Genomic DNA, 68,643 nt, shown 5'->3' with positions numbered 1-68,643 from the left:
ATCTTTGGCCCCAACTGGCTGTGGGGAGTGAGGAGGCGGGGGGCGGGGGGAGCGCATGGCAGCCTGCGTGCGGGGCTATATTCAGATCAGTTACACCGCGCAGCAAGCACTGATCATTCCCAGAACTCCGGGATTTGAATATGCATGAGAAGCTGCCCAGAAAAGACTAAAATGCACACATACATATATAGCGTCCCAGGGCCAGGCCGCTCTGGGGGAAGCATGGCCAAGGCAGCTTTCCGCTCGGTGAGAGGGGTGGGACGAGGGCAGGGCCTGTGCTGGGGGAACTGAGGAAGCCTCATTCACAATCAGGTGCGAATCCAGGGCCCACGGGAGCTGTCCACACCCCCTCTCATCCTCACGCAAGCCTGCGAGGTCAGAGGACGGGCGGACGGATGGACGGATGGACGGACAGAGGCTGTGGGAGCCAAGATCGCACCGCTGGGCTGGGCTGGGCTGGGTGCGCGGTGGTCTCTCCGGCCCAAGGCCCTGCCTCCTCCGTGCAGACACGTCTCAGACACTGAGCGTCCCCGCTGCCGTCCTCTGAGCTCGGGGTCCTTCGAAACAAGGCTGCCGTCTGCTTCCGGAACTGCCGCACAAGGGAACCGAGTTGGACGGACCGCCAGCTGGTACCGAACAGGAGCAATCAGGAAAGAAAGGTTTCCTGGAGATTTAGTCAGGATTCCAAAAAAATAAAATAAAAAGGGAGGCGATTTGATGAATAAAATGAGCAGAGCTGAGCCCCACAGCAATACCACAGGCACAAAGCCAAGGAAGCCTTCGGGAAGTGGGCAGCGAGGCGGGGGAAGACAGCAGTGACCGCTGATGCCGAGAGCATTGCCCCTCGGTTCCCAGGAAGAGTCCTTGGGGGGGACACACAGAAGCCACGCAGGAAACTCCATCATAGGGTTCGTGTCTCTGAGCGAAAGCACGGCCCCAGTCTCCAAATTCCAGTCACTGCCAAGTGTTGAGTGGGCAACGCGTAAAAAGCGGCACGCTTCCTGGGCGACGTTTCGTGTCTGAAAGAACCTCAGAATTCCCAAGGTCCAGAGAAATCCTCGCCGCCTCCGGAGTGGAAAGCCCACTGACCCACAAAAAACCCACGGGAGACTGACTTCGGCCGGAGTCGCATGGAGAGCGGGGCCCGGCCTGGTGCCGGGGCAAAGGGGAGACGCGGTCAGACGGCACACGTCGCGGGCCGGGAGTCCTCCGTGGATCTGTCCTGGGAGAGAGCCAAGGCCAGCTCCCCGCCGAGCAAGAGCGGACGCCAGGACAGAGGCTGCCGGAAGCCAAGGAACAAAAACACTGCACCCCAAACCCCCGGGGTGCGACGTGAACAAAACCCCGGAGGACCGCTGTGCCGAGGCCTCCCAGCGAAGGCTGCAAGCCCGCCAGGCGGTGAGGAGGCTCCGAAAGGGGTGCCTCCGAGAGGAAGGGCCCGCGTCCTGGTGGAGACATGGAGCGTCCTCCTGGGGGCGGGAAGCGTCTCCACACGGGCGTTTAAAGCGGTCCCGGTGCCCCCTCCCCTGTGGCATCGGGCCCCTCGCCCTCCCTCCATCTGCGGAGAACGGTTACAGGATCCTGATATTTAAAACGCTGGTTCTGGGTTTGAACTTGTTTAGACTCCGCCTCACCGTCAAAGCACAGGAACAGCTATCTATCGTCACAGAACAGGGTACCTGTGGCAGAGCTTGGCAATGCAGAGGCTCGAGGCACGGGGGCTAGCAGGGGGGGGGGGGAGGGGAGCGCCTCACCCCCCTTTGTCTGTCCTGGGAGGTCAGGAGCCGAGGACCAGACCGCCGTGTCTGTGCGGGAAGCGGGAAGGGGGTCGCAGAAGAAGGGAACGCGTTGTCGGCGTCCGGCAGGGCGGGTCGGCTGGGGAGTGGCGTTGATGCAGGTGAGCTAACAGGTCTCCCTTCCTAGCGAGGGGCGTCCTTTCACTCAGCGTGTGCTTACGACGTACACGCTGGGCGCTGGGCATGTGCTGTGATCCGGGAGTTCGAGGGTAAGCAGAAACCCAGGCAGGCCTTGTCCGCAAAGAGTCTAGCGGGTGAGAGAGAAGGGATGTATAGAAATAAAAATCCTATGAATACGGTAAACTTGCAGACGCGATGAGGGTAAGAAGAGAGGCACGCGGGGCAGTAAGCAGCATCCGACCCAGACAGGGCGACCCGGGAAGGCGCGGGGGCCTGGCCGAAGGACATACAAGCGCTCAGTAAGCAGGGAGGGAGGACACGTCCATCAGAGGGGGCAGCAGCAGTACCACAATCTGTGGGGGGGGGTGAGGGGGGGGGAAAGGGGGGCAAGAGGTGGAGAGGAACCAAGACCCTAAGAACAGCAGGAGGAGGGGGCAGCGGAGGGAGGCTCACAGGCCTGCCGGGACGCGTTCCCAGGGGCTGGGAAGGGCCGGGTCTGAACGTATTGGGGTCGTCACCATGTCCTCTGCCAAGGCTGGGGAGAAGATGGAGGTTTCCCCGCTCCTACCGGCTGACCCCTCCCTCTCCAGCCACAGGCCGCACCAGGGCTCTGGGACGCAAGGGGCTCACCGGCCGCCGAAGCAGCCGGCCACGCGGAGAGGGCAATAAAGGCGCAGACCCGGCAGCCCGGCCCGGCTGGCTGGCTGGAGACCCTAGGCCAGAGCCACGGCATGACGGAGCCGAGCCTCCCGCCTCCTGCCTCTGCCGGCAATGTTGGAAGCCCAAGGCATCCCTGTAGCCATGTCTTGGCCTCCACGAGTGGAGAAAAGCATGGGGGGGGGCTGAAACCCCCTTTCAAATCTGCTGCCACGTGGAGTCCCGTGGGAGGTGCACGGAGCTGTCCCCACAGGCGGAAAGGGGGAGGCCTCTGGGTGCACCGGCCCTCGTCACCCAGGGAGGTGTCAGGGGGCTGGGGAGGCACTGAATTACCCTCCTGCGGGGGTGGGGGTGGGGAGGGGAGGCCCGAGCCAGGCTGGCTGAGCAGGACCAGCAGCCCCTTCGAGCCAGGGCTGGGGGAGGCAGGGCCTCTGCCTGGAAACCAGTCCCGTGCCCGCTGTCAGTGCCCGCCTCCCCCAGGAGCGGGACCCTGTAAAGCGGGGATGTCACCCGCCACCATCGCCCGGGCAGGCGCTAGGTCTGCCTGCCGCTCCCGTGTCCTCAGGAGTGTGTGTGGAGCAGCTCCAGGTCCCAGTTTCCCCATGTTCTGGGGTGTCATCTCCTTGCTGGAGGTGGCACCTCCAGACCCAGCTGGCGGGGTTCGGGCTCCAGACACCTCCTAAGCGGCCCGGCTGCACCCTGACTCCACGCGGCCTGAGCGTCTGGTCCGAAGAACGCACTTCTCTCCCCTTCCTTTCCTTAAAGACCCGGACCCGAGCGACCCACATGCACGAAGGACACGCAGCAAACCTCTCACGCTCTCGGCTCGGCTCCTTCCAGTGGAGGAAACGGGCTCCAGGGTGCTGTGTGGCTGGAAAGACACCTCCCGACCCCCCACCTCCCGACCCCCCACCTCCCGACCCCCCACCTCCCGACCCCCAGGCGAACAGCAGGGAAGGCGCCTCCCAGCCTCTCTGCCCCTGCCCCCAGCCTCTTCCCCTCCCCTCCCGGCTCAGAGCCCGCAGGCCGCACCTGCTCCGGCTTCCCTAAGGCTCTGGGGCAGGGGGACAAAGAGAGGCAACGCACCCACTCAGCAGGCCCCACTGAGCCCACAAAACAGGCCCCTCTTCCCGGACCCTCCCCTCCCCCACTCCTTCCTCTGCCTTCCAGGGCCCCCTGACCCAGCATCTCCCTGGAGAAACGTGTGTGTGTGTGTGTGTGTGGGAGGGGGGGGGGTGCACAACATTGGCTCAGGGACTTGCACCCCACAAGGGCAGCCCTGACTCTCCCAAGGCCCCCCTCCTAGGCCCCCTCCAGCATGACACCCTCCCCCACTCTGGAGTCCCCAACACAACAAGCCCTACAGCCTAGGCTTTAAACCCTGGGAGGGCAGACCTGGGTGGGAACCCAGGAATCCTCCCTCTTCACGCATATGGGAAAGCCAGGGCCCAGAGGGGGACCACCTCTCCCCCCCACTTAGCCCCCCGCAGGCTCCTCCCTCTGCACCAGCTGCCCCGCAGGGGAAGGAAGCACAGAGCTCTGGGGTTCCTGGAGGTGGGAGCCTAGGAAGGGGCCTATTGGGGCCAACTCTGGGCCAAGGAGTCAGCCTTTGACCAAGGACAGTGTGGCAATGCCCTGCCCCCACTCCCCCTCTGCATGCCCCGCCCAGACCTGAGGAGGCCCAGACCTGAGTGTGCAGCCCAGACCTGAGCAGGCCCAGACCTGAGTGTGCAGCCCAGACCTGAGCAGGCCCAGACCTGAGTGTGCAGCCCAGACCTGAGTGTGCAGCCCAGACCTGAGGAGGCCCAGACCTGAGTGTGCAGCCCAGAGCCACAGCAATGGCCGCCACTCCCCAAGCGGTTCCTCTGTGCCAGGCACCGTGCTGGCGCCCTGAGTCTCTGAGGGTGTTTCTAATATTCCCATTTTATAAGCTCAGAATGAAGGTCAGAGAGTTGAATCCACAGGCCTCAGACCACACGGCTAAGGAGTGGTGGGAGAGGGGAGAGGAGAGAAAAGTGTTTGAGCTAGAAGGATCTCAGACATCTCTTCCTGGTTTCGGACCCAGGTCTGTCTGTCTCTGTTCCCTGGGGCTCCCCACCCAGGCTGGCATGGGCCACCTCAGGCTAGTCCACCTGCTCCCTCGGAGGTGCTGGTGCGAGGAGGGAGGAGCTGCAGGGCAGACGTGGCCATCCCAGGGGAGCCCAGCGCCTGTCCTGGTCTGTAGGACCTTCTCCCCTCACGCGCCTAAACCGGTGCCTCGCCCTCAGGTCACCTGGTGTCGAAGAGAGTGCATGACCCGGCCGGTGTGGCTCAGTGGTTGAGCATCGACCTATGAACCAAGAGGTCACCGGTTTGATTCGGGCTCGATCCCCAGTAGGGGGCATACAGGAAGCAGCATCGGGGACCACCCTCCCACCCCCCGGACACTCTCACATCAATGTTTTTAGCCGTCTCCCTTCCTCCCGCTCTAAAATCAATAAAAAACACCTATTTTAAAAAAGAGAGAGACCATGGTTGGGCTTTGGGATCGTCAGATCTGGGATTGGATCCCTCCTTGGTGTGACCTGAGGCCTCAGTTTCTTTACCTGTAAAATGGGGATAGCTATCCAGCAGGGTTGCCAGGAGGAATGGGAGGCAGCTGTGAAAAGGGCCTCGCGCAGGTGATAAATCCGTGGTAACCGCGCTGCCGGGTGTGCCCAGCTCGGTGGCCCTCGCCCTCCTGGGCAGGCCTGGGAGCAGGCTTCTCCTCAGAAGGAATCAGGAGCCGCGGGCACAGAGCCTCCCGGAACGTGGCAAGGCTCCTTGGCGCCGAGCCCTGCATGCGAGCCCTTCTGCAATGAGCTCCCCACTAAAAATACCGCCCCCCCCCCCGGCCGGCACACCTAACGCCGGGCCCGGCACCGGGCATGCCCGAGCCACCCACATCCCGGGGTCGGGCAGGGGTGAGGATCCCCAGCCTGAAAGAGAACCTGCCACACGGCGTGTGCACAGAGCGGGGCTTTATTGAAAGAGATACAGACCGGGAGGAGGGTCCCTGCCGCCCTCCGTCACCCCTCCTGCCTTGGCTCCTGGCCACCCCTCCCCCGCCGCCGGCTCCCGGACCGCCAGCAACACAAAGGGTCTCTCCCAGCCCCATGGCAGGCGCCCAGAGGGCCTTCAGGGCTCTGCTCAGGAGGGGGGGGGGGGCAAGGACAGTCACAGCATCCGTCCACCTGCGCCCGGACGGCCCACCTCACTTGCAGCTCTGGAGCCGGGTCCTGTGGTGCTTCTCCTGGGTCAGGAGGGGGATGACCGTGTCGCTGTGGGAGACCCTCAGCCGGCTGCCCCAGGCCCCCTCCTTGCCGACGGCGGCGGCGGCAGGCTCGGGTGGGAGGATGTCCAGGTCGCCGCGGGAGCCCACGGCCTTGCCCTCGCCCCCGCCAGCTGCGGCGCCGCCCGAGTTGAGCTCCATGAGCTCCAGCTCGTGCTTGGCGGCCGTCTCCAGGACGCGCTGCTTGTTGTAGTAGCGGACGAAGTTGTTGATGATGGGGTGGATGGGGAGGGCGATGGCGATGACCCCGCACAGGAAGCTGATGGCCGCGTTCAGCTTGCCCAGCGTGGTCTTGGGGTAGATGTCGCCGTAGCCCACGGTCGTCATGGTGATGATGGCCCACCAGAAGGACTGCGGGATGCTCTTGAACAGCGTCTCGGGGTGGCTCTGCTCCATGGTGTAGCCGAGGGCGGAGAAGACGAAGATGCCCACGGCCAGGTACATGAGCAGCAGCCCCAGCTCCTTGAAGCTGCGCTTGAGCGCGTAGGTGAGCGTCTGCAGGCCGGTGGAGTGGCGCGCCAGCTTGAAGATGCGGGCCACGCGCATGATGCGCAGCGCCTGCACCGCCTGCTGCACCTTGGTCAGCTCCATCATGCGCGCGCCCAGGTGCGTGAGCGTCAGGCTCACGTAGAAGGGCAGGATGGCCAGCACGTCCACGATGTTCATGAAGGACAGGACGAAGTGCAGCTTGTTGGGCGAGGCGAAGAGGCGCAGCAGGTACTCCAGCGTGAACCAGCCGATGCACGCCGTCTCCACGCTCTCCAGCGTCGGGTGCTCCACGCGGCTGCCCTCGGCGTCCAGCACCTGCAGCTCGGGGATGGTGCCCATGCACATGACCACGGACGACAGCAGGATGAGCAGGAAGGACAGCACGGCCACGGCGCGCGCCGGGCGCGAGGACTCGGGCTTCTCCAGGAACTTCCAGACGCGCTGCTGGCAGCGGCGCCAGCGGCCCGCGGCCGCGTCCAGGCCCAGGTCGTCCAGGATGAGCTGCACGCGGCGCGCGATCTCCTCCAGCTCCTCGCGCTTCTCGCGCAGGTGGCTGCGGCAGCACTGGTCCAGGAACTTGAGGTCCACCTTCCAGAAGTCCATCTCGCCCTTGAAGCAGATGGGGCAGATGCCCTTCTTCATGTGCACCTCCCCGAAGTAGTACACCTCGACGACGCACTTGAAGGCGTCCGGGTCGCGGTCGAAGTAGAACTCGCGCTTCCCGGGGTCGTAGTCGTCGCACAGCGAGAAGATGCTGTCGTAGCCGCCGGCCAGGCAGGTCAGCAGCTCGGCCAGCCGGGTCTCGGGGTACCGGCACAGCAGGTCCCCGTACAGCACCTGCCGGACGCCCCCCACGTTGACCACGATCTCCACATCCTCGCCAGCCCGGGAGCCCTGGCTGTCCGGCTCCGGGAGGCTGCGCTCCCCGGCTCCGTCCATTCTCCCGGCTCCGCGCCCCGTCGCCGCCGCCCGGGAGTCCGCCGGTCCCACCGGTGCGCGGCTCTCGGCTCTCGGCTCTCGGGGAAGCCCGGCCGGCGCCCGCCTGCTCGGAAGGGCGGTCACAGCGGGGAGCCGCCGGCGGGGACGCGCCGCGGAGGAGGAGGAGGCTGGCACCCGGCGGGGCTCGGGGCGGGCATCCGGGCGCCGGGGCGCGTGGGCGGGGGGCTCTCGCGGCCTCGGGCCCCGCCGCGGGCACTCACCTCGGCTCTCCGAGCGGCGCGGTCCGCCCCTGGGGCTCGGCTTCCTGCAGAAGTGGGGTGCCCTGGGTGGCGGCGGGCAGGGTCCCCTTCCCCGGGGCGCGCAGACAGCGCCTAGCGGGTCCCGGAGCCACGCGGGCCCCGGCGTGCGTCCCCCGCGCCGGCCGTGTCCCTGCGCTCCGGGCCGCGCAGTCCGCCGAGGTGCCGGGAGAGCGAACTTGGGCTGGCTCTGCCCGAGCCGTTCCGAGCACAATAGGAATTCCGGCCTGACGTCAAGAGCCTTTCAAACCGTACCCTCTTCTGGTGAAATCCGGCAAGGCACGCGCGGCAGCCGCTTAACCCGTGCGCGGACGGCACAGCTGCGCCCCCCCCCCCGCCCCTCCCGCGCCAGGCCCGCCCCCTCCCGGCGCAGCGGGGCGCCGAGGGCCGGCCGCCAGGAAGTTTCCCTGCGGGAAGATGATGGTGAAAGACCGCGGGTGCCTGTTGCTCTGCAGGAAAAACCTGCCCAAGAAAGCCCTGAGGGGGGCGCTCCTGCGCCCGGTCCCGCCGGGCCTGCCTGGGCAGCACTTGCCACACTCACCCGCACCCTGCACAGGGAGGACACGCGGTCCGGGCCCCGTGGGAGAGCTGGCACTTGCCCCAGGCCGCAGGGACGCGGAGCAGAGCCCAGACCCTCTTCTTTTTCTTTTCTTTTTTAAAAATATATTTTATTGATTTTTTACAGAGAGGACGGGAGAGGGATAGAGAGCTAGAAACATCAATGATGAGAGAGAAACATCGATCAGCTGCCTCCTCCACACCCCCTACTGGGGATGTGCCTGCAACCAATGTACATGCCCTTGACCAGAATCGAACCCGGGACCTTTCAGTCCACAGGCCGACGCTCTATCCACTGAGCCAAACCGGTCAGGGCATAAGAGCCCAGACCCTCTTCACCCAGAGTTTCCCACTGCCCTCGCTGGGCCCAGGCTGGTGAGCGGGCGGAGGGCCCGCCTCAAGGCCTGGCTGCCCTCCGCCTCCCGTTTCTCTGCAGCCCAACACCACCACCAGCAGCAGCTTCCAGATCCCCCAGTTTGCAGGCTCCCGCCTCCCAGTTCCCACTCTGACCCACACACCTGCGCTCTCCTGGCCCTGTGGCCGCAGCTGTCTGTCGGCGCTCACATGCGGAGCCATTGCCCCTGCTGCCATCACCGACGCTGCAGGTTATCCAGCGTCGCCTGTGGCCTGGGCGCGTGGTAACGGAAGATTCTAGAGGACGATGGGCAGCCGGGCACAGGTGGGTTTCGGGGCAGGGAGACTGCGCTGTAGGGTACAGTGATGGCGGGTACTCTGCAATTGTCCAAACCCACAGACTGTCCAGCACGGAACCGTCATGGAAACTATGGCCTGCGAGGCTCACCCATGGTAACAAGTGTCTCATCCTGGTGGGGGCTGTCCATGGGGGGGGGGGCGGGGGACTCGGGGGGCAGGGGTATGTGGGAGCTCTCTACTTTCTGTTCAGTTTTACTGTGAAACTAAAGCTATTCTGGAAAATGAAGTCTATTAAAATATATTCTGTAGGCTGGGGTGTTTTGTGTGTGTGTGTGTGTGTGTGTGTGTGTGTTTAACTTAAGTTTCTATTTATTAATGGATCATGAAATCCACTTCCCGGCTCACTGACAATACTTTTTTTTAAAGTTTTTTTAAAAAAAAAAAAAAAAAAATATATATATATATATATATATATATATATATATTATTGATTTTTTACAGAGAGGAAGGGAAAGAGAGTTAGAAACATCGATGAGAGAGAAACATCGATCAGCTGCCTCTTGCACACCCCCTACTGGGGATGTGCCCGCAACCAAGGTACATGCCCTCGACTGGAATCGAACCTGGGACCCTTCAGTCCGCAGGCCGACACTCTATCCACTGAGCCAAACCAGTTAGGGCAGGCAATACTTTTCTTTAATGAGATATTATAATATTAGAATACGTCAGGCTAAGTTAGTATTGTTCAGTGAAACTTCGTTTTACAAATTGTATTTCCTTTTTATATAAAATAAACCTGTAACCTGTTGCTACAGAGTAAGGAATTGAGATTCAGAAAGGTTGAGCAGCAATATCATTTATTATAAGTTTTATAACTTGCTATTATAAATGCATCATGAGCCAAGCGCTTTCCGAATGCTTTGCACGTTCATTTAGTCCCCACAGCATCTCTCTGAGGAAACAAGATGGCAGGTAACCTGCCAAGGTCACTCAGCCAGCAAGTGGCAAAGCCATTCGGCGCCCAGCGGCCTGTGGTCACGGCCCAACGCTTCGCCTCCAGGCCCTGGTCACACAGCTGGTCGTGGTGCAGCTGGGACTTGAGCCGAGGCCCACCTGGCTCCAAGGCCAAGTCTCCTCTCCAATCTAGTGCAGCCGGTCCCCTCCCCACACACCCTGCTCATCCTCCAGCCCCTGCTCATTTACTCCGTCTCCGTGTCCTCAGTGGATCCCTAGTACCGACAGAGGCCAGTTCCAACTGTGTCTTAATCTAGGCCCGTGGTCGGCAAACTCATTAGTCAGCAGAGCCAAATATCAACATCACAACGATTGAAATTTCTTTGGAGAGCCAAATTTTTTAAACTTAAACTTCTTCTAACGCCACTTCTTCAAAATCGACTCGCCCAGGCCGTGGTATTTTGTGGAAGAGCCCCACTCAAGGGGCCAAAGAGCCGCATGTGGCTCGTGAGCCGCAGTTTGCCGACCACGGATCTAGGCTAAATGGGCTTAGAAACACCCATTGATTCCAGCATTTCTTCAAGTATGCATGGGGCTCCAATGGCAAGCGCACACACACTCACACACTCACACCCTCACACTCACACCCAGGTTTGGTAGTGGGTTCATGCTCCAGTAGAGAATGCGTTTTTTATAACTGATTGTTACAGCTTGCAGTGATCAGTGTAGCAGAGAGGTCTGTGTAGGAAGCGGTGTTCCCGAGTTTCCCTACAGGGGGCGCTGAGGGGTGGCCCACAGGCTTGGAAACCTGAGACGAGACAGGAAGAGCGAGAGGCTGCATTTTGCCCCGAAATGGTGTTTGCTTTTGGGGGTGATGGCGACTCCTCAGCAGGTGGAGCTCCCCAGCCACTCCACGGGACAGTCACTGGGCCCACGGTGCGGCGGGAGCCAGGAGTTCCAGGTACCTCGCCGGCTCAGCAACCCTAGAGACACTGGCCTCTGGGAGAGCACACGCTGAAGCCCAGCCTGCAGGTCTGGAGCCCTCACCTGGCGTGCCCCCTCACCTGGTGTGCCCACCTCACCTGGCGTGCCTGCCTCACCTGGTGTGCCCGCCTCACCTGGGAGAGGGCAGCCCATGCAGAGGAAGGCACGTGGTTTGGAGGCAGCTGGTTGGCCCTGAAACTCAGCGGGGAAGCTGGAAACAGACCTCAGGGAGCCCAGTCGATCCGGGGCCCTCAGGTCATTGCTCAATAGTTGATTGGTTGTGCAATGGGTTTATTGAGTATTGCCAGCATTTCTTACTGAGATAACATAGAGCAGGCGTCCTCAAACTATGGCCCACGGGCCAGATGTGGGTGTTTTTGCCGTTTTGTTTTTTTACTTCAAAATAAGATATGTGCAGTGTGCACAGGAATTTGTTCATAGTTTTTTTAAAACTATAGTCCGGCCCTTCAACGGTCTGAGGGACAGTGAACTGGCCCCCTGTTTAAAAAGTTTGAGGACCCCTGGCATAGAGTATAATAGGAAATATCAGAGTACATCACACATGGTGAAAATAAGTATGGCATAGATTATATAATAGAAAACATCAGAGTATAACCGGACAACCAATGGGTCCCTGTCACTACTTGAGCGAATTAAGCAGAGACAGGGTTGAATCATATGAGCATTTATTCTAATACTAGTGGCCCAGTGCACAAATTTGTGCACATTGAAAGGAAATTAATTAGAAGAAATATTTTAATATCACTATTCTCCCTTTCTCTATAATGGAAGTGTCAACCAAGTTCATGATGGACAATGCCAGATGGAAACACACAAGTGCGATTGGTGCCAGTGAGAGCTTTATATGTATAATGCATGCGCGAGTCAACTTAGCCTTTTATGGATATAGAATAAACTTGCTTAATTAGACCTGCTTTCTGATGTAGCTAAACTTTTTCCAGCCCAGTGAAGCACCCCAACTTCTCTTTCAAGTAATTGTCAGCAACACAGCAGTAAATGTCAACACGAAGCAGATTATTATTGTAGATCAGGCAGGGAGAACAAAGGGTGAAATATTTAACTGCAGCAGTGTTTGACTATATTCTGTGCAGTGAGAAAACCTGAAGTCATTTTCAAGGTCCACTATTTCTTACTTCTTTTCCGTCGGGTCAAGTTTCTAAGCTTTCTAAATCTCCGTTTCCCGGCTAATGAAAAGAAAATAGGATCCCACCGAGTCTGCTATCTACCTACTCCAGGACTTCTGTGAGGACCAAATGAGATGAGGCACGGGAAAATGCTTCACAGACATTTGGTTAAAGTGTAAAATGTTTCCACCTGGCTATAAAACAAGTCGTGTTCCTGGGCTGAAGAAACGCCAAGGAGGCTAGTCGCTAGGGAGAGGAAGCCAGGCGTTGCTATGTGATGTCATTACCCAGACGGACACTTAGCATATTAGCCTTTTATATATATAGATTATGTATATAGATTGCCAGCAGTATGGGAGAGCAGCAGGCCATCCACAAAAATCTGCTCTCCACCCCACCATAAGCCAGCTGCTTATATCGGGTAGAAGGACAAAAGATTACATGGGGAAGTAGCCAAAGGGTATGCCAAATGGGCAGTTAACAGGTAAGCAGAGGGCTGGGGTCTTCCAAGCGCTAGTGATAGGCAAGGGCTGTGGATCTTTAAGGGGCTGGCGATTCTGGTTTCTGCAACAAGTTGTTCATCTTTCCCTGATAATAGGCAGCCCCCTGGTGGGGAGGATGGGCTGCATTTCCAGGTGAGCTCCCAGGTCCTGGGTATGTAACTGCCAGCCGGGTTAGAATGCGCCTTCTTTAATCAGAGCGAAACAATCGCGGTTCACAGAGCATGATTCATATTTCTTACAATTCCAGCTGGTTCCCCACCATCCTGCTTCTGCCCTTATCCAGAGTCCATCGCACCTGGTAAAGTATGGCTTAAATCTGGCCACCGTAGCCAGAGCTCACTCCAGCGCCAGAACATCCATTCGGCAAATCTCAGACCCTGTCACCGGAGGACGCTGGTCCCGAGCTGCAGGGAGAGAGGAGGGGCAGCGGATGCAAAACACAGCGGAGGAAAGGCCCAGACAGCCCGCCCAGAGCAGGCGCACGCCCACAACAGGTGTGGGAGAGAGACGGCTGTAAGTCCCAGGTCCGGGGTGGGGGCGGGGGAGAGGCTCGAAGCTGGAGGGCTGGTCACAGAAGAGGGCGGGAGGAGACTCCTGAGGATGCCCAGACCCGCCGGAAGCCGGGCAGCAGAGGAGGGAGGACGCAAGGTAGGCACCCAAGTCCCGCTCCGCTCCATGGGGTGCAGCCCCAGCATTGCAGGGGAGGGGGTGAGAGGTTGACACTCACTCCCCGCTCAAACCTGCACACCCCATGTCCCACCCCCCAGACCCGAAACCATCGCGGGCCTCAGAGCCTTGGCTACTGACATGTCCGAGCCAGAGTGCCCCCACTTCCTGTCCCCCAAGCCTCACTCGTCCCGCCCCCCCCCCCCCCCGGGGCCTCTGCTCACCTGGCCAGGTGGCACCTGCACGTTGGGTATTTGGATTCCTTCTCACCTGCTGTTCTCCCTGGGCCTGGCTCCTCCTCTGCTATGGACTCAATTGTTCCTCCCCCGCCCCCCCCCCTCACCCCCTCGCATTCCTATGTGGCAGCCTTCACCCCTCAGTGTGACTGTATTTCAAGATGGGGCCTTTGAGGAGATAATTAAGGTTTAATGAAGTGAGGGCCGGATCTAATTAGTGTCCTTATAGGTAGGAGGAGACACCTGAGGTCTCTCTCCCTCTCCACACACCATCACAGGGGAAAGGCATGGGAGGGTGCAGCAGGAAGGCAGCCATCTGCAAGCCAGGAAGAGAGCCCTCCCCGGAAACCCTAGCAGCCCCTCGACCTTCGGCTCCCAGATGCCAGAAGTGTTTTGTTACAGCAGCCGGGGCAGACTCTGGCATCCTCCTTCCTCCCTCACACCTGCCACGTCCTCCCTCGACCTCCCCCTCCTCTAAGCTCTGGACACAGGCACTTTGTCATCTGACCCCTGGACCCTGAGGGTTTGGTGAAGGCTTAGACTGGGATGTCACAGGTTAAAATATACATATATTGAAGGTCACTGATGCATAGAAACTTGAGCCAGGAGCCTATATCCATTGAGAGTTTCCTGAAGGATGAAACCAGGGAAAAGGTCTGGGCTTTTTTTTTTTTTTTTGCTAAAAATGGACCGTTTCTGGCGGTGGCATATTCCGTCCTGTAGGTGACTTCTATTAGAATTGTACCTTTCATGATATCCTGGGGGAGGAGGGAACGCAGGAAACAGCAGCAATTTTGACGCGTGTGGGCTTGTCATTTCAATCGGAAGGGGAAACGCAGTCAATGTGGGCATTCTGGGAGCGATGGTTGGAGCTGTACTGTTCTTTATTGAATATGTATTTTTTTTGATTTGTTGAACAATAACATTTTGGGCTACAGAATGCTTAATTTTTATGGCACTAATTAAAACAGTACATGAGTATCTAAGTGATTTGTCTAGACGGCGGATGCTGCGAGCTATAATCTATTCCTTTTTTTTATGGAATAATCAGTTCTGTTCAGTTAAATTTCCTTTGTGTGTTGCTGAGTTTAATAATACCTTTCACCAAGATCCTCTACTCCCTCAGACAGGTACATTTCATTATTTGCTGTGCGCATCTCAGCGCAGGGAGCTGCCCCTGAGACCCTGGAGAACTGCTTGCCCTGAAGACAGCCCACCTACTCCTGTCTGAGTCCACTGGGAGTCAAGGGCAGGAGGCCAGCTGGGTGGGAGGGGGTGTGGGTGGAGAAGCGTGGGGGCAGATAGAGAGGAGAATGATGGAAAACTGAATCATCAGGAAACCTCAGGGGTTTTTTTTGCCCCAGGTCCTGAGCTTCTTTTTCTTTTCTATGCCTCAGTGTTTTCATCTGCAAAATGGAACTAGTACAAGATCTTATAAGAAACCACTGAAATAATGGGGGTGTGAACAGGCTTTATGAACTATAAGATGCTGAACACGGGAAGGCGATGGGAGGAAGAAGGAAGGGAGGGAGGCGGGCAGGGAAGAGGAGGGCAGGCAGGAGGAGGAAAGATGGAGAGGACGTTGACTTCCTGGGAGCCAGTCCCACTGTGGGCGGATCCCCATGCGTGCACACCCCCGCCTCCCTCCCTGGGCCTGTTCAGCTGTGACTCATCCCGCTCTGGTGGTGGGTGGGAGGACTGGGAACATGACAGAGCCGCCTCACGTCCCAGATGTGTAGAAAGATGTGGGAGCCATTGGGCCAGGGCAGCTGCCGCGAGGGTGGGGGGCAGGAGCCCCTCGGGGCTGAAATCAAGTTCCTTTGAGTTTTTCCGGGAAAGAAAAACAGCTGGAAAGGGGCCCACCATTGGGAGTGGAGCGTCCGGAGGAGGGGGTGGGATGCTGTGTGCTTCGGCGTGTGCGCTGAAAGCATCCTGGGAGTGTGAAAGGAGAAGAAACTCTGAAAAGCAAGCCCTGCAGCATTTCCTTTTCTTTAGCTGCACAGGGAACATATCGTCATTGCAAAATTTTGAAAAATGTGTGAGCCCCATATTTGCACCCCTCAACTGACTCTCCGCCCAGGGCCCATGTTGGGTTCTCGGTGACTGTGTGGGGGGTTATCACCGTGCAGCAGCTTAAAGCCACAGCATTTGTTATCTCCCAGGTTCCACACGTCAGCTGTCTGGCCAAGGCTTAGCGGGTCCTCTGCCCAAGGTCTCACAGGCTTCATTCAAAACGTGGCTGGGACTGGGCGCTCATCTGAAGCTAAGACCCTCTGACCTGCTCACGTGGCAGAATTCATTTCTTTGCAACTAGAGAACCCATGCATGCTTACCCTCCTTTGTGGCCAGGAGCACAACCTCTCTGATCCCAGTGAAGGCCTACATCCTCAGGCTTATCCGATCAGGCCAGGCCCACGCAGAAGAATCTCCCTTTGATGAACTCAAACATACACCATTACATTACTTTTACACGAGCCCCTCCGCCCCCCACATGAAATACTGAGGTATAAATCTGACAAAATTTCCACGAGATCTATATGAGGAAAACTACAAATTCTGGTGAAAGAAATCAAAGAAGAACTAAACTGAAGAGGTATTCCATGTTCATGGATAGGAAGACTTGTTCAGGCCTGTGGACTGAAAGGTCCCGGGTTCGATTCCGGTCAGGGGCATGTACCTTGGTTGCAGGCACATCCCCAGTAGGGGGTGTGCAGGAGGCAGCTGATCGATGATTCTCTCTCATCGATGTTTCTAACTATCCCTCTCCCTTCCTCTCTGTAAAAAATCAATAAAATATATTAAAAAAAAAAAAAAGGCTAATGAGGCAGGTGAACGGGGCTTTTTTGGCTCCTTATGCCAACTAGCCCCTTAGCTTCTCTTTCACAGAAACGTGTGTCAGAGTACTCATTCATCCGTCGCTCAGGGTCTGCCGGTCAGCCCCGGCACGTGAGGTGTGTCACTTCTGAACAGAAGATTTAAGAGCCTGTGTGTGGTCGGGCGGGGGGTCCCTTCCCCTCTGCCCCGAGAACAGCAACATTCCTGGTGGCAGCAGCTCCACCACGTGCGTCCCAGAGTGAGGCTGATGGGGAGCAGAGCTGTAGGCAGCCTGTAACAGACAGGCAGCATGGGAGAAACAACCCTTTCTTGTTGCAAGACAGAGAGATGAGGGCTGCTTGTTACTGCAGCATAACCTGGCCCATCCTGACTTGATAGACTCCAAGATCCATGCTGCTGCTTCCTATGTGTTAAGCTTGGGTGAGCATTTACATTTCTACGAACCTCTTCTTATGTATCAGAGAGGCATGATAACACCCGCTCTGCAGGGTGGTTCCTCCCTTCACTCACTACATACACTGAGTGGCCGTGGGGGTCAGCACTGGGCCAGCCACGGCAGTACAGTGGGAGCAGCAACGACACAGAGCCCCACATCTCAGACAAGTCAGACAAAAGGAAATGGGCAAATAAACAGTTATAAACTGTGGTGATTACCAGGGTGGGCGGGTAATGCCGGGGTCGTTCTCAGCATCTGGAGGGGTTCAGGAATCTGGAGAAGGGGCTGTGAGTAAATTGATGAAGAGACTAGACCTGAAATATAAATTTGGAAGGCATTTTGTGGGGGAGCCAGGGAAGGCTTAGCTTTAGTAGCTAAGTTCTCTGGATCTCCGGGCCCAAGGCTTTTTAGTCCCACATTTTGCCCTATAGCAAAGCAGATCTACATATCAAAGGTAAGGTTTGGTATTATCAGGTTGGGGGAACTGCCTACAGCTGTTCAGCAGCAGGCAATAACATGCAGATCTTCGGCCCTGCTGAAGCCCCAAAGGTTCATCAACCTTTTGATGAACTTTCTGCATTTATGACCTGCTGGCATTAGCCCCCGGCAGGCGGGATAATGGGCCCCTCTCTCCCGAGATGTCCATGTCCCATATGCTCCGTTATAAGGCAGAAGGGAATTGCAGGTCGGATGCAGGTCAGCTGACCTTAACGTGGCGGGGAGCATGCTGGGTTATTCGCCTCGGCCCTGGAATCACAAGGTCCTTGACGTGGCAGAGGGAGGCAGGAGGGAGAACAGAGGCGGGGCACGAGAAGGAAGGACTCAGCGGGGTGTTGTTGGCTTTGAAGATGGAGGGAGGGGCTGCGAGGCAAGGGATGCAGGCGTCTCTAGAAGCAGAAAAAGCCCAGGAAACAGTCCCTCCCCCCCCCCCACACACACACACACTCCCCCGAGCCTCCAGGGAGGAGCGCAGTCCTGGGAGACCTCGAGTGTCGCCCTAGTCCTAACCTACAGAATTGTCAGGTAATACGTGTGCATGGCTGAAGCCATGAAGTTTGTGGCAATGTGTCACAGCAGCCACAAGGAGCTGATACAGCTGCTAAGAAGGAAAAAAGCAAGGGCTTCCCCAGAAAAGCTCGGGGCCAAGGGCAGGGTGCCAACTTGAGAGCGTGTGGTCAAGGAAGGCCGCTGAAGACTCGACATCTAAGCAGGGCCCTAAGGGCGGAGGCGCAGGAGGCGTCTGGGGGCCGATCTCCTAAGTTAATGCAGGGGATGAGTTTGGCATCGTGCTGAACACATAGGAAGCAGCAGCATGTAGTAGCCGTGATAATAAAATACATGTACAGTTTTAAGAAAAAATGCTGGCCTGGCTGGCGCGGCTCAGTGGTTGAGTGTCGGCCTATGAACCAGGAGGTCACGGTTCGATTCCCGGTCAGGGCACATTCCCAGGTTGCGGGCTCCATCCCCAGTGTGGGGCGTGCAGGAGGCAGCCGATCAATGATTCTTTCTCATCATTGATGTTTCTAGCTCTCTCTCCTTCTCCCTCTCCCTCTCTCTTCCTCTCTGAAATCAATAAAAATATTATTTTTTTAAAAAAGAAAGGAAAAGTGCTGCCGCTGAGAGATAAGGCCGTGCACTTCCCCGCCTCTGGGCCTTTGCTCCAGCCCGGGACACCTTTCTCCTACTTGCCGGGTCAGGTGACACTGCAATTCCAACAGAGGGCTCTCGTGGCATTCACCCCCCCCCCCCACCCCAGCAAAGGTAACCCCCAAGGTACTCCTAGTGCAGCCCACCTGCCTTCCTCCCCTCTCCTCTCAGGATGGAAGCGGTGCTACAGGAAGTGGGGGGTTGGGGGTAAGAGACTCTGAGTGACCAGCAGCAGCCACAGTAACCGGCTTGCAGGAGGACAGAATTATAAGGAAATGGAAGGAAGAGAAACTTTTCTGGTTTATTCATCAACATCCTCACCCCCAACCCTGCTTTACAACATTCTGGGGGTTAGCCCATACCAAGTTATTTTATTTTATTATTATTGTTATTAACTATGAAGCGTGGTGGGAACTTGCATTGCTAATTCTGTTCATTGTCCTAGAAAAAAAAAAAGCAAGGTTTCTGGGCTGTTCCTCCCCCCCCCCCCCTCAAGTCCTCCGTGCATTCCTTTCTGCTCGGTGACCAAGCCTTTGATCAGCGCAAGAGAAGGGCCTGTCCTTCGGGGACTGTTCCTCTTCTCCCTTCTGTTTTTTTCCAGGAGCAACGGCCCGGAGCTGGTGTTTGATCGGCCCAGCCAAGGCCGACGGGACTTTGTGAAATGGCCTCAAATCACCCCACTCTGGGACACTCTATTCCCACTTCCCAAGCACCCACAGAGCCATACTAAAGGGAGCCAAAGGTCTAGAACTCAAGAAATGTAGTCATGCAAAAGCTTTTAATCTTGAATCTTTTGTCCTTAAAACTCTTAGTGGTGTTAAAAGTGACCGGCAGGGAGACGGGTCCCAGGGACCTGCTGTGGAAGGATCGGCCGGCTCCACGCCCTCCTCCACTCTACCGAATAGTTTGTGTTGGTTGGAGCTGAGATGTAGACTGTTACACCAACAGGCCACCAGACACTCAGCAGCAGCTTGAGAATAGCTGGGGGCCCCGACCGAAAGGCGTGCATCTGGTCTGTTAACCATCGCACTGTGCCAAACCGCCAGGGATGTGGGACCTACCCAAGTGTCCACCAGGATAACACACAGATTGTGGTCCATTTACACAGCGGGGCGCAACCAGCCATTCATGGGTGAGCACCCCAACATGGCTCTGCGTGAAAGAAGTAGATACAGTCCGTACGGATTGATTCTGTTTGTAGAAAGTGCCCGAGTCGGCAAAACGAATCCATGATGGCAATGCATGGTGCTAGCTATCTTTTCAACGGTTTCTTCTGGAGCGCTAGAAGAAACACGGGACGTTCGCCTTATGAAAATGTCAAGGAGTTGTTACCCGTAAAGATTGGTGCTCGTTCTAGTATGCACGAGTATGTTTGTATTAGCCTGCCAGGCTGCCATGACAAAGTCCCACAGACGGGGGGGGGGGCTTAAACCACAGAGATTTATTGTATCACAGTTCTGGAGGCTGGACGTCCAAAATCAAGGTGCTGGCAGGGTTGGTTTGTCCTGAGGCCTCTCTCCTTGTTGTGTAGACGACACTGGATCTTTACTCTCCGTACTCATTCCTCTTCTTATAAGGACACCAGTCCTGTCGGATTAGCGCCCTCCACCGCGCCCCCCCTCCCCATGACCTCACTTAACCTCAGTTACCTCCTTAGGGACCCTATTTCCAAATACAGTCATTTGGATTTTTAGGCTTCAACATTATGGACTTGGGGAGATATAATTCAGTCCCTAACAATGTTTCATTTCAATAGAAAGTTACTTAAAGCAAAACAAAAGGCAAAAGAAAAAACGACCATGAAACAAAAAAGCCCTTGGACTCCCGATCTTCCACAGGCAAGAGGCAGACTTTGAAAGCTGGGCAGAAAAAAAATAAAATAATAAAATAAAATAAATGAAAGCTGGGCAGACCCTAGGAAAACAGGCTTCTCTCTCCCACTTTATTTTTTTTTTAAATATATTCTTATTGATTTCAGAGAGGAAGGGAGAGGGAGAGAGAGATAGAAACATCAGTAATGAGAGAGAATCATTGACTGGCTGCCTCCTGCACGCCCCACACCCGGGATCGAGCCCAAAACCCAGGCAAGTGCTTGACTGGGGATCAAACCGTGACCTCCTGGTTCATAGGTCGATGTTCAACCACTGAACCATGCCAGCTGGGCCTAAGGAGCTTTTTGAGACATTCTGTTCCTAATTTTCTCTCTCCCATGAAATGGGAAGAACACAGATGTATTGTGTCTCTGTTTATGTATGTACCCTTGTTAACAGCTAGGATGTTATTCACCCCTCCTCTCCAACAGCCCGTTTTGCCTCCTGGGCGCGTCTTAGAAGCCGGCGGCATTGTAGATGGGAGGAGCCAAAGTCCCCGCCTCAACACAAGGAAAGCCACTCCCGAGAGCGCTAGAAACAAACTTTATGGGATAAGCCAGTGGTCGGCAAACTCATTAGTCAACAGAGCCAAATATCAACAGTACAATGATTGAAATTTCTTTTGAGAGCCGAAAACCGACTTCTGCGCATGGGCCACGAAGTTTCAATCGCACTGTACGTGCGCGCCTGCACGTGGTATTTTGTGGAAGAGCCACCCTCAAGGGGCCAAAGAGCCGCATGTGGCTCTCGAGCCGCAGTTTGCCGACCACTGGGATAAAGCCAATGAGATGTCAAGGTTGTCTGTTTCAGAGGCCACCACTAACTACCTTGACTCGCCAAATCCTAGATTTTACAACGGCATCCATGAACCCAAAGAGATCTTAGAGAAGCAAAACTCAGGGACCCACAGGGCCCAGCCTCCAGAGGATCTGCATGTCTCACCCTGTCACACAGCCCCCCAGCATCACCCCAGCAGCTGGCATTGGCTGCCAGCCCCCTCCTCGTGCTGCCAGCTCACCTTGCCATGCCTCTTCTCTCCCTCTGGTCCTTCTGCCTGCAGTGGCGTCCCCCTCTTTGTCTGGCAAACCTTGCAGACTCAGGTCTAGTGCCTCTTCCTCCAGGGAGCCCTAGCCGTCACTACCACTCCCGGACCCCACCGTGTTCCTAAATAGTTTCGCCAGAATCAGAACTGCTCTTACATTAAGCACTACAGAGGAATAAACTATTCCTCATACAAAAACAAGATGCTCAAGCCTGCTCCACACATCGGCGGGGAAATCAGAGTGAAAAGATGCCTTCGGATTCGCCCATTATACCAGTAACTGTTTTACTTCTGCAAATCTTACGAGACACAGGGCCCCGTGAAGGCATTGCTAGGGCTCCATGCACCAGGGCGAGGGAGAAAACCCCAAAGCGTAAGCCCCACTTCGGGGAACCTGGTCTTACACACCCATGGGCCCGGGACAAGACAAACTTTTAAAGTCATTCAACAAAACGAATACTAGGTGACGTGTGTTGTATACAGTATGTGCTTAGCATGTGTTTTTTGACTGAATGCTCACCCGGGAACAAGAAAAATCAATGTCGCCGAAACCGGTGTGGCTCAGTGGATAGAGCGTCGGTCTGCGGACTGAAGAGTCCCGGGTTCGATTCCGGTCAAGGGCATGTACCTTGGTTGCGGGCACATCCCCGTGGGGGGTGTGCAGGAGGCGGCTGATCGATGTTTCTCTCTCATCGATGTTTCTAACTCTCTATCCCTCTCCCTTCTTCTCTGTAAAAAATCAATAAAATATATTTTAAAAAATCAATGTCATTTAATAAGGCCCTGGATGCACCGAAGGCCCAAAGAAAGTTATCCTCCCTGGAGACAACGAGGTAAGGGGTGGGGAGGCCAGGGATGCATCAGGGCTGGGAAGGGGCTCGTTGGAGGCAAAGCCGGGGTACAGAGAGAAGAGGGGCCCCAGGAATAAGAAAAACCAACTTCTGGACGCAAACTAGTCCCCAAAGCCCAGGCGGGGTGGCGGCAGGAGCGGGCCACCTGGGAGGGAGGGAAGGGGCCGCCCGCCCGCCCCCTAAGGTCCCTCCTTCCGCCGCTCGCCCCGCCCCCGTTGAAAAAAACACACCCACCAGAGCCGTAACCTCTACCCGGCCGCCTCCCATTGGCTACGCGAGTGAGCGAAGCCTTCAGGGACCAATGAGCCGCGGCCACGGCTTGGCGAGCGCCTTCCGGCCGCCCCTCCGCGCCGCCCGGCGCCTGCCTCGCGGGCCGAGGGCGGGACGTGGGGCGGCGGGGGCGCGGCGCGGCGGAGCTGAGGCGGCGGCAGGACTGCGCGGCGGCCCGGACGCTCGGCATGGCTCGCCTGGTGCTCGGTGAGCGCGTCCTTCGTCGTCTTGGGGAGCCGTTTGGGGGCCCCGGACCCCCACGACGGTCCGCCGCCCGGGGAGTGGGCGGCGCGTGGCCTGGGCCCGGCCCGTTCTGGGGTGGGGGGTCGCGGGCCTGGCCCACGCGGGGACGCGGAGGGGGAGGCTGTGGAGCCCGGCGGAGGGGGGGGGGTGAAAGCGGAGTCCGGGAGGGCGGTCAGGGGGGCCCGTGGCCGGAGCCCCCCGCCGGGCCCTCGGGCGGAGGTGCGGGGCCCTGGCGGACTCCGGGGCGCGTGGGGAGGTGAGGGCGCCCTTGGCGGGGGCTGCAGCCCACCCAGGGGTGTGCGTGCGCGAGCGGGGCGGGTGCCGGGAGCCCGTGAGGCTGGGCTCGCACCCGGGGCGCCGGGGACCCCGGGACCGCGGCGAGCCCGGGTCCGAGCGCCGCGCGCTGAGCTCCTGGTGGAGGGGCGGCCGGGCGGAGGCGGAGGCCGGGGCTGCGGCCGGGCGGCCGGGCGCTGATGGCCTGGCCGGGTCTCTGACCGGGGCTGGGTTTGGGGCTGCAGCCACCAGGGGGACCTCGGCCCCGAGTGAGGACGGGGGGTCACGGGCTCCTCACGCCGCTTGTCCTCGCCCCTTGTTTGATGGAACTCCTGCCTCTAAGAAAGACGAATACCGAAACGCAGGCCCGGACGTCGCCGCATGCCGGGCAGTGCCGTCCCAAAGCTGGTCTTGGGGTGCGAGAGCACTTTTATTGGGGCCGCACTTCTCCGAACTAGATGGAGCCCCGGGTTTCCTGGATGATGGGGATGCCTGTTCCAAAGACCACGTGAGCGACGGCGACGACCCCGCCCTTCTCCGGGCCGGCCGGGCGCCCTAACCATCCTTACACCCGACCCCGACCCCGACCGCAGGGTTTGAGCCCGGCCCCTGCCCCGCATGCGTGGCTGTGTCTGGGGGCGAGCCCTCCGGAGGGCCGTTCTGAGCGTTCATGAGTTAACACGTCTGCAGAGAGCAAACAGGACACAGAAGTATGTGCCGTCTTACTTGCAGAGGGAATAGATGGGGGGAGTGTGGTCTGTTTAAAAGGTGCCCACACGTGGATTCGGAAGGGCTGAGGCTCATTCTTTTAACCAATGAAATCAGCCTGTTGGGAGCCCGCCCCGCTGGCTTTCTGGATGGCTGCTCGGGGTCCGGGCAGGTGTGGGATGGAGATGGTGCTGATGAGGATTTACAGCATCCTCAGCTGCTGGGGAGGAGCCATCTGCTCGCAGAGACGCCAGCCACGCAGGTGTGTGAGGTTCCCATCAGGGGTTCCCGGTTCCCATCGGTGCTCATTATCAGGGAGTGGACCGGGATGTGCGTTTGAGAGACAGAAGGCTATGGGTCAGCATTGACCTACTTTATCATAAGTGGACCCAGGGTTTTTGGATTTCTTGAGGGTTTCTGTGGGGTAGTTCCTGGCTATGTTTTTGCTGTTGGAATGTATACATCCTTTACCCTGTCTTTCTGAGTGTTATGTTTGATTTCCTTCTAACCCTCCCAGGTTAAACTGCCATGTGGTAAGGTTAGAGCTCAAGGCTCTATCATTAAGACATTTCCATTGGATAGCCATGTGTTGGGGCTCTTGTGAGAATGAGGCCAAATTTAAAGACAGACAAACCCACTATCCTATGTGATCTATAATAATAAAAGCGTAATATGCAAATCAACCAAACAGTCGAACAACCATCTGGACGACCACGCTATGACACCCACTGGTGCCAGACCAGCCAAGGCGGGTGCGATGCAATTGGTCAGGGGCCGGCCGTTGCCCCATGATCGCCTTGCAGAGGGAGGCCCAGGCCACTGGCTGGCGGGGCGATCAACCGGGGAGCTCCACGATTGCCCCAAAGAGGGAGGCCCAGGCTACTGACCAGTGGGCTGTGGCGGGTGGGCAGGGCCTCCCTCTTTGGGGTGATCCATCACGGGACTCCCAGACTGTGAGAGGGCACAGGCCGGGCTGAGGGACACCCCCCCCCCACCCCCAGTGCATGAATTTTGTGCACCGGGCCTCTAGTCCTATATAGTAAAAGGGTAATATGCAAATCGACCGAACTGTGGAACAGCCGGTCGCTATGACGCACACTGACCACCAGGGGGCAGACACTCAATGCAGGAGCTGCCCCCTGGTGGTCAGTGCACGCCCACAGGGGGAGCGCCGCTCAGCCAGAAGCCGGGCTCACTGTTGGCGAGTGCAGCGCTGGTGGCGGGAGAGCTCCCGCCTCCGCCACAGCACTAAGGCTGTCTGACTGCTGTCAGCTCCCTAACTCCCCAGTGCACGAATCTTGTGCACCGGGCCTCTAGTAGGAAATAAATAGCCTCAGTCAGTGGGCGTGGCCACTTTGTATGTGCTTTGACGGAAAGCACATTCCCGAGGTAAAATCACGGACCATCCCTTTGGTGACTTCAGCTTGAAGGGGATAGTCCAGTCTTGATTGCTGTTCTGATTGAGAAAGGAACAAGAGAAAGGAAAGAACCTAATTTCCCTGCCACGATGGACCTGCTGACCCTCCTTGGGATTATGCTTGTGCAGTCTCCAGACCTTTGGTTAAAAATGTGGGTTACAGAACCATGTTATATGTCTAAGTATACGGCCTTAGGCACGTGTCTCCATTTTTCTGGCCTAAAAGTGAACATGATGGCACATACCACATAGAGTTCTTAAATGAGTTACTATGTTTTAAATGTTTAGAACAATGCCTGGCACATAGTGCCAGACAAGTGTTATTCTTGGTGAAGATGTCAGTTCTGGGGAGTAGTTGGACAGATAAATATATCAAAATGTTAGCCATATCCCCAGACCCCCTAAAAGGTTTTCTCTTAACTAGTCTCATTCACTCGAGTGGAGAAAAGGTGACAAGCATTTTCAGCATTGGCCTGTTAATAGTGAAAAATGGGAAACAATCAAATTCTGTCCGTAGTGGATTGGCAACATGAGATAGCCATTAAAATTGGTTCCTGGTAAACCATAATTATATAGAAGATATCTGCAACTTATTTTGAGTGACAAAAGGTTACAGAAGGGAATATAAATATATAGATAGGTGGATTCCATTTATACAGATACATAATAATAAAATTTTAGACTTCTGTTGCATAGAGATGTCAGTAAGAATATTCTAGGGAGGACTGTTGGTGGCTTTTCTTTTGCTTTTCCATTTTTTGAAAATTTCACAATGAACTCCATGTATTGAACAAGTATCAATGCACATTGACTTAAAAAAAGATAAACTTCTTTAAATGCAGTAGCTCTCATAGAGCAGTGGTCGGCAAACTCATTAGTCAACAGAGCCAAATATCAACAGTACAACGATTGACATTTCTTTTGAGAGCTAAATTTTTTAAATTTAAACTTCTTCTAATGCCACTTCTTCAAAATAGACTCACCCAGGCCGTGGTATTTTGTGGAAGAGCCACACTCAAGAGGCCAAAGAGCCGCATGTGGCTCGCGAGCCACCGTTTGCTGATCACTGTCATAGAGGATTCTTCAGGACCAATCTTACTTCCAAGCTTATTTAGAATTGGGACTGTCTTTGCTTAGGTTCTTAATTCACTCGCTTCACTAAATATATCAAGCTCTATTTAACTTTTTCTGCAGCAATGAAAAAAATACTGAGCAGCACCTGCCAATAGAACTTTAATGCAAACTTATGTAATTAAACATTTTCTAGTAGCCACATTAAAAAGGCAAAAAAATGAGTGAAATTTGTTTTAATATATATTTATTTACCCAATATTCTAAAATACCATTTCAGCATGTAGTCAATATAAAAAATATTAATGAGATATGTTTAATTTTTCTTTCCTACCAAGTTTTTGAAATGCAGTGTGCTTTTTATACCCATAACACATCTCGGTGTGCGGTAGCCATGTCTGGCTAATGGCTCCCATAATGGACACCACAGCCATCGAGGGAGCCACTTCGGTTGGCCTGTTCTTCATTCACACTCACCCTTTCCCACCCGGAAATGGAATAAAGGCTGTACAGTCCTCTTCAGGCTGAAGTCACCGATGGATGGTCCATCTCTCACAGGCTGTGAGCTCCCGCCCCTCCTCCTGACCGTGGGCATTTTATTTTGTCCCACAATTCCCCATTCTTTATCTTTAGCCTTCCTCCCACCTCATACTAGTATTCCTTCCCTTCGTGCTCGTTCACTCCCATCTTTAAAGAGAAACCATCCTATCCACATTTGCTTGTGTTCTCTGCTCTTTGTAATGAAGCTCGGTGACAGTTGTCTGTATTGTTGTCCCCTCCTCCTCCGATCTTCTGTGACTGCCTGCTGCTGCTTCTCCGCCGCCCCGCTGCCAGGGCGCCACGGGCTGTCATCAGAGCCAGTGCCGTGTTCCGTCCCCCGCGTAAGCTTGCAGTGGCACTGGTTACTGTTGCCCGTCCCACCTTTCCCTTGGCTATGTGACCCGCTCTCCTGTAACCCGGAGCGCTGCTCTGCCGCCTCTCTGTATGGCCGCGGACGGGCCCTTGACCTCACTCTGCCCTTTCCGAGGAAGGATGGTTCTGTCTGCAGTTAGTAATGCTGTGAGAAATCAAGTGCTCTGGTGTGTTTGTAAGTGATTTGGAAATTGAAAGTGCTATGTAAATATTAGGTGGAATATTTTACTAATAGAACAATTAATTCCAGAAGAAATTTACCATGGAGTTATTTTAAAAAGTTCCATTTGAAAATGTGACTAAGATGGCACATATACACACACTACCTAAGAAGACGGGTCACTCTCAATTTTCATTCCTTTTATCAGCAGATTAAAATAAATTATATGATAATTCTCATAGATGCTGAAAAGGCAGTAATAGAAATTTCATTAATGACATAGTTTATCTGTTTCAACTCAAAAGCCAGCACCATGCATATGGAAAAATATTCCTCTTAAAATCAAGAACAACCTCTTATTTAGCATTGTTCTGGAAGTGTAAAACAATGCAATTAGAAAACAAAATTGTATATGAATTTTAAAAGAGGAGGTGAAATTTTGATAGTATTACCAATTTAAAAGACTTGAGTTCTTAAAATATTTGTAAGTCAGTTCAGAACTTGTTTTGTTTTTTAATACAGTTGTTATAAATTGCATTGAGGTCCTAGGGCCGTGGTCGGCAAACCGCGGCTCGCGAGCCACATGCGGCTCTTTGGCCTCTTGAGTGTGGCTTTTCCACAAAATACCACGGCCTGGGCGAGTCTATTTTGAAGAAGTGGCGTTAGAAGAAGTTTAAGTTTAAAAAATTTGGCTCTGAAATTTCAATCGTTGTACTGTTGATATTTGGCTCTGTTGACTAATTTTGCCAACCACAGTCCTAGGGTAACTAACAAAAATACACTTGGTCCACCGTGTAGCTAAACTACGCCGTAACGCAATAGACTATTCGCTTTATACCACTAATCGCATGAAAAATCCTCGTAAGCTCATCCAGCAACATCACGAGGGCCTGGTGCTGTGCCCTTTGATAGTGTAGTAGAAATAAAAGCACTAAAATGGTCACTGCCCTTGAGAGAGTCCCAGGCTAGTAGGGGAAACAAATAATTATTTTTTCCTTCAATTAAAAGGGGGCTTTAGTAAAGATGGCCTGCTAATATGGCAACCGAACAACACAGAACTAAATGCTGGGTGGGTTACCAAGCTCACAGCCAGTGCAGCCCCCGGGTGTTCAGCGTCCTTGCCCATAAAATGGCAATAATAGTGCTACCTCATAGGGTGGTAATAGAGCATGAAGGCACTAAGAATCACGTTTAAATCGTTTTCCATGCATCTCGGGAGATGAGAGTGTGGACTGCGCCGGTGGGAGGAGGATTCTAGGGGCGCCAACAGCGGCAGGGAGGGCAGGGGCACGGGGTTAGGAGGGCGCCGCCCCAGCCGTCCTCCGGTGCGAAGGGCCTCGGTCAGTGGAAGAGACTGGCCGCCTGGGTTCCTTCCAGCACGAACCTGCTGCTGATGGGCTGCTTTTGGCTGTTCCCCAGGTCTGGTGAGCTGCACCTTCTTCCTCACAGTGAGCGGGCTGTATTCCTCTAGTGATGATGTAATCGAATTAACGCCATCAAATTTCAACCAAGAAGTTATTCAGAGTAATAGTTTGTGGCTTGTAGAATTCTTTGCTCCATGGTAAGTATTATAAAATAGTTGTCTGTTACTTGTGGTACTTTAGAAGGAAAAATGCTATATAAAATGCGATTTTGTTCGGCCATTTAGTTTACCTACTTTACTGCTTGTTAGAAGAAGTAGACGTGGGAGACTCCACAAAGGGTTGTTTATTAAAGGCCATGGAGATTGAGCCAAGTGTGTGTGGGGGGCAGGGGGGCGGGGCGGGAGGAGTTGAAGTAGCTAATGTTGCAAGAAAGAAGAAAAGGAAAAGAAACTTATAATTCAAGAGGTTTATCCTTACAATGAGGTAAGTAGGGTGGGGCAGGCGGGAAACTAGAGAAAGAATTGGGCAAAGGAAAGGGAAGGGCCAGGATTGACTCCATTCTGGTTCTCGAAGAGGGTTGCTGCAGAAATGTGTAAGTACAAGACCTGGTTTAGTTGGACAGTTACTGTCTTGCTTTACATTCATTGTTGGAAAAAGCCCTCGGGTGAAGATGGAATTACTGTTGAAGTTAATGGTGAACAATGATAGTCAGAATACAGTATGTAGTTAAAACATTTAACGGAAACAAAAAAACCCAACAAATAGAAGCATAGAGGCGGTCAGTGGACGCAGTGCGGAATGCGCAGGAGGCTGTCAGCTGGAGACGGCAGGCCGCGCGTGTCCTGGGAGGAGACCCGACTCCAGCCAGTGCACCTGCAGATGAGCTGCGTGGTGATCTGAGACCCAGGGTGGTCCTCTTGGGTGTGAACTGTGCCTTCAGTCTCACACAGGATCGTCAGGCAAATCCTCCCTGAGTGGGTGCGCTTCAGGTCTGCCTGATGGAAGGTTTTCCGCCATTGCTTTAATGTTTCCTTTAAACATTAAATGAAGACCGTGAAGCTGAGTTTCGGGAGCATACTACCAGTCCTCCTGAAATACTTCACTTAATGTTCAGTCCTCCTGAAATATCTCACTTAATGTTCAGTCCTCCTGAAATATTTCACTTAATATTCAGTCCTCATGAAATACTTCACTTAATGTTCAGTCCTCCTGAAATATCTCACTTAATGTTCAGTGTAGCAGATAAAGGCAGGACCCCTCTACTTCAGAAGTGGATGCTGCCACGTTGCCGTTCAGCCTGAGCCACACATTAAGGCTCCCTTGACCAGGTACACGCTCAAGTTTAGTCTCTGGTATCGAGTCAGGAATGCTAGAGTTGGTTCAAACTGAGTAGGATTTAATTGAGCAGTAATTAGGGAACATTTTAAAATTATGAGATGAAACAGGATTTGAGTAAAGTCATAAGAAGGGGAGCTCCTTCCGGTTCCTGTTTTGTTGATGCTTGTACTCTGTCAGCCGTCACCCCGGGGCCTGTCACTCAGTAGACTGTTGGTGGGCGATTTTTGAATTGGGGATCAAAGACTTTAACTGTTGCCTTATTTGTGTTTTTATCCCCTAAAAGGTGTGGCCACTGCCAACGGTTAACACCAGAATGGAAGAAAGTAGCAACTGCATTAAAAGTAAGTTTTTGAGGTGTCCCCATTCACTTGTGTATGTTTCAATTCATGCTAATGAGTGAATGCATAATAGGAAACTAATTTGCATATTAAAGCTCAAAACCCTTGTTTTGATGCCAAAATGATCTAGGAAGCAAAGGTATAAAGTCCATTTTAATGTTTGTGTTGTCTGCCTGTGTCAGTTCTGTTTCCTGGGCGAGTTTGTGTTTCCCTCATCGTTCCTCTTGGGAATGGTTTCCCAGACGAAAGCCCTGGTTGGTTCTGTGTGTGTAGAGCCCTCTGTTCTCTTGTTTTCTTGGCCTGGAGCAGAGGATGGGTTCTTGCGGCATCTGCTCAGCTGCAAGTGGACCGTCCTCGCCTCTCTCCGCAGGGGGTGGTGCGCGTGGGCGCGGTGGACGCTGATAAGCATCAGTCCCTCGGTGGTCAGTATGGGGTGCAGGGATTCCCCACCATCAAGATTTTTGGATCCAACAAGAACAGACCAGAAGATTATCAGGGTAAGGACTTTGCTACCTCCTCCCCCTGGTTGGAATTTCCATTGGAGCAGGTAGGGGGAGAAGAGGAGAAAACGAGGATTCTGTAACTTGCTAGCCTGCTGCCTCAGCCTCTTTGTGCCTAACCCTCCTTAGCCCTGCAGGGGCACAGCGATTCCCACCTCTTCTGAGTTGTTCTGAAGCTCAGTGGGTGTCGTGCAGGTGAAGTGGTTTGTTATTCACTTAGCTTCGCCTTCGCTTAGCCCACACGGCCTTTGTGGTGGTAGCGCCATGATGTCCTGTGCTTCCCTTGTCTTTCTCTTTGTAACGGAAAAATACTGGCTACTTCGTACTTTACAGGCACTTGATGTTGAATAAAGATTTTCCAGTGGTTTTTTGTTCATTTGGTTTTGTTAATCCTCTCCTGAGGATATTTTCCCCATTGATTGTTTTAGAGAGAGTGGAAGGGGGAGAGAGAGAGAAACATCGAAATGTGAGCGACACATCGATTGGTTGCCTCCGGCACACTCCCTGATGGGCCGGAGATTGAACCAAAGGTGGTGCACAAGCCGACGCTAACCACTGAGCACACGGGCTACAAATGTTTTCTTGCTGTGAGCTCTCGGCCTTTCACTGTAGGACAGGCTCTAGCATAGCCATGTGGCAGAAAGAAGGCTTGTAATTTGAGAGTCCGTTTAACTGTCTGTTGCTGTTACTATGGAGTTTTTCGCCCATGAATCTTGGTCTTGTAAACATATAGAGTATTAAAGCTTTTAGATTCCCCAACTATTGAGAAGTAACTACAAACTCTCCCTGCTTTGTCAATAGGTAAATCGTGAGTATCTGCTCTTAGTCACTGAGGCAACTGAGGAGAGACTCTCAAAGCTAAATGTTATTTTAGTTACCCTGTGGGTTCTTCTATGCAATGGTCCTATTTCATTTATATCACAGGCAGATCATCACAGGTAAGACCATCAGAGTTGCCAGGTTGGGCCATGTGCGTGTCCTAATAAAAAGTATTGGGCATGCCCTAACCGGTTTGGCTCAGTGGATGGAGTGTTGGCCTGCGGGCTCAAGGGTTCCAGGTTCGATTCCAGTCAAGGGTATGTACCTTGGTTGCGGGCTCATACCCACTAGGGAGTGTGCAGGAGGCAGCTGATGGTTGTTTCTCTTTCATCAGTTTCTAACTCTCTATCCCTCTCCCTTCCTCTCTGTAAAAAAATCAACAAAATAATTAAACAAAATAAATAAATAAATAATAAAAATAAAAAGTATCGGGCGTGATGTAGCTAAAGCTTAAGTTATGGCTCATTTGATGATGGCCTTGTCTCCCTGCAGGCGGCAGGACTGCGGACGCCATTGTGGATGCCGCTCTCGGTGCCCTGCGCCAGCTCGTCAAGGATCGCCTCGGGGGCAGGGGATACAGCTCCGGAAGACAAGTAAGGCTCCGGGTGTCGGCTTTCCTGTGTGATGACTGTGAAGCCTGAGTGCACCCCTGCGGAGGATAGGTTTCTTTTTTAAATACTGCAAATTGGTGAGCTTTCTCTTAAAACATAAAAGGAGGTTGGTCCCCTGACCCAGAGGGAGTCAGCCCTCCAGCTTGCTCTTCGGCCACCTCAGAACCACCGTCATGGTAGCCAGTCAGTCCCAGCGCATCCTGCCCATAGAGCCAGCCCCAAAGAGGCCTCCTCGGCCCGGGGCTGGGGGAGGAGTGGGCGCAGAGGGAGAGCACAGGCTGCTCTCACATGGCACAGAGGAGAGGGAGCCGGCTCCTCCAGATCAACGGCACAGGTGGAATTTGGGTGTTCTCTTGGCCCAGATCGGGGGCAGTGAGCCCGGATGCTGGGAGATTCTACATACATGCACAGGGAAGAGGAGAAAGAGGTTCCTGCTCTGTGGCTGGGTGTGCCAGATGCCCTGGTGTGAGATGTGGTGTTTAACCGTCTGGGGCTTATGATCTTGCGAAGGGCATTGGGTTCTTCCTGATAAATGCAGATGAAGGGCCCTCTGCTCCTCTCAGTGCCCTGGCCTTTGTTTCCGGCTTGGTCACTGCAGGAGCGGCTGTCCCCGAGCTCCGGGCTGTGGGCCAGGCAGCAGAAGCAAGGTAGCAACGCTCCCGGTTCCTCGGGGTCGGCGCTGAAGAAAAGCACTGAGAAAAGGGACGGGGAATGTTCCTTTTTTTCTTGAAAGGCAGAGACGGTGAAAAGGGAGTGACTGGAGTGATGTGCGGCATCCTGGGGCACCCAGCAGTGAGCTGGAGTCTGAATCAGAATAGTGTTGTTAAGGTGATTCTTGGAGCCAGGCTGAAGTTTCTCTTAGAAAAACAGCTAGTGACCGAATTTAGATACCTGTTGTGTTTTACTGAATGTACTACAGGTAACTGTTTGAAACTAAGTATTGTTTACCCAGCAAAAATAATATTACACAGTGTCCCTCATTTGAGAAAGTCGTTTTTACTTGAAAGAAAACCTCAAAAAGCATTGTTAAAATGTAGAGGCGATTTTGTTCTCGGTGTGTTTAGAAGAGGGATCCTGCCCTGACCGGTGTAGCTCAGTGGATAGAGCGTCGGCCTGCGGACTGAATGGTCCCGGGTTCGATTCCGGTCAAGGGCATGCACCTTAGTTGCGGGCTCATCCCCAGTAGGAGGTGTGCAGGAGGCAGCTGATGGATGTTTCTCTCTCATCCATGTTTCTAACTCTCTCTCCCTCTCCCTTCCTCTCTGTAAAAAATCAATAAAATATATATATAAAAAATAGAAGAGGGATCCTGTTCTTTTGGCCACTGTGTAGTTTAATGTTTGATATCACAATGACAGGGTCGAAGTGAAAGTTCAAGTAAGAAAGACGTGATCGAGCTGACGGACGACAGCTTTGACAAGAATGTTCTAGACAGTGAAGACGTTTGGATGGTTGAGTTTTACGCCCCCTGGTGTGGACACTGCAAAAAGTAAGTGCTCTTAACCAAGTCCTTTTTTTAAGTCACAGAGTTTTCAATACAATTACCGGGCTCGCTTTGGGGTTTTCTGTTTTTGTTTTACTCTCTTCGTCCATTTCGCCCACCCCGCCCCCTGCCTGTAGCAACCACCAGTCTGTTGCCTGTGTCAAGGAACTTTGGGGTGTGTGTGTGTGTGTGTGTGTGTGTGTTTAGATTCCACATATAAGTGAGTGTGTAACTCCCTTTGTAAAGCTGAACCAGATCATAGATATAACCAATATCTCCTCCCAAAACGCTCTGACTCTAAGCGAACGATAAACATTGGTATTAGTACTGGGAGTTTCCTCTGTCAGATTTCAAAGGTTAACAGAGAGCTAAGCAGTCAAATTGGGGGGAGTGACCAAGGACTGGGAAGCAAATGGAAGGCCGCATCATGTCTCTCATAAATCCACGCTGAACATGTGTTCCAAGTGTGACGTCCCTGGGCGGGCAGAAACGCGCCCCGCAGTTACAGCATTGGCGCTGAGATGAGGGTATTTGTTCGCAGCCTCGAGCCAGAATGGGCCGCTGCAGCTACCGAGGTGAAAGAGCAAACGAAAGGGAAGGTGAAGCTCGCGGCTGTGGACGCCACGGCCAACCAGATGCTGACCGGCCGGTACGGGGTATGTTTATCAGGCTCTCCCTGTGAAATCACACCTTTCACTGTGGCTTTACCCAGAACACCAGGCCTGCATGTGAGACAGGAGGGGCTGTTTAGTCTCCTGTAATGAGGAAATCCAGCCACTTTCCTGTTAGAGCTAATAAGCAGTGAACCTGGAAGGCAGGGCGGTTGTTGGGGAGCTTTCCCTCCCAGTATTTCACTGTTTCTGTGGCGTCACGTGAGCCTTGAGCTTTCCTAAGCTTGTACAGGTTGTTCGGAGGGCGGTGGAGTTGTCCATTTGTTCTAGAGCAGACACATTACGTGTGTATCCAGGGTTTGAATCAGCCTGTTAACCCCCTGCCTTACAGACCTGTGTGTCATCCTTGGACACCGCTGCAGGCCGGGAATGTTTTTGTTACATTCAACTACCCAGAAGGTGGTTTCAGAGACCATAAAGACTACCTTGCTTCTTACTAAATGCTCATTTGGTCTTTAATAGATTAGGGGATTTCCTACAATCAAGATATTCCAGAAAGGCGAGTCTCCTGTGGATTATGATGGGGGACGGACAAGATCCGACATCGTCTCCCGGGCGCTGGACCTGTTTTCTGATAACGCTCCGCCTCCTGAGCTGCTCGAGGTCAGCAGGCCAGTCACCCAGGGAGGGACGCCTTCGTCTGACGGGAGGGGGCAGTAGGCCTCTCTTCAAATGGAGCTCTTCTCCTTTAAAGTCCTCTTTAAAGTGTTTCTGTACTTTCAAATGGGCAGAACCTGTCGGATAAATTGCTGCTTTTCATAGCGTTAGCACTAAGATAATTGCACTGTGAGCAAAGGTATACCTGAGCTTCTCAGCAATGGAATGGATCTTTCCTTTCTCATCCTGAGAACAACAGCCAGCATTATTGAGCACTGAACTATGTACGAGGCACTGTTCTGCTTTTTGTAGATTTTCCTCATTTAATTTTCACGTGAACATTTAGCAGTAAATACTATTTTTAATCTCCATTTAACATATGAGGAAAGTGAGGCACAGGGAGCTGCAAATTCATATAAATATGTGATGCGCATAAATGTGACATGATTAAGTGTCAGAGCCAGGCGGCGCCCCGCATTCTGACTGCAGAGACTGCGCGCGTTCTCAGCACCCCCACTTAGCCGCTGAGGACCCGGAACGGAGCCTCTGAAGCGTGATTGGTGGTGGCTCTGGAGCAGCAGGACGTCACTGGGAGACTCCTGCTCTGCTCTGTAACGGAAGGGATGGTGCTAAGTCTTTGTCTCTGTCCCCGTCTGCCGGTCCCAGATCATCAGTGAGGACGTCGCCAAGAAGACGTGTGAGGAGCACCAGCTCTGTGTGGTGGCCGTCCTGCCCCACATTCTTGACACGGGTACGATGAGCAGACACTCGCTGCTCCGAGAACGTTTTCTAAAGCCATTGGTGCTGCACACGCCTTTATGTTTGTCTTTACATTGTTTGTTTGTTTAAATCAGGAGCTGCAGGCAGAAATTCTTATTTGGAAGTTCTTCTGAAATTGGCAGACAAATACAAGAAGAAGATGTGGGGGTAAGTGATTGAACTGAGTCCCTGTCATTTGGGCAGGAGAGGCTGGTGCTTCCTGAAAGGTGTGGCTCCCTCTGGTTTCTTAGGATGGGTTCCAGTGTCTGTGTCACTTAGGAAGAAGAGAAGTAATACAGGTTTCTTATTTATCAGGCAATTACTTGTCACGTTTTCTCATATGAATGGGAGTTTAGATGGTGGTTGGGGTCCCAGGCTAGCAAGCAAAAGCGTAATTAGTAACATAGTTGACTTCTAGAATGGCCTCGAAGGCTAGATGAGGAGGAGGAAACAGGTGCTTCTGGACACTCCCCTGCAATGGCCAGACCTAGACACAGTTTTAAAACAAAGGAGCCTCTGTCTCCCTCCCTCTTATCTTTCGGCTTCTCCTCCTCATCCTTGGTTGCAGTCCGTCCCCCTGCTATCACTGTGTACCTCGTGCCCCCTGCTGTCACCTCACTATGCTTTGTACTTCCTGTTAGTTCAACTAGCATGTATTGTGTGCCCGACAGAGAAGGCCGCCTTCTATAGTTTTTCATTTTCACCTTTGTAGAAGTTAAGTATAGAAATTTGGTTGAGCATTTTTTTTAAATTAAATATATTTTATTGATTTCTGAGAGGAAGAAAAAGGGGGAGAGAGATAGAAAGATCAATGATGAGAGAGAATCACTGATCAGCTGCCTCCTGCACGCCCCACACTGAGGACTGAGTCCCAACCCGGGCATGTGCCCTGACCAGGAATCAAACTGTGACCTCCTGGTTCATAGGTCGACGCTCAACCACTGAGCCACGCCGGCCAGGTTGGTTGAACATTGTTATACATGGTGGGGCAAAATAGGTTTAGACTTGTGAGGACGTGAAACAGTTTATTCTTGCATTATTTATTAATTATTGTATATTATCCATGTGAACAGCTGTAAACCTACGTTTGCACCACTCTGTATTGGATAACGATGCCATATCCATAACTTTTTAAAAAGTAGTTATTACATGTGTTATAACTGCCTAAATGATGCATACATAATTACCTAAATGATATTGGTAACAAAGAACGTTCACGAGGCTGCGTGGACAATGTTTTAGAGACGGAGGGTGGGGTTGGGAACTGTCTTATAGGTAGACCAGTCCATTTGGGGGACTTGTGGAGTTGGGGTTTATTTCAGCCATAAAATATTTGAAGTGTAATCTTTGTTCTTTAATCAAGATCTGCCAGTTAGGATCTAACTGAATCGAAAGGGCCTTTGCCCTGAAACCAGTCTGCCTTCCCAGGTGGCTGTGGACGGAGGCTGGCGCGCAGTCTGAGCTGGAGAACGCGTTGGGGATCGGAGGGTTTGGCTACCCCGCCATGGCGGCCATTAACGCGCGCAAGATGAAGTTCGCCCTTCTGAAAGGGTCTTTCAGTGAGCAAGGCATTAACGAGTTTCTCAGGTAACTTTTTTGCCCTTTTGAGTTGTTTTTGTTTTGTCTGTTTTTGCTGTGGGTTTTGATTCGAAGCTGGGTTGATGTAGAACAGGCAGTAAGTGGAATTATTTTGTACTTGACATTGGAGACTTAGAGGTTTATACATTTGAGCTTTTCCGTTTCCTTCCTGTGCGTTCTTTTCCATGGGAATATTCCGCAGGAGCAGCTGATGCTCATCCTCCCCTGTTCTCCGGGCCCCTCGGCATTCTGTGCAGTCGGTATCGGGCTCTTCCTGATTCTCTTCCTGGTTCTGGTTAAGGTCTCCCCCATTCCCACCCGAGCGTGCTCTGTACTGACCTCAGATGACACGGTTTCCGTTTCCGGGCATTGGTGTCAGAGTGCAGTTGTTGCAGAACGGCGTGCACTGTAAACAGTGCAGAGAGCGGTGTCCAGCGCCCGCAGGAAACGTACCCTTTGGGGATTTCCAGGCCCACCTTCCAGGGCCCGTCACCAGAGCACATTCGGGGGCTCCTTACAGCAGCCGTTTCTCAGCCTGTGGTCTTCCCGGGGATGGTCTCTCTCGGCGCCTGCCCCAGGCAGGGCTCGTGCCTCCCTGAAGCCGAGCGGCGAGGGAAGTGCTCGCGCTGTCCGCGGGCCGGTCACCGGGAGGCCTGCGGAGTCGGGGCTCCTGTTCACGGCAGGGCCTCTGCTCGCCGTGAGACCGAGGAGAGGAATGGAAGTGCCGTCCTTCACAGCCTTTCTGGGGCGTAAACGCTCAGCGTGGGTAGTTTTACAGAATTTGTGTTTTAGCAAAATACACGTGCTGTTGGTTAAATTAGCCGCTCTGTCGGACGCCGAGCCGCAGGGTTCCAGGCCTGGTGGGTGGTCCTGCTTGAAAAGGCAGCGCCGTTCCTGGCGTGTCCCGGGAGTCCCGGGGGGAGGTCTGCGTGAGCGTCCGGCAGACCGTCCTCTACAGCTGTCCCTCCCAGGCACCCGCAGTCCCGCTAACGCCTGCGCTTGTTCGGCTGTTTCCCCCAAGGGAGCTCTCTTTTGGGCGAGGATCTACAGCACCTGTAGGAGGTGGGGCTTTCCCCGCCATCAGCACCCGAGAGCCTTGGGACGGCAAGGATGGCGAGGTGAGTCCGGGACGGGGCGGGGCAGGAGGCTGTGTGCGCAGGACTCGTGGCGGGGACTCGGTCCTCTTGCCCTTCCCGATCCCTGCGCGTCTTTGCTCCTTGTGAACCAGATCCTTACCGTCGGACCTAAGCCTCCGCCTGACACCACAGGTAGCACAGCTCAGGGAGGCCCCTCTCAGGAGCGCTCAACCCGTCCTCCCCGTGAACGAGGGCTCCGTGGCATTGGGTGCTCGTAACATAGACGCCCAAGGTAGTGCCATGAGGAGGCTGCTTTCCGGACATTGCCCGGAGTGAGCGTTCACCTTGAATTCATGCACCTGCCGTACAGAAAGGTGAAGCACGGCTTTGCAATGAGCATTTATGTTCTGCCGCCCTCCTCGACCGGCCAAGCTGCAGAGTGCCAGTAAATCCGTGTTCTCAGCTTCTCAGCCAGCTGCCGAGTAGACCTGGGTGACCAGGAGCTGGTGGTGGGGTCCGCACCAGCTCGGAGTCATTGCTCCTCTGAGCGGCGGCTGCGAGCTCCCGGGCTGCCTGCCTGCGGGCCTGACGTGGTTCCTGTTTTGCAGCTTCCTGTGGAAGACGACATTGATCTCAGCGACGTGGAGCTGGACGACTTAGAGAAAGACGAGTTGTGAGGCTCAGCACAGCGTGCGGCTTCTTTTCTGGGGAGCAGATGTGGCCAGCAGTGGAGGGACGTTCTCTGCCGGCAGACCATCGACCGGGCCTTGTCACCAGGAAGCAGCACTGGATGGGTCATGGGACACTGCAACAGGAACTTCTGCATCTCAAGAAAACAATGGAAAATTCTATGAATTGTAGCCAGTGGATTGGGTGGTGTTCCGTCAAGTACCATTTTGAGGAAAACCGCTGGGCTGTTGAAACACTTCCCCCCTCTGACTGCTGCTGGGTGTTTTTGGAGGCTGTTTCTTATGTCGGTTTTTTAATGTGATTCTTTCATTTGAATATTAATGGCTTTTCCATGAAAGAATAAAATAATATTTTGGACAATGCCAACAAATGTATGAAATTAGTGTCCAGTCACACTTTCAGAGTCTGATGTTAGCCACTGAGTGGATATGGTGGTGCCGGTCTGGCCCTGATGTCTTTCCTTTTAAGAACGTGTGGGGATGGCGCCACCTGGATGCCCGCACCGCACACATTTCCCGGGGCCGCAGCCAGGCTCCCGGGCCTGGGAAGTGGAGAGCGGGCTCACGTGGAGGACGACAGGCAGGCCCGCGGTGAGGACTGCGGCTCAGGCCCCACGGCGCCCGGGCCACCAGCAGCGACGGCGGGGGACGCAGCTGGTTGTACAGTTAGCGCACGGTTTTCAGTGTTGCTACCAAGTCCTCACAGCGTCCCTTAAGCCAGGACACGAGCAGCAGGTGGCCCCTTCTAAGCAGTCCCCATCTATGTAAGACGTTCGGAAAAGTGAGGTGTGGGTCATGTCAGGGTGTAAGGGAAGAGCCCACTGGGAGGACCGAGCACTTCTTTATTGTAACTTACAAAAAATAAATACAACTGTGAGCAACTTCTGCGAGCAATTTCTCTGAAAATCTAAGTCCTGTAGGAGACGAACTGTTGTGCGGAGGGACAGGAGCGTCCGTCACGCCGTCCGCAGGGCAGGGGGCTGAGCGGCGCCCACGCGGCGTGCTAGTCGAGAAGACCGAGGTCAATGCGGAAGTAGACATAAGGATAGTAGTCTTGGTTGTTGAGTTGCAACCCGGGGATGTCCACAGCTGCCTGCAAAAAAGGCGTCCTGTTCTGAGTGCACCAACGAGTTTCCGGTTTTATCTGTACATTTTTGAGGAGGCTCTGGACACTGACCGTATGCTCTGCCCTGCACAGCCTCCCCTCATCCTCCCCCGCCACACACACACACACACACACACACACAGCCTTTACACCTCCCTACTTGTGAAATGGAGGTTTTCACGATAGTCTTGGCAAGCACCATGTGGGGCGGCTGCACCCCGCGGAGAGGCTGCAGATGGGCGCCGTTTCCGGGTCGGATACCTACGTCCAGCATGCTGGCAGCTGCCACTTCGTCCAGGTGTCTGAAGACGGAGTTCAGGACCTCGCGCAGACGCTTGGTGGAGGACTTCTTGTGCGGCTGGAGGAGCACAGCCTGGAAATTCACGGGGAGCCCGTACCTTCCCGGACAGACAAGCGGTGAGAGTAGGTTACTCCGAGGCAAGTGTGGGGACAGGGAGCTGGACGGGAAGTAAGAGCGGGTTCTGATGGAGGAAGGAGAGCTCAGCCAGGGTGGGCTAGAAAAATCCCACAACACGCCACCCTGCTCTGACAGTGATGGTGTTGACTGGAGAGCGAGAGGTCAGCACAGCCACGGTGGCCACTAGGTGGGGAGTGCGTGGGGGAACAGGCAATTTGGGGCTGCTCGGACCCAAAGCACTGCACTGAAACCCAGCTGTGTGTCAGGCTTGTTCCTTCTGCTGAGTGTCTGTGGGCAGGAGGTTTTGAATGGACTTTGCACACCTGGCTCCATACTTATCACCACGCGCCTTCCTGTCCCCGCGCCGGCTGCGAAAGTCCGCACGTGGATAATACCCTTGGACTTGCCCGACGCGCAGCGATTCGTGTGGCCAAAAATCTGTTAATATTCCCTAGTTTTTGTTTCCCAGTGTCCGTAAATTGCCCCCTGGCTCCCACACTTTCCCAGTCTTCACTTCTGGCTGCTGATGCCATGTACCCCGAAATACTGAAATGTATCTGAGCTGCAGAAGGTGGGCTGTTTGTCATTGCGTCCCGTGTAACCAGGCACCAGGCCTCCCTCCCCCTGCACCCCATCGGATCGTTAGAGCCCCCCTCACTGCTGCAGGGTCCAGCCTTTCGCCTCCCCTTTACATCGCCATCTTGCCCTGTTCCAAACAAAAACCTCAACTCCCTACAACTCTTGTTCCAAACTTCAGTGTCCAGAGTCCTGTCACCATGATCTGTGTCACTCAGTCATCCTTCACCGTTAGCTTCTCACACCAGGGCCATCAGCACCTGAAGCTTCCCCTCCCTGGCCCTCCAGCACCCTCTCCCGTCTCACTTCCTCAGGGGCTTCTCGGCCGCCACTCCTTAAATGCTGGGGGTCCCTCCCTAGGTGAACTCCATACATCAGTCATCATGGATGATTCCCTAACATGTTCCTATTGAGACCGCACTCAGGGTCCAGGCCAATGCTCCAGCCCCCGGCCCCTCAGCAGTCCCACCACAGCCCCGCCTGAGGCCCCTTCCGGTCCATGCAGCTGACCACCCGGCTCACTGACCCTGAAGGTGAACGAGCGCGTCCTCACTTGGATGCTACTCTGTCCACTGTCATTTAGCACCTACTCTGTGCAGTGAGGCCCGATGAGAGAGGCAGAGGGGCTCAGCCCCAGCCCGCCCTGGGCTGCCAGGGTAGGAAAAGGTCAAAACAGCATCTGGGGAAGACAGAGCGGCAAGCACCGATGGGGCAAAGGCCAGCGGAGGCTCCCGGCTGCTCTAATGCACGTGTTCATCTAGTTTCTCAGTTACGATCTCTCCACAGGCTGGGAAGTGAAAAGGCCTTTAAAGAGGATCAAGTAGGCCCGGCCGCTGTGGCTCATGGTTGAGCATCGACCTAGGAACCAGGAAGTCACGGTTCAATTCCTGATCAGGGCACATGTCCGGGTTGTGGGCTCGATCCCAGTGTGGGGTGTGCAAGAGGCAGCTGATGGATGATTCTCTCTCATCATTGATGTTTCTCTCTCCCTCTCCCTTCCTCTCTGAAATCAATGAAAATATATTTTTAAAAAGGACCTGGTAGCTCTACACATACAGAGCAGAGGAAAAAAGCAAGTTGCAGAATCTTAGGTGTAAATGATCCCAGTTGGGGACACGGAGACTTGGAACTATTCGCCCTGAGTACGGGTGGGCGTGGGACCGAGGAACGTTCCCCACGGCACAGGCTCTGAGCGTGGCTTTTTACAGTGCTCACGCCGCACAGCTGCATGGGACACTGGTCACCGCGCAGCAGGGCCGGTGGGCTCATCGCCAGACGCCAGCCTCTGAGACGGGGAGGGCGAGGAGCCAGGGTCAGCTCCGTCTGCGTTTGGACAAAACCACCTTGGCAGCCACGTGGAGGATGAACTGGGGGCCAAACCAGGTAGGAGCCCATGGCAACAGCCGGGCAAGCTGAGGCAGGAGAGAGCAGAAGAGGAGGCAAAGGCAGGCTGGGCAGGCCTGTGAAAGGGTGCGGTGGGTGGAGGCGGGGGGCAGGACGGGAGGGTGAGGGAGCGGCGGAGTCCACGGAGTCCACACTGAGCACTGGCAGAGGCGCTGGAGGAAGGGGCTGGGAGGGCGGGAGCCACCTACGCAGAAACCTACACCGGGAGGAGGGCGGGACCCCGAGGCGCAGGAGCTTGGGCCGGAGTCGGGCTGGCCAGCCAGGGGGTGGTGGGAGGGGACCTGGGGCAACCTACAGTGCGGGCGGGGAGGGCCCAGGGACCCCGCAGGGGTCCGAGGGCTGGAGGGGCACCTCGGGGTGTGTTCGCGACACGGCACACGCTCCAGCACCCAGAGAGCAGGCTTCAGAAAGAGTCCCCGTTGGATTCCACTTCCATGAACACAGAGGAATATGCACATCTGCACATTTAAACCGCCAAGAACTACCTGCATCTTAGCCCTTTTCTCTCGGTGTCCAAGCTGCAGGGGATTCTGTTCGTTACTTGTGCTCATCTATCGTTTCTAAAATCTCCGCGGGGAACCAACCTGTTTCGCGTTTGTTTAAAAAAGGTGTCCTAGTGCTGGTGCTGGTGGCTTGTTTGGTTTGGGTTTTCCTTTCCTGGGCCTTGAGAGCTGAGCTCTAAGGTCAAGGTGTGAGGGGGGCTGGCATTCTGCAGGGGCCCTGGGCCCTGGCGCCTAGCGGCCGGGGGGCGGGGGGAGCCAGCGGGGAGACCAGGAGGCACTGCCCGAGGCTGGCAGGAAAGGGACAGAGCAGGGGCCTCGGGGCGGAGGGAGGGTTTACTGGACCCCGGAAGTCCTGGCCCTGGGGAGGCAGGAGGGGAGCCCCGTGGCCCCAGAGCTGCTGCTCCCGGCCACCCCACCCCGGACAGCCCGGCGGGCACCTCCCCCGACCAACCTGAGCACGGACTCCACGAACACTCGCAGCGCCTTGACGTGCACCCAGGCGATAAAGGCTTCGCTGAAGTTCACCTTGAGCCAGCGCAGCAGGGGGCCCTGCAGAGACAGGGGAGCCGTGACCCTCGGCCCCTCCGCCAATCCGAGCCAAGAGGCCTGCCCGTCACCAGCTCACCACCTCCAGGCAGGCTGGACAGAGCAAGCCCCGAGCTGAGAAGGAGCGCCCGGGGGCAGCGGAAGCAGCGAGCCGGCCCGCAAGGCCTGGGCGAGGCCCGGGACCACGCTCCCCGGGGGGCCTGGGGCCGGGAAGCTCAGCGGCCAGCCACCGGCACATGCGTGGGGCCCCCTCAGACCGGGCCGCGGGCGCTGGGCAGCCCCTGACCGCAGGCTCTCGGCGGGCAGCTCACGGCCTCCCTCAGACTGTGCTGCCCGGCCCCCGCATCACGCCATGACCACAAGCCCCAGGGCGTGCAGGGTCACTAACGCTGGGGTGGCCGGTCATCGGGGCGAGTTCAAGTCTCGCAGCAAAGGCTCTGAGCCACCAAGGTCAGGAGTGGGTCCAGCCGGGGCAGGACAGAGAGCTGCCCGCCCATGCCTGCCCCCCGCAGGGCCTGCCCGTCACCAGCTCGCCACCTCCAGGCAGAGCAGAGGCACCTTGGCCATAAGCACCGTCCACTGTTGGGGGGTGGGGCCCCCCAAAGAGGCCCTGCAGATGAGGAGGAAGGCTCCACTCTGGGCCCCTGGAAGGCCTCAAAGCCGCGTGAGAGGACAGAAAGGCAAGGATCGCTCCTGACACCGTGCTGGCGAGGACATGCGAGCGGGGACCCCAGGGCTCCCGGGGGTTGCTTACCTCGCCCTCGCCCTCACTCTCTCTCTCTCTGTCGCTGTGCCCCGCAGCGGGCCTATCGGGGTTACCTAGCGGGGTTACCTTAACCTTGTGGTCCGGGAAGGTGGATGGTCCCTTTTTAAGAGCAACACAGGAAGTTTGCTAAAGGCACAGAAACGATTTATTAATCTTTCAGGAGACGCGAATCGGAAACAAACGATTCTCCTCGCCTGCAGGGAAGGCGGCTCCGGGGCGCCGCCCCCCCAGGGCTGGAGGTGTGGCCCCGTCTGTGCCCCGCCCCGGCCGGGCGTGGGGAAGCCTTCCTTTGGTTCCACATTCCGGGGAAAGAGCCGTCTCTGGCAGAGGCTGGGGTTACACATCGCTCCCTCCGCCTGGCCCGGGGCAGGGCCTGCCCCCTTAAGCAGGGCCGGGCAGCTCGGGGCGCTGTCTGTTGGGCTCGGTCGGGTGTGTCCCCCCAGCCCAGCACGGCAGCCCCCTTGGCCGTCAGGGCGTCGGGCACGCAGTTAGCACACGGCACCCTTTACCATCTTTCTCTCAGGCAGGTGGGCAGCGCGGGGGACTCCCACCTGTGACCTCAAAGGGAACTGACAGCATCCGGGACCCCGCCCGGCCCTTCCGCTGACAAGTCGCCCGAAAGACACGGGGTGCTGCTCACGCCCGCCTCCCAACAGGCGAAGGGTAAGAGTCTGCAGGAGCGGGGCGGGCTGGCCCGCTGTCGCCCGCTCCCTGGCGCACAGCGAGAGCCTCGGAAGGGACCGAGCGTTTCCGAGTTCGTGCCTCCCTCCGAGCTCCATGTCCCCGGGCCCTGGCAGGGCTCCCGGCCGCGCCGGCCGAAGTCTACACCGTGAGAAAGCACCGCTGGGAACCCGAGACCCGGGCGCAGGTGCCGGCTCGGGTGTCAGTCACCTGGGTCCTCGGGGGTCTGTGCCAGCGCACGGGTGAGTGCCAAGGGACCTGCCCACCTGTCCTCCGGGCGGGACCTGCCGCCCAGACACTGTGGGAGCTGCTGTTACCTGGCTCCCATCCAGACCCTGGAGAGACCTCGGGAGTGCTCCCAGGTGGCAGGGCTGAGGTTCAGATGCCACCCCTTTGGGTCTCAGCTCTGGCGGTGAACACCTTTCCTGCCTGGGTGCGTGGGTGCGTGGGTGCGTGGGTGCGTGGGCCTGAGGCCTCGGGGCCCAGGGCTCCAGCTCAGCCCTGTCTCAGAGGATCTGCAAAGTGTGTGCTTCAGGGTGCACGTCTATACACATACGTGTGCACGTGTGTTTATGCTTGTGGGGTATTTTTTATGCTCAGTTCCCAGGGCCTCTCACAGGGCCTGGGCCAGTCCAGAGGGGCTCTCAGAACCCCACTTCGGGGACCCCAGGGCTGGTGCTCACTCCTGAGGGGCGGCCTGTCTGGAGTCCCTCTGAAAAGGCCATTGAGCCCGACCGGTGTGCTCAGTGGTTGAGTGTCGCCCTATGAACCAGGAAGTCAGGGTTCAATTCCCGGTCAGGGCACATGCCAAGGTTGCGGCTCTATCTCCAGTGTGGGGCGTGCAGGAGGCAGCCGATCAGTGATTCTCTCTCATCATTGATGCTTCTCTCTCTCTCTCCCTCTCCCTCTCTGAAGTCAGTAATAAAATAGTTTGGGGGAAAAAGGCCACTGACCCGGAGAGGTCAGGCCAGATGTGCGGGGCCGGCCGGCCGGCGGGAAGGCTCGGGGCAAACACTCGGCGCAGGAGAGGCCCCTGGGCTCTGTGTTTACACACGGCCCCTCCTCCCGAGGGCCGGAGCGAGCACACTCCACCCATTCTTCCCCCCGCATCGAGGTGGGTGCTCCCAGAGCCCGCCCGCCCGGACTGAGGGGGGACCCGAAACACCCCACCCCGACGAGGCTCCACAGCCGAGGGCACCCGTCTGGAATGCGCCCATTTTACAGAGCAGTGGCGGGAGCATCCCCGCTCAAACATGGAAGTCTGGGCTCCCTCTTGAGCTCGGCTGCCCTCAGAGTTTCCGAGTGGCCGTTGTCGGGAATCTCGGGGGGAGCACCCCCTCTTTGCTAAAAGCACAGCGAGGGTAAATATAGGTGCTGGGGACGGAGCGGCACATCACCCCTGGAACTCACACTGCCGAGGGCAGCCGCGTGACCTTGGCCTCACCTCCGGGCGGGGCCCTGCCTGCCTGCAGCCGGCCTGCCTTGCTCGACCTCAGGGGCCCCAGGCAGGGTCCTCTCCCAGGGCCTTGCTCATCACCCTCTCAGCGCCCCGACTTCTCAGCGACAACGGAGCCAGTCCCTTCCCGGGAGGGCAGTGCCGGGGCTCGGGGAGACCTCGCTTGGAGCTGCCCAGGGCCACAGTTCACAGCTCAGGTGCTACCTCCACGTTACCTGTGCTGTCACCTCCCAAACCCTGCTCTGGCTGCCCCAGGAGAGCACATGTTCCTGGGGGGGGGGGGAGAGTGGGGGGTGCCCAGGGGCGTGGGGACGGCGGAGCTGAGAGGCGGGGACTGGCAGGGCCCTCTGTCCCCATCTTGCCCGAAAACCCGCGGCCTGTGGCCCGTACTCACATATTGTTGCTTCTTAGCCGTCAGCAGCCTGGCCATCTCTTCCCGTTCCCGAGTGATCTCTTTCTCGTCATAGTAAAATTCTCGGACCGTGAACCTGAACCCGGCACACAGAGGCCGTCACGGAGCCGCTCCCGCCCCCGGGGACGTGGGGCCCAGCCCGCCCGCCCGCACTTACTTGTTCTCTTTGGCTCTGGCCTTGAAATCGTCAATCACTTTTCGAAACAGGGTCACGGTGAAGAGGCCGCCATCCTTGTCCTCACAGATCAGCCTGTGGGGAGACGCGTCCGCTCGCTGGGCCGGGCTGGGCCGGGCCGGCGGGACTGTCCTCGCCTCGGGAGGAGGCTGCTGCAGCCACGGCCACTGTCCCCTCCCCCTGGTGGCCGGACACCGGGCCTCCCCACGGCTCCCTCACCCCCGGCTCTGTGGTCCCGGCGCTCCCCTTCCTCTCCTGCCCGTTCACTCGCCCCCCAAGCCGAGCCTCCGGGGCCTCCAGGCCCGTTAAACACCGGCCCCGGGGGGAAGGGACGGGAGCCTGGTTGTGCCGTGATCTGGGGTTGGGTCCCGTTCATCAAGTGTCTGAGAGATGAGGCCACTCCTGGGCCTCGGCCCCCTGGTGGGCCCGGTGCCCCTGGCCCTGGCACGCGACGGGTACAGTGAACCGTTTCAGTTGGTGGAACATCTCACAATGGCCACTGCACGGCCAATGTCACAGTGTTCTAATCAGACACCTCCTGGCACACGTCCACGGAAAGCCACCGTGGCCGCTGTCCCAGGGGGCGGGGGGGGGCAGTGACCTAAGCATCACTGAGTCCTGCCGGCCAGACGCCCCCATGGGTGTCCTGGGCCGTGGGCTGCTGGCACCCCCACTCCCGTTCCTCAGAGCCCACACCCCGGAGGCTGCCGCCGGCTGGAGGCCCTGCCAGAGCCACCCCTGCAGACCCCGGGGGCCCTGACGGGGCGGGGCCGGGGACATGGTCTGGGGAGGCCGAGGCCCTGCAGCGGGTGCCCCGGCCCTCGCCAAGCAGGCCAGTGCCCGTCTGCCCCCCTCCTCCCCTCGGACACGATGCCCTGGCTTATTCCCCCAGCTCCCGGGGCCTCAGGCTGTGGGTCCTGTCCCCTGCACCCCTCACTGCCGTCTCCTGTGAGTCTGTGGTCCCGGGAGAGCCAGCCTCGGGGTCCGGGCTGCGGTGGGCGAGGGCAGGGAGGCAGGTGAGCGGGCCTCGCTGTCAGGCCTTTTCATCGAAGCACCAGCTGTTTCGGACAGAGGAGCGGCACACACAGAGAAGGACACGTCCCCGTGTCCCTGCCCCCGCTAACGGCATCCCTGTTCACACAGGAGAAGCCCCTCCCCGCCCCCACACCCCCGCTGGCCTCTCTGCCCTGAGGTCACCACTGGCGTTTCTCACCCCACAGACCCCCATAATTCTCCGGGCACCTGTGTGTGCCCAGCCTCAGAGGCGTAGAGCGGCCATCGTTAGACCCCAACTAACTGGCTTCGTGCTGCCTGTGCCCTGCAGCTCGCTCGCCGCGCAGACCCGCCTGAGCCGCTGCACCCACCGGCATCGCCGGCTCCCCGCTCGGGGCTGGCATTCTCGGTATGAATATATTCTTTCACCCCTTCTCCTGTAGGTCACCCAGCCCCCACTGCCCACAGCAGCTCGGACACACGCGCTGAGACTGTCCTCCGCCCCTCCCCCACTCTGTGGCCCCCACGGCCCGGCCCTGGCCCGGCCCTCCGGTGGGGAAGAGGCCACACCCGGCTGACAAGGCAGAGCGGAGTGCAGTGAAGGAGGGCAGCCAGGGAGGGCTTCCCGGAGGAGGGGGCAGGGAAGCAAAGTCCCCAAAGATGGAGGGAGTCCGGCACGTGGCTGGTGCATGGCCCCGAAGGAGCTGCAGGTGGAGGGGCTCTAGATGGGCACACGCGCTGGGTGGTTGGGTGCCCCAGGGCGCCCACACATGCTTCCCGGGGACCCCCGGGTGCAGCCGGCATCTCACTCACTTGGTCGACCGAGGGACCACCATGTCCGAGAGGGACTCGTAGGTCTTCTGCCACTGTGCGTAGTTTTGTCTGCGAGAACACAGCCGTTCAGTGATTTCCGCGGAAAAGGCTGCGGGGTGTCCCGAGTGTTTAGGAAGCTGCACACCCCTTTTCCCGAGGGACCGAGGCGAGCGGGACTGGGCCCTGCAGGGGCTCGGGGAGCCCCCTGCCCAGCCCGATCCTGGGCCGGCCTCCCCGTGAGGCCCTGAGCACCGGGTTTCTGCCCGGGCTCTGCGTGGCCTGGGGCAAGAAGCTGACCACCGCTACCCCTGGCTTGCGGGGTGAAGTGAGCCTGTCTGACACCTGGCGCATAGTAGGTGCGCAAGGACTGGCTGCTGCGGCCTCTGCGATTACCCGGCAAGCCTGGTCACCCCACGGCTTCCTTCAGGCCTGCGCCCCGGTCCACCTCCCCGCCCACTTACGTGGGGACGATGACCAGGAGGGTGACCAGATACTCGGAGTCCAGCACAAAGTCGTCTTTGCTCACGATGTCGCTCAGTGTCCGCGTGAAGAGGTTCGCCCTGAACCCCCGTGGGACAGAGGGGGTGTGGTCAGCAGAAAGGCCCGTGGAGGCAGCACGCACCGAGCACCCACGGCACACACACGGGCGGGGACACGAGGGGCAGGCAGCATGTGGGGGAGGCTAAGGGTGTGTGTGGGGGCGCTCAGGGCACCCCGCGTCTGGGAGGCCAGCACTGCGTGGCTGGCAGGGCCTGTCGCTGCGCTGCCCTGTGCGAGCCGCCGCTGCTGGGAGGAGCCGGTGGCGGCCGCTGAAGCTGCTCCGGTGTCCGCTCGGCGGCCAGCCCTCCCAGCTGCCCGGCGTCCTGGGCGGCGGCCGGCCCGGCGAGAGCTCCGTTTCCCTCTGCAGGCCCCGCGGGCCCGGCCGCCGGGGACACTCACCTGAAATAGCTCTCTGCCGCGTGGAACCGGGTCGGCATCGAGGTCAGGGTATTTTTAGCACCCGGATCGAGGCCACTGCCCGCAAACGGGCTGAGTTACCGCTAACGACCGCCTGGCCGCGTGCACGCAGGCCGCAGTGTCAGCTAACGCGTTCACCAGCACGCAGTGCTTCCCGCGTGAATGGCTCTCAAGCAAGACTCCTGGGGCGCCCCCGGGGGCTCTGAGAAGCCCACAGCGGGTGGCCGAGGGCACGGGCAGGAGGGGCGTCTGCTCCCAGCCCCCCTCCCAGCCTCTCTGTCTGTCTGTCTGTCTGTCTGACTCACTCTCTCACAGACACAGCCCGTCACCCGGGATCTGTGGGGACACGGCACTCACTGGGCCTTCTGGTTCAGGCTGTCCAGCGTGGCCTTGAGGGCGCTGTAGGCGGCCGTGCGGGCCTTCAGGTCCGTCTCGATCTGCGCCAGTTGCTGCTCGGAGAAGCAGAAGCGTTGGAAGAGTCGGCCAAACTTGGCAAACGTGCCACCCGTCGCTCCTGGTGCCCTTGAGGAAACAGCACCCCCCCCCCCCCCCGCCGCGTTCCCACCGGCCTCCTGGGGCCGCCCCTCCTCCAGGGCCCCGGAATCACTGCCCGATTGTCTGACCGTCCGGCGGGGCTGGGGCCTCTGACGCGGGTGATGCCCATGGAGCCGCACCCAGGTCCCCGCCTTCTGGCCCCACCCCCTTCCCAGACACAGGCCCGCAGCAGCCTGGCGAGGAGACGGGGTGGGTCCCAGCGGCCACCTCCTTCGCCCGCCTGCCCTCCCGCCCCAGGCTCTGCCACCGCGGAGACAACAGGTGGCCTGTTCCTGGGCGGCGGCCACTCCCCGGCCACGCGGCCGGCCGTCGGGGCTGCCTGGGAGGCTCCCGGGGTGGCGGAGGGGGAGGGGATACCCCCCGCGGGGCACACGGGTCAGCACGGCAGCCAGACGCCCAGGGTCCCAGGTGCTTTCTTTGTGGCAGAAGCTGGAGGCCGCCGCCAGCTGGCGCCCCATTGTCACGGGCACCTCCGACGAGGGCAGGACCCCCAGGGCTGTCCCCGGCGTCAGGGCTAGTGGGAGGCAGGGGGGTGAGGACCCCAGCCGGGGCCCCGATGCCGTGGAGGGGCCCGCTGTCCCCGTCACAGAAGCGCGAGCGTCCCGGCGGGAGCCCCCCCTCACCTTCGCCAGGGTGTCCACCAGGCTCGGCAGCGGCTGCTTCGCGGGGTACTTGGCCATGTCCCACTCAAAGTGGGTCACAAAGGACGTTAAGTCAACTGGAAGGACATAAACCCGCGTCAGCGCACGAGCGAGCGGCTCCCCACCAGGCCCCGAGCTGTGCACCGAGGAGCCAGGCGGGTCCCCGGGGCGGTGCCATCGGGCCTGACGGGGAGGAGGAGCGCTGACGGAGGGCGAGCGCGTGGATCGCGGTCTGACCGGGCTCGCACCCGCGCCCTAAGACCTGTGTGTGCGGGGAGAAGCAGCGCTCTCCCCACGTCGCTCTTCCGTCCGGGGCCCTGCCCGTTACCCGCGGGGAAAGGAGACCCGCTGATCTTTTTAACAAAGTCGCCTTTTTATTGGCATCAGCGAGAAACCCACGTGTGACGAGCAGACCGCCAGGAAGGCACCGGGGACTCGCATCTGCGCGGATGTGAGCTGGTGCCCAAGGGTGTGCTGGCTTCCTTCCACCGTGCGCGCAGGTGGGAGGAACCCCAAAGCCAGTGGCCCCTTCGAATGCGGGAACCAGGAAAGGCCTGCGTGGGCCCAGGGCACCCCAGGAGGCTCAAGAGAAGCAGGGTCCTTGCCCATCGAGGCCCCACAGAGCTAAGCCTGGCGTGGAAGCCGCCAGGGGCCACGGACCAGCCAGCCCCGGGAGCAGGAGGACAGCCGCCCACAGGAAGCGGACTGCAAAGCCAAAACGCAGACGTGCACCTGGGACCCCGAGTCCACGCGCCCCCAATGCAGGCGGCACGCAGAGCTGCTGGGCGGCGGGGAGGGGGGCCCGGTTGCTCGCTGGGTCCTGTGGCTGCAGTGACCAAGTGCGAGGGGGCCACTCGGGAATCCCGTCGTCCCTGGTCACCGCACCCCACCACCAGCCCGGGATCCCGCCTCCCCGGGGACATGCGGGGCAGGCACCACACGGAACACGCGCACAGCAACAACACGCCACCTACTCTTTAAACATTTCATCTTTTCCTTCAGACCTGCAACGGGAGAAGGGCCATCATTCCACCCCGTTCACGCACACAGCCCCGGGCGTCTCCGCTCGCCGATGGGCACAAGCAGATTGGCACACGCAGACAGGAAGCTTTCTGCGGTTGCCGGGAGGGGGACTACGCATGGAGGCGCGGGCTTGAGCCGCCGCAGACACTTCACCACCGCGTTAGCGCGAACGTCTCCAGAGTCAGGGGCGCTCGGGTTTCAGGCCCACGACGAGTGAACCAGAGCATCTGGGGTCTAACGCTCTACTTCCTGGGCGCAACTTAAGATTTCGGGGTGAGGCGTTCCTCCGCCCCTGAAGGCACCCTCAGCCTCGTTCCGGGAAAGGGATAAAGGGTGGGGGGCTGTGGGCAGGATGGGACCTTCCATGCGGGAGAGGGTGAGGCCGATGGAGATGACGGGCGGGGCCCAGCAGCCACTAGACCTCGCGGAACACATTTCCACTTCACATTTCATAGAGGAGTTCAGCCTCAGGGTGAAAACCTGCCACAGGGGACTGTAAACTGGCCAAGGGGCATGTCTTCCAAACGTCGGGTTGTTGAGCTAACAGCGGGGCGTACAGGGCTGGCTGGGGGGCCACTGATGTCTCTGGGCCTCAGTCTTCCCATCTGTAAAATGGGGCAATCCCACCGGGAAGGATTTTTGTGGGGATTCCATGGACCAGGTCATTGACTTCCGAATGGAGAACATGGTCTGTCACCAGGGTTGGTGGGGGAAGGGGGAGAGGGGGAGGAGGCCGTATCGTTTCAGTCACTACCGCGCGGCCACACCCGGGCTACGACGGGCCAGCGGGAGCCCGGAAGCACGCGATGACAGCGCTGAGCCACCTACCTCCGTTGGCCAGGAGGTTCTCCTGGGCCTTGCCCTTGGCGTCCTCCATGACCTCCACCACGCTCTGGGCCATTCTCTTTATGAGGCTGTGGGGACAGAACAAAGGCCGCTGAGAGCCGGACACCGCGCCCCGCGTCCTCTCCGCTCCGGTGGCGGGAAAGGAGCCGGCGCCGCCCTGTGGGGACCAATCTGGCCACAGGCGGGAGGAGGCCGCGCATGCCGTGGCCCTGAACCCGTATCTCCACCTCTGGGGGAGGAGCAGGAAACGGGACCAAGAGGAAGAGCGTTCAGCATGAGAAGATGCCCTTCCCGGCCCCGCCGAGACCCCCTGTGCGGCCCTGCTGTGACCCCCTTCCTGGCCCCGCCGGGACCCCCTGCGCGGCTGCCGGGACAGCGGGAGGCCCCACAGTCGGGTGGTCAGCGGAAGGGACGGTGCCTGCAGCTGGGCCATCGCCCGGCAGCCCCTGCAGCCAGGCTGGTGCAGCCTCCGCTGTGGCGGAGCGAGGCGTGTATTGTCACGCTGCGTGGAAAGCGTACACAGAACGTGTGGGTGCCACCGTGCGAGCGTTCTTCCCGCTCTGGCTCTCCTCCAGTGCCGTCGGCAGCGCCTGTGTCACGCGGAACGGGAACTTCAGGAGTCTCCGAAGGTCCCCGGGCTCAGACGGCGTCGGGGCAGGAGGACTCCCTGGCCAGGCCCTGCCTGCCGCCAGCTAAGGACTGGGCCGCAGCCACCTCATCCCTCTGAGCCTCCGTTCTCTCAGGTGCCAGCTGCGGAGGACCCCGCTGGGCGGGACTCGGATGCGGGTGAAGAGAACCGATCGGGCACCGAGCTGTAGGAGCCGAGTGTCCGCTCTGGAGGCGAAGCCGTTCGAATCTCAGCCGGAAACCTCGCCAAACCAGGATCACAGCCTGTCAGTTCTGACGGTCCAGGCCTCTGCCTCGGACCCCTCTCCTGGCTCCCAGGCTCCAGGCCATTGGGGGGGGGGGGATGCAAAGAGCGGGGACCAGGTCATTGACCTCCAAATGGAGGACTCGGGCTTCCGTGGCTGCAGGCGCGGGGCGTGTTGGCCGCACAGAGCGTGGAGGCCAGGGCCGGGCAGGAGGGCGCCGGGCAGCCGGATGGAGGGACAGAGGGCGGGAGAGCAGCCTTCTGTGTCCTATCTTGGCATGTTTCCAAAGAACATGCCAATCCTAGGCCCCGTCCATGGCGCACGTGATTGAGGTTTCCTTTTGCTAATACCTACTGCTCGGTGGAGTCCACCAAGTGCCAAACATTCTATAACCATTACCTCACTAAACCCACCCCCCCAAATCCTTGAAGATGGGATTGCCCCATTTTACAGATGGGAAGACTGAGGCCCAGAGATGTCAGCTGCCCCCCAACCATGCAGTCCATGGGTGGACCCCGGGGCTCCAGGCCCCCAGGCCATGCTGCTGTCTCTACAGTCACGACGGCCCATTCTGGGCTCAGACCTGCCCCCCAATGGTCCACATCTTACTAACTGTAACTTGAGCAAGCTCCCCCCCCCTCCCGATCTCCACCACCGGGGAGCACTCGGAATCTCGGTCTGCCGAAGCTCAGAGGCCGGGGAACCACGGCTGCGCGAACGCACACGGCCCTGGCTTCGCCGCGACCGTCGGCCTGTCACCGGGGTGTCCGTGTGAGAACGTGTTTGTCAGTGAGGCCGCGGCCTGGGGGGCCTGCGTTTACTTTCTCACGTGGCAGCCCACGGGGAACGCCCTTGCAGGTGGAACGGCCGCCGCACGCAGCCCCGACGCTGCGCGGTGACGGCCTCTGCTGGGCGGGACGCCGCGCTGGGCGCACGCTGGCCCCTGGCGCAGGGGCACCCGGAGGAGAGGTTGCCACGGAGTCACTACTGGAACCCGAGGCAGAAACACTCGCCATTATAGCAAATGGGCCAGGCCACCCTCCAGACACACAGACCCCGCGGGTGCTCCGGCCAGGGAGCACGCTTCCCTGCCCCCCCCCTCGGCGGCTCAGGAATCGTCCCTCTCTGCCGGTCCCACGGCTGGGCTGCAGCTCGCAGGCTCGCTCGGTCTGACCTGCATCTCTCTGGTCATCCGCGAGGGCGGACACCTTTTGGTGGGTTTACTGGCTCCTCGCACGGCTGTGTTCTGTGGAGAGTGTGTTCTATCCGTGGCCAGTTCCTCTACCGGTTTATTCATTAATAAAAAAATTACTGGGCCCAGCCAGTGTGGCTCAGTGGTTGAGCATCAGCCTATGAACCAGGAGGTCAGCCGCTCAATTCCCCGTCAGGGCCCAGGCCCAGGGTGTGGATTCGATCCCCAGTGTGTGGGGCGTGTAGGAGGCAGCCGGGCAATGACGCTCTCTCATCATGGATGTTTCTCTCTCTCCCCCTCTCCCTTCCTTTCTGAGATCAATAAGAATGTTGTTTAAAAACCCCTCCCATGACTCTAGTCGTGCCTAGGGAGTGTGACCACGGTAACATCTGCCCGCCCAGCACCGTGGCCCGGGTCACCGCGGAAAGGCCTTCGGAGACCAAGGCGACGTGGGGATTGCCGGAGGCCACAGGCTCCTGGGTCGCTGGCCAGGCCCGAGACAAGGCCTCGCTATTTCCTGTCTCGATTTTAGGGTAATAAATTGGACACAAAATCAGTATTTTTTCCATAAGGCCCCTCCTCATTTGAAACCCTTGCCTGTTCACCCTAAGAGAGTGTTGTGGGTTTTGTGTTTGTTTGGGGTGTGTGTGTGTGTGTGTGTTTAAGAGGAAAGCAGCAGGCTCGCGGGCACACATTTCTCCACCTGCAGAGGTGGCTGGGACATCCCGGAGCCTCTCCAACCGCCGGGTTGGGGTTGGGGTTGGGGTTGGGGTGGGAGTTGACTACTAGGGGGTGCAGGGCTTCTTTCTAGATGACAATGTTCTGAAATTCCATGGGGGGGGAGGGTCGCATTACTTTGCAAATGTACTGCAGCCTAATGAGTCGCACACATCAGAGGGGTGACGCTGACAGCGCGGGAATGACTTCTCAAATGACAACAGCATGTCCTGGCTCTGAGGGTGGGGACCCAGCCTGGAGCAGGGGCAGGACTGGCCTGGCCCTGGCGCTGGAGGCCACCCCTCTGCCAAGGGCTCGGCTCCCCCTCCCCCACCTCCGGCTTTACAGTGAGCGTGAGTGTCCGAGCGCAGCCCCGGGTCCCCTCCCAGGGTCTCCTTGCCCCAGGCTTCCTTCCCCAGCCTCCTGCTGCTCCCCCCGCCCCCGCCACCCCCCCCCCCCCGCCTCTCCCAAGCTGGCCTCCCCCATCCCTCCCTCCCTCCCACGGCAGCTGGAGGAGTCTCCAAAAACACACATCTTCGCATGCCATCGTACTGTTTAAACTCTGCCCGTGGTTTCCCAAGACGTTCAAATATTGATGTTCTAGCTCCTCAGCACGGCGGGCGAGCGAGAGCCTGGCCGGCCCCGCTTCCTCTCTCCGCCCCTCACGCTCCCGCCGCCCTGGAGGCACCTGGACGCAACAGCCCGCGCCCCCTCCTCGCGGCCCTCCCCACACAGACCCCGTGCTGGCAACACCCCCACTCGAATCGTGTTGGTTCTTCCTCACCAAAACCACCCGAGTGCCCATCGCACACCGGGCGGGGCTGGGGGACTGGAGTGATGGCCTCATGCACACGGGTGGGACGGAAGCAGGTTGCAGTGGTGAGGACGCGGACGGAGCCTGTCCCTGTGTTCGTGTGGGTTCGTTACTGCGTTATTTTCCAGATGAACTAACTGCAAACCTGCTTTTGCCCGCTCTCTGTCAAAGCTCCTCGGTCCCAGGGCACCCCTCACACGTGGCCACCTCCTGCGTGTCATTCACATTTGCAGGGTCTTTTAGAAAAGCCTACACAACGCCCACGGAGCATTTCTTACCTGTCAGGTTCACTAACACACCCACATCGGACCCCACATTTCCCTAGAAAGGTCCTAGGGAAACGGGGACTCCCCGTCGCTGGTGGGAATGCGCGAGCGTCAGCCAGAGAGGACGGGCACGTCGACCAAAACTGACCCGGCAATCTGGTCCCGAGCGCTCACCCTGCAGACACACCTGCACACCTGCCCGTGCCAGGGGACGAGGCGGTGCGAGGCTACAGGGGTGTGGCTGGCGGCAGGACCTCCCCAGGCACGTCAGTAAGCCGGGCGGCCACCCCGGGGCTGCGACGCCCAGGACTTCCCCACGCAGCGTGCGTGGCCGCGGGAAGCTCACTACGGGCAGCTGGGAGGAATCTCCCGGGATGTGCAGGTGATGAAAAGGAGGCGTGATGCTCAGTAGCACATGGGGGTTACTACTTTGTGTCTAAAAAGGGAAATATAAAAATACTAGAGGCCCGGTGCATGAAAATTCATGCACAGGAGGGGGGGTCCCTCAGCCCGGCCTGCCCCCTCTCACAGTCCGGGGGCCCTCAGGGGCGGGAGTCGACCTGGCAATCAGGGGAGGTGACGCCCCATCACACCTCTGCTGCCGCTGCCACTGCCGGCAGCACAAGCCTCCGCCGGCCCTGATTACCTGAGCCTCGAGCGGCCCTGGGTGGCTGGGGGGCTGAGGGGACTGGGGGACTCTGGAGGCAGGCGCCCGGGCAGGGCTGAGGGGACTGGGCGCTGCCATCTTGTGGCTGTGGGCACTGCCATCTTTGAGGATGGGGCAGTCAATTAGCATATTGTATCCTATCTAATAAAGGCTGTGCTGGGCCTGGCCGGTGTGGCTCAGTGGTTGAGCATCGACCTATGAACCAGGAGGTCAATTCCCGGTCAGGGCACATGCCAGGGTGGTGGGCTCCATCCCCAGTGGGGGGCGTGCAGGAGGCAGCCGGTCCATCTTTCTCCCTCATCATTGATGTCTCTCTCTCTCCCTCTCCCTTCTTCTCTCTGAAATCAATAAAATAAAAAAGTTTAAGATTTTCAAAAATAAGTAAATACAAATAAAAAGAACACGGGCTGCCGTGTGGAGAGTAGATAAGAGAAAATCAGGAGATGGGTTAGGAGCTTGGTGTAAACACACAGGAAGGAGAGGAAGCCGGAGTGGAGGGAGGTGGAGCGCGAGAGGCCGGCGGGCACGGGACGGTTTGGCGGGGACGCCCCAGGGCTGGTCCCGCTGGAGTCCGTGGACGGTCAGAAAAAAGGCGCCCCACTGTTGGCGTGAGCCCCGGGTGCGTGGGCCAGCAGCCTTCGCCGCGATGAGCAGACGGCGGACAAGGGGCGCCCTGTGAGCGGGCTGTGGGGACGGTATTCACCCAGGACGTGGCCCCGTGCAGAGAAGACCCTTTAAAGGCGCCACGGACGCCGGTGACAAGCCAGCCGGAGCGAGGGAGCGGGCGGGCTGAGGGCGGGCACGGAGGCGCGGGCCCCGGAGCCGGCCGAGGCGGAGGCCGGACACGCTGTGTGTAAACTCTAATCTCCGAGGAATCGTCCTGCAAATTTCACAACGTGGCCTCGGGCCGGGGCTGCACCGAGCAGCCGGCCGGCATTCCTTCCTTCCCTGCCGGCCAGCCTGGCTTCTGGTTTGGCGAGTGCGGCTGGGAGTCACGGAGGGGGCGGGGGGGCCTCCGGCAGCGCCGGGGGTGGGTGAGGGCGGGCGGGCTGGGGGAGCTCCGTGCCGGGTGCCAGGGCCTGCGGCCAGGACTGGAGGCCAGCGGACCGGGTGAGGCCTGCGGGCGCCGCGTGTGGCCTGGCCCGCCGGTGACTGCCTCCGGGCGCTGCGTGCGCTCACCCGTGGCGCCACGTGTGGCTGCTCATCCGCGCGCAGGCGGCGGCCCAGGTGCCACGAGGAACAGAGAAACGGAGAAACAGAGAGCACCTGGCAGCCGGCGCCCCGGGTGAGCGAGGACCGGCAGCTACCGACGCAGGGACGCGGCCACGCCAGGCGTGCGGACCTCAAGACAGAAAACGAGTCTGGCCGGCGGGGCGCAGGGGTTGAGCGTCAACTTATGAGCCAGGAGTTCAGGGTTCGATTTCTGGCCGGGGCACATGCCCAGGTTACCCGCTCGATCCCCATGAGGGGCGTGCAGGAGGCAGCCGATCCGTGATTCTCTCTCATCATTGATGTTTCTCCCTCTCCCTCTCCCTCTCCCTTCCTCTCTGAAAGCAATTAAAAAAAAAAAAAAAGACAGAAAACAATACAAACAGAGGCCAGAGAACACCATTTGTCAACCCTGATGGAGGGATGGCTGTCGCAGAGCGTGACTCAGCCGGGAGTGACCGCGGAGCACACGTATGAAAACGGGCGTGGCAGACATGAACATCCTTGACCCTGTCACTCCAGCAGGTGTCAGCTCGACACAACGGAGCCGGGAGAAGACACGAACACGGAGGAAAACCACCGTGTCAGGTCAAAGCAAACCTCCGGTTCCCGAGGCAGAGACGCGCTGACTTCCTTCTCCAGCAGCAAAGCAATAGGAGAAAGGAACCCAGACACGGCTGCCCAAGAAGCCTCAGCCGGCCAGAGGCAGGTGTTGGTGGTAAGTGGGTGGATCTGGGTCCAGGGGGCACTCCCCTGTGGCCCCGCCCACCCCGCTCCTCCTTCCTCCTTTGGGCCGGGAAGGGGTCAGACCAGCTCCCTCCAGGCCTGGAAGCTTCCCAGGAACCTCTCTCCCACCCGCTCCTTCCGCTGGTGCTTGGGGGCCCACGTGTTCTACACTCTGGGGATGTACTTGTGCGAGCGCCTGGCTTGGTGGGACCCCCTGTCTGGCCGGGGAGACGGCTATTAGTCAGACAACCCCCCAGGAGAGAGTTGATGTCCGCTCTGGCGGGTAAATCAGAAGATGGGGGGAGGGAGCAGTCAGGGGAGCTAAGCGGGGTGAACAGGTGATAATGGGGGTGAATGGGGTGTGGGGAAGGTTTGGATCAGTTTTTGGAGCAGCAGGAGAACGGAGAGCACGCACAGTAGGACTGCCAAGCCGCTTCAGGCATCTAGAAACCACACAGCACACATAAGCATTCAACTGGTGTTTGTAACACACGCAGGTGATCTCCATCTGATGTTCTTGCCACAACAGAGAAGCTTGGGTAATTTTTAAAAATTATATTTTGCGCCCAGCTGGCGTGGCTCAGGGTTCGATTCCCAGTCAGGGCACAGGCCCGGGCTGTGGGCTCGATCCCCAGTGTGGGGCGTGCAGGAGGGAGCTGATCAGTGATTCTCTCTCCTCATTGATGTTTCTCTCTCTCTCTCCCTCTCCCTTCCTCTCTGAAACCAATAAAAATATATTAAAAAATAAAATAAAATTATATTTTGCTTCTCTGTAGAATGGCCTTCGGAGAACGGACTCCCTGAGGTCTGCACTCCTACGCAGGCATCGCACCCTCGGATCAGCCGGCCCTGCCACCGCATGGACCCACGTGGTGAAGGGAAGTCCCCAGCTCGTCCCCCAGGAACCGCCGCCGTGCGGGTGACGGTGACAAGGTGCCACAGGCGCCCACCAGGTATGTCCGAACGCCCGGGCGCCTGGGAACGTAATATTTCAACCAGCACAGCAATCCAGGCTGCGATGCCGTGAAGGGCTCAAACGTTGGAAAAACAAAAGGGGGGGGGGGGGGTAGCTTTTTAAAAGATAAAAAGGTTTGGTTTCTTAAAGGGTCGTGAGCTGCAGTGTGAGTACCGAGTCTGTGAACCAAGGCAGAATGGGGACATAAATCCAAAATACAGGGGAGGCCCATCCAGTAAGCGAAGCCGCCTTCCCGCGGCATGGAAAAACAGTGCCGTGCCCCGGGGTGAATAAATAATAAAAGGATATGGAAACCATACACCTGGAGAACGCCTCTCCGTGCTGCTGGCCGGAGCGGCGGGCGGGGTCAGGCTGCCGGGCCACTCGGCCAGCGAGCGTTTATTTACCCACAACACGGGTTCCTGTTCAGAGCACCGGGGAGGGCGTTCCGGAATCCTGAAGCGGGTCTGGGGCCTCGTTATTTTACCCCAACTCCAGTGTTCACCCCTGAGGCACTGCACCCTGCTATCTGGACTCGGTAAACGCCAGGAATAAGAATGGTGGGGGTCTCGCCGGGCCAGCGTGGCTCAGGGGCTGAGCGTCAACCTAGGAACCAGAGGTCACGGTTTGATTCCCGGTCAGGGCACAGGCCCGGGTTGCAGACTCGATCCCCAGTGTGGGGTGTGCAGGAGGCAGCCGATCCATGATTCTCTCTCATCATGGATGTTTCTGTCTCTCTCCCTCTCCCTTCCTCTCTGAAATAAAAATAAAAAAGAAAGAATTATGGGGGTCTCAAACCGACCACACCCTTTTTCTTTTCCCCTATCGGTAGGCTCGTGAGGTTATATACCCACAAGTAAAACAACACACGGTGATTTTCATCCTTACCACACCTAGCCTGTTTTTTTGGAAAAAACAAAAACAAAAACAAAAACAAAACACATACACACACACACACACACAAATCCAAAAATAAAAACAAAAACCCACCACTTGAATTCCTATGGGTCCTGTGTGTTTCACAATTGTAGCCTCAACGTGGCTTGTTCACACATTTCATGTCATTCCTTAAACAGATGCTGTCCCTCCATCACAAGCAACTTGCACAACGAACCGGTACAGAACACAACACGAACGCCCCCTAAAAACAACAACAACAACAACATCAAGGTGGAAGTAATAGTACTGCAGGATCGCAGACTTCCAGGGCGAGAGAGCGCTTTGGTGAATCAGAGAGAGGGGAACGGCTTGCGCTAGGGAAGAAAGTGGGTGGCTAGGACAGGCCTGGAAGGAGAAAATGCCGGGGAGCGGTCATTTCTGCAGCCAGGCCTGGGAGCGATGCACAGAGAAGCCAGCCCTGCCTCGCTGCACAGCGCCTGCCGTGGCTCGTGGGGGCCCGGGAGCCAGGGCAGTGGCAGCCCGGGGCCGGGGGCTGGCCCAGGGCAGCGGTCAGCGCCCCGCCGGCCGTGCAGAGCGGCCTAGGAAAGGAGCTGGTGCTTAGGGGCCAAGCCACGTGTTCTTGGATGTTAACTGGTCACAGAGCACGTCCTGGGATTGGATAATGTCCTGGGATTGGATTTTACTCCCCTTCATTTTTTAAAAAAAATATGTTTTTATTTCAGAGAGGAAGAGAGAGAGAGAGAGAGAGAGAGAGAGAGAGATATCAATAACGAGAGAGAATCATCGATCGGCTGCCTCCTGGGGATCGAGCCCGCAACCTGGGCATGTGCCCCCGACTGGAATGGAACCCAGGGACCCTTCAGTCCGCAGGCCGACGCTCCATCCACTGAGCCACACCAGCTAGGGCTCCCCTCCATTCTTGATTTAACACAATTTTACTCCCCTTCAACCTTCCCTGAAAGCAGAGACGGTCGCTATTACCCCATTTTACAGATGAGAAAGCCGAAGGCTAGCTTTCTTTCTCAGTGGCTAAGAGCTGCACAGTTGGGACGAGGCTGGCCGTGGTGTGGTAAGCCCAGCATCCCACACGGAGCTCCATGGCAGTGACACGGGAGTCTTTGAAGGCTTGGGCAATGAGTACACGGAGAGCAACTGCACAGAGAACCGGGTCCCTGGCCCAGGGCGCCAGCGATGAAGGTCAGGAATCCTGAAATACGTCCACCAGGACGCCTCGTTACACGTTTCCCACAACAAGGCATCAGGAAAGGCAGTAGCAGCCGCAACACCAGCCCACTGACACGTGCCCACGGGCCCCGAAAATTTGAACCCTCCAAGGAGGTGGCGAGATCAGGTAGTCAGACCTGGGTCCTTTCAGGAGGTGCCTACGACCGTTTCCTCATCTAGCCTCTCTGCATTTGTTGTTGTTAATCCCACCCACGGATATCTGTTCCATTGATTATTAGACAGAGTGGGAGGGGAGGGGAGAGACAGAGAGAGATACATCGATGTGAGAGAGAGAGAGAGACATCGATTGGTTGCCTCCCGCACACGCCCCACCTAGGGCGGGATACAACCCGGGGATCGAGCCTGCAACCTGGGATTGTGCCCTTAACTGGAATCAAACCCGGACCCTTCAGTCCACAGGCCAATGCTCTATCCTCGAGCCAAACTGGCCGGGGCCCAAGGATATTTTCCCATTGCTCTTCAGAGGGAGTAGGAGGAAGGGAGGGAGGGGAGAGAAGGAGAGAAGCATGGATGTGAGAGAGACAGCATTGACTGGCCCCCCGGGGGCAGGAAATGAACCGGAAACCCAGGCAGATGTCCCGGATCAGGAACCAACCCTGAGATCTGTCGTTGCCCAGGCTGATGCTCCAACCAGTGAGCCACCCAGGCAGGGCCCATCTGAATATTTTTTAAAAATCACTTGTTAAACAACAGATTTTCATCTTCATCAAAAGAAGGGATTATTATTCTAAAACTACCTAGTAAGTGATGGCAAATTCACATGGCTTAATATTACAGTGTACTAGTTAATGGTGAGATCAAAAGAACAAGATATGAAAAGCAAGTTACAAAATATGTATGAAGTGATGTCACCTTTATTAATAGGTGGATATGTGTGAGTACATGTATGCATCAATAATATTCATGTGGCCCAGCCGGGTGGTGTTGCTCAGTGGTTGAACATTGACCTATGAACCAGGAGATCAAGGTTCAGTTCCCAGTCAAGGGCACATGCCTGGGTTTGGGGCTCAATCTCCAGTAGGGGGCGTGCAGGAGGCAGCTGATCAATGATTCTCTCATCATTATGTTTCTCTCTCTCTCTCTCTCTCTCCCTCTCCCTCCCTCTCAGAAACCAAAAATATATTTAAAAAATAATATTTATGTGTAGGAAAAAATGGATGTACATGCTGCAGATATAACAATTATGGGTGCTTTGCATTTTCCTTTTCATGCTTTTCTGGGATCTGTACATACTTTCCGTGGTTTTGTACCAGCTGGTAAAAGTGTTCCTAGACGGCAAAGGATGCTCAGACTATAGCATCCTCATGCCCTTTGGGCGGGAGTGTTGACAGGAGCAGCTTCTCAGAGGGTCACGTGGACAGACCTGTACCATTTCCAGCATTTCTCAACCATCTCACTTCCACGCGTGCACGAGAGCAGTCCTCACAGGTTGTCTGTGCAGAAAAGACTAGAACACTTGAATGTCCACCCATAGGGAAATGGCATTGAATCAAGGCCACGTCTAGTCAAGGTGATCGCCGGGAGGAAGAACGCGCACTTAGGGACCGTCTCTAATCACACGATCAGGTGCCGACGCGAGGTGCAGGCTGCGTGCCACCACTCGGATAAAACCACCGTGGAGCATACACTCGTGTGTGCGTGTGCGTGTGCGTGTGCGTGTGCCGTCCGTCTCCGGAAGGCTCTCCTAGGGAAGCATAACCACGCCGCCGCCTTCAAAGGGGAGAACAAGGGCGACGGGACGGGGAAGCCGGCCGGAGGGGAGCGGTTCTCACCGGATAGCTTTCCCCTGGGCTGTTGAATTTTTTACCACGCGCATATGTTACTCCACACGCAACCCCAACAACGCCCTGGCACAGCCTGGGGGGACACGGCCCCCCTTCTCTTCCTGCGGTGCCAGCACCTGAGCCACATCCTCTTTGTCCTCTTGGTACTGAAGGCGGCCCCCTAACAAAAGCCGCCTCCCGCAAGCAAGCAAAACTGGGGGGCCCTGCATGCTGCTGTCCACCAGCGCCCTCAGAGGAACCCCCGTGCCCCTCCCCCCACACACACACCCTTCCCGTGACTTCTAGGACCCGGTTCAGGCGGGTGTGGGCCCAGCCAACGCCAGAGCCCTGTGTCTTCTGACAACAGCGGCCGGCTCTCCTCCCGGCTCTCCTCGTTTGCAGTAAATAAGAAATCGTTTACCTTTCAGCAAAGGCATCGAGTTTCCCCAGCTCGTCCGAGAGGCCGACCAGGGAGTCCAAGGTCCCCACCTGCAGAGGGAGAGAGCCATCAGGGGCCGGGGCTGCGGCGGAGGAGCGAGGGCGCCTGTCACCGCGGGGCCGGGCGTCTGTGCCCGCCGCCTGGCATTAGCTGTCCTTGGTCAGTAGCCAAACTGGGACCTGGGAAGAGCTCTTGAGGGAAATCAGTGGATTTTTTAAAGTGTTTTTACATTTCTTTTTGCCAGTGGGGTCCATGGCCACGTTTGTGCCACAGGAAGACGGGACTAGGAGGTGGCGGCTGCCCTCCTGTGAGAGAGGTGGCCTGCTGGTCACAGGTTAACCCCGAGTCTCGGGGCAGTCAGAGCAGAAAGCAGGTTAGAGAAACGCTCCTTCCAGAAGCCCCTTCTCCCAGCGCGTCCGCCCGCCCCCTCCTCTCTCCCCTTCGAGGGCATCACAGTGACGTGGCGGGCAGGCAGCTTCTCCTCCCTCCCGTCACTCGTGGAAGTCTCTCCCTGCTCAGATTACGCTCCACAACCTGCCTCTAAGCGTGGAGATCCTCAGAGGCTGAAATTGTATGGCAGGTCTATTTGCAGAATCAGAAGGAAAAACGCTGTGGTCACGTTAGCAGCTGCCAATCAGACGTTAAAAGGTAGCTGGGAGCCCTGGGAGCTCAGTGGATAGAGCGTCGGCCTGCGGACGGAAGGGTCCCGGTTCGATTCCGGTCAAGGGCATGTACTTCAGTTGCAGGCTCCTCCCTGGCCCGGGCTCTGGCCAGGCGTGTGCAGGAGGCAACCAACGGATGTGTTTCTCTCTGTCTTTCCCTCTCTCTTCCACTCTTCCTAAAATCAGTGGGAAATATCCTCGGTGAGGATTAAAAAAAATAAAATAACTGGGAAACTATGAAGCCTGGATATCTCTGGTACGAGAAGTGGCTTCTTCTTCTTTTTTTTTTAATATATATTTTATTGATTTTTTTTACAGAGAGGAAGGGAGAGTGATAGAGAGTTAGAAACATCAATGGGAGAGAAACATCGATCAGCTGCCTCCTGCACACCCCCCACTGGAAATGTGCCCACAACCAAGGTACATGCCCTTGACCGGAATCGAACCTGGGACCTTTCAGTCTGCAGGCCGACGCTCTACCCACTGAGCCAAACCAGTTAGGGCGAGAAGTGGCTTCTTTTCAAGAAACTTGATTTTAAGCAACTTTGGGCAGGGGTCCTGTATGTTTCCCTCTCTGTTCCCTCCAGCCTCGCACAGAGGGAATGCTGATGGGGGCTGAACGGACTCCCTGTCACAGTGGCCATCACTGGACACACAGCGGCCGGTTCGGAAAGTCAGCAAGATATGGGTTCAGATCCCGGAGCTGCCTCACACCCGCGCTCCAGCCCCCACGCCCTTCCTCGGGCTCATCGAGGGTGGGACTTGCCAAGATTTGCGGTGATACGTTTAAAGTGCCTGACCCCCAGTATACGGCTCGGTAAACACTAGCAAAAGTAAAAGCAGAGCCCGGCCCGCGTGGCTCCGTGGCTGAGCGTCGACCTAGGAACCGGGAGGTCACGGTTCGATTCCCGGTCAGGGCACAGGCCCGGGTTGCGGGCTTGATCCCCGGTGTGGGGCGTGCAGGAGGCAGCCGATCCGTGATTCTCTCCCATCACAGATGTTTCTCTCTCTCCCTCTCCCTCTCCCTTCCTCTCTGAAGTCAATTAAAAAAAAAAAAGTAGAAGCATCACCAACAACTATGGCAGCTGGCGGTGCAGCTCCCGTGGGAAGGGTGCCGGAGGTTGGGACGGGTGCGGGGCAGAGCGCGGGGCAGCGCGTCCCTCCGGCCCTCGCAACGCGGCCTCCCCCTGGAAGCCCGCCGTCTCAGGGAGCAGCGCACACCGTCCCCTCCCTGTGAAGTGAGCGCTGTCCCTATGTTTGTCTGTCCCGTGCGTTTCCATCGCACGTTGTTCCCCAAAGCAAGAGCCCTTAGACCACGCATGCCACACTCAAAGGCTAACACGGGCCAAACAAAGGAGGCCCGCGGCCCGCAGGCCGGGAGTCTGACACGCTTGCCTGAGCCACTCCTGCTGTCAGCTCTCTGCCTGTCCTCTGCCCGGCTACCACCTACTCCCCTGCCTGCCTCCCCGACAGAGCCCGGAGGACCCTGGGTCTCCCGCCCTGTCACGGCTGACACGCTCCACGCCTGAACACGTCAGCTATGTTATCGGTCTTCCCAGATGTGGACGAGGAAACAGGAAGAATCGGAAAGCGATTCACCAGCAGCCAGGTGTGTAAGCTGCTCCTCCCACGGCGTGAAGACACCGCCCCCACCCCCGCTCCCCGATCCTCCTGTCCTGTCGCTCCACGTCCCCCGGGACCACGACCCATGTGGGCCACGGCGTGGAGTCCCAGGCGGGCCCCGGGCTCCCCGTCCACCCTCGCCCCCGGGCTGACCCTCAGGGCCGCCGCCGCCCTCCGCCCCACCCAGCCCCTCCCGCCTCCCCCCGGGACCGTACCTTGAAGTCGGGAATGGCGAACTTGGTGTTATACGACAGGTTGGACTTGGAGGTGACCGTGTTCATCCTCTCCAGCGCTTGTAAGTTTTCCTTGTCGCCGGGGGCAGAAATTAACCAAAACTCGGACATGCTTCCAGTCTTCTCCGATCCAGTCACTGACCTGAGCCGGAGCCGGAGCCACAGCCACACACACGGAAACGGGACAAGTCAGCCGTCTCTCCTTCCTCACCACTCCCGTCCCTGCTTCCATTCTCTGTGCCTTTGACCTTCAGCTCAGATCCCATGGGACACCCATCGGTACAAGCTGATCTGCAATGTTCTCACCTCCGCCTGAAGCGCCCTCGGGTCTCCCCCAAGACTCCCCAAGGGGCTCCTTCCCGAGGGGGTTCTGACTGGTTTTCAGGGACACCATGCTTCCTTCCCTCCGCTCCCCCAGACCAGTGACAGGCCCCACCCGACGTCGTAAACGGGGGACAGTACACGGGGCTGGGGGACCTTGAGGAATGACATTTCCTCCCTGCCACCGTGCGTCTTCCGGGATGCAGGATGGGGTGGAGGTGGAGGCAGAGGGGAGACAAGGCGGCCTGGGCCAGCCCCAGATCTTCGCTTACCAAACCTGAGATGGGCACCGGCTGTAAAAACAGGCTCAGGCCCCGGTGGGCGGCTCCTTGGTCAGAGCATCGCCCAGGTACACTCAGGTTGCAGGTCTGATGCCTCCTCAGGGCACATGCCAGAGTCCTCCAGGTTCCTCTCCCTTCCTCTCTCTCTCTCAAATCAATCAACACATGATTTTTAAGAACTTTAAGTAGACTTCAGAAGGAAGTCTTTTGGTGAAATAAGAAAAACAGGGGCTTCGAAAGGTGTGTTTCCCGAGACTGGGTCGCCCTGCCCTGCCGAGCGGGGAGCCTGCTGGGCCGGCGGCGGCGGATTCTGGCCAGCGGCCTCCGACGCCCATTAGTCCTGCTCATTCGAACGTGCACACGCCCACGCCGTCCTCCCTCGCTGCGGCCTCCCCTCCCGCGCCCCCCAGCGCCTCTGGGAGGCTGGGGGCGGCCCGGGATGTAGCTGAGACCCCTCGGGCAGCTTTTCTCTCCCACCCGCATCTCCCCGCGCTCAAGGTAAGCTCAGCCCTCCCGCCCCGCGCTCTCCGTCGACGGCCTGGGGACAAGCTGGCCCTGCGCACCGCCCCAGAGGCCACCTGCCTGGCGCGGGGAGGGCGCAGCGGCGGCGCCGGCTCGGTTCCCACGGAGGAAGCCGTGCCCAGGACGCCCCGTGGGGATACAGGGACGCGGGCGGCGGGCGCGCCTCTCCCCCGCCGGCTCCGATCCCCGATCGCGCGTGTCCTTACCGGGAGCCGGCGGGCGGGCTGCGGGCAGACGGGCCAGGCGGACGGGCGCGGGGCCGGAGCGCTCGGCCGGCTCCCGGGAGGCAGCGGCTGTGCGCGGCGCCCCGCCCCGAGCCTATATCCCCGCGGAGGCGGCCCCGCCCGCCCCGGGGATTTGCATACCGGGTCGCCGCCTCCCGCGATCCCGGGCTGGGGGCGGAAAGGGGGCGCAAGCCCTCCCCGCGGGGGGGCCGGGACCTGGCGGGGCGCTGGGAGGTCGGACGGGGTCGCCAGACCCGCAAAGCCCCGCGGAGCCGA

At 57.6% G+C, this 68,643-nt stretch overlaps 3 protein-coding genes across 3 annotated transcripts; 1 reads left to right on the top strand and 2 right to left on the bottom strand.

The window, feature by feature from the left end:
• Positions 1-5,690: 5,690 nt before the first annotated feature.
• Positions 5,691-7,466, bottom strand: KCNF1 (potassium voltage-gated channel modifier subfamily F member 1). Its single transcript, XM_079791579.1, has one exon. The coding sequence runs from the start codon at positions 7,309-7,311 to the stop codon at positions 5,806-5,808; it is 1,506 nt and encodes a 501-aa protein (XP_079647705.1). The 5' UTR covers positions 7,312-7,466; the 3' UTR covers positions 5,691-5,805.
• Positions 7,467-22,338: 14,872 nt separating this feature from the next.
• On the top strand, positions 22,339-39,237 carry PDIA6 (protein disulfide isomerase family A member 6). The gene is made up of 13 exons (XM_079792267.1): positions 22,339-22,466; positions 28,463-28,604; positions 30,029-30,086; positions 30,454-30,580; positions 31,895-31,995; positions 33,372-33,502; positions 34,038-34,152; positions 34,630-34,770; positions 35,431-35,515; positions 35,619-35,691; positions 36,952-37,110; positions 38,123-38,219; positions 38,786-39,237. Exons 1-13 carry the CDS (start codon positions 22,448-22,450, stop codon positions 38,852-38,854), a joined length of 1,317 nt encoding a protein of 438 aa, XP_079648393.1. The 5' UTR covers positions 22,339-22,447; the 3' UTR covers positions 38,855-39,237.
• A 145-nt stretch (positions 39,238-39,382) lies between these two features.
• ATP6V1C2 (ATPase H+ transporting V1 subunit C2) lies at positions 39,383-68,425 on the bottom strand. The gene is made up of 15 exons (XM_079792268.1): positions 68,350-68,425; positions 67,002-67,161; positions 64,484-64,551; positions 52,719-52,804; positions 51,842-51,871; positions 50,850-50,944; positions 50,029-50,120; positions 49,176-49,274; positions 48,715-48,783; positions 46,891-46,983; positions 46,716-46,809; positions 44,173-44,310; positions 43,324-43,421; positions 40,237-40,369; positions 39,383-39,959 (listed from the first exon to the last, which is right to left on the bottom strand). The coding sequence occupies exons 2-15, from the start codon at positions 67,128-67,130 to the stop codon at positions 39,870-39,872; spliced, it is 1,314 nt and encodes a 437-aa protein (XP_079648394.1). The 5' UTR covers positions 67,131-67,161; positions 68,350-68,425; the 3' UTR covers positions 39,383-39,869.
• Positions 68,426-68,643: the final 218 nt, after the last annotated feature.

This window comes from Cnephaeus nilssonii, assembly GCF_951640355.1.
Source record: "Cnephaeus nilssonii genome assembly, chromosome: 15".
NCBI classification, from domain to species: domain Eukaryota; kingdom Metazoa; phylum Chordata; class Mammalia; order Chiroptera; family Vespertilionidae; genus Cnephaeus; species Cnephaeus nilssonii.
Note: the sequence above shows the minus strand (reverse complement) of the source record. Positions and strands in the feature narration are given on the sequence as shown.

Excerpts from the sequence above, each read along its gene's own strand:
- KCNF1 (XM_079791579.1), bottom strand. The coding sequence starts at position 7,311 with ATGGACGGAGCCGGGGAGCGCAGCCTCCCGGAGCCGGACAGCCAGGGC.
- PDIA6 (XM_079792267.1), top strand. Across the intron at positions 30,581-31,894 it reads CAGACCAGAAGATTATCAGG|GCGGCAGGACTGCGGACGCC; the intron begins GTAAGGACTTTG and ends GTCTCCCTGCAG. Across the intron at positions 38,220-38,785 it reads GGGACGGCAAGGATGGCGAG|CTTCCTGTGGAAGACGACAT; the intron begins GTGAGTCCGGGA and ends CCTGTTTTGCAG.
- ATP6V1C2 (XM_079792268.1), bottom strand. The coding sequence starts at position 67,130 with ATGTCCGAGTTTTGGTTAATTTCTGCCCCCGGCGACAAGGAAAACTTA. Across the intron at positions 64,552-67,001 it reads TCGCCATTCCCGACTTCAAG|GTGGGGACCTTGGACTCCCT; the intron begins GTACGGTCCCGG and ends CTCCCTCTGCAG. Across the intron at positions 48,784-49,175 it reads CTCCTGGTCATCGTCCCCAC|ACAAAACTACGCACAGTGGC; the intron begins GTAAGTGGGCGG and ends GTGTTCTCGCAG.